Source organism: Protopterus annectens, chromosome 2.part0 (genome assembly GCF_019279795.1).
Source record: "Protopterus annectens isolate FY-2018-M chromosome 2.part0, PAN1.0, whole genome shotgun sequence".
NCBI classification, from domain to species: domain Eukaryota; kingdom Metazoa; phylum Chordata; order Ceratodontiformes; family Protopteridae; genus Protopterus; species Protopterus annectens.
Genome location: NC_056728.1, coordinates 175,371,629 through 175,443,717, shown reverse-complemented (window position 1 = coordinate 175,443,717; position 72,089 = coordinate 175,371,629).

Here is a 72,089-nt window from a genome sequence, read left to right as displayed (position 1 = left end):
CCCACAGGACATCAAAGACAGATGGAAGGAGTATTTCCAGCAGCTTCTGAATGAAGAAAACCCCACAGAAGTGGTACTGCCCCAGAAACAGCCTACAATGAGAGTAGAAGAGAAGCCCAGCTTAGAAGAAGTAAGAGCAGCACTAAGGAAAATGATGTCAGGGAAAGCAGCAGGCTCAAATGAGGTCACACCAGATATGATAAAGATGCTGGGCGAGCTAGGGGAGAAATGGCTCCTAAGGGTACTGATTGCAGTGTGGAGAGAAAGGCATATTCCAGATGACTGGAGAATAAGCATACTTGTGCCAGTGTACAAGAACAAAGGGGACATCCACAACTGTGGACAGTACAGAGGCATCAAACACCTACCACATTGCATGAAAGTTCTGGAGAGGGTGATTGATAAACGGATACGCAGAATAGTAGAATGTAAGATGGGACATGAACAGTTCGGATTCAGATCAGGATGCAGCACAATTGGCCCAATGTTTGCATTGAGACAGATACTTGAGAAGAAACTAGAGAAGAGGAGAGAGTCAAACTGGACTTTCCTAGACTTGGAGAAAGCATATGACAAGGTCCCAAGAAAGCTGATCTGGGCAGTACTGCGGTGGTTTGAAGTCCCAGAAACATTGGTAGAATTAGTACAGGCTATGTACAAGGACCCAGTGACTCAAGTACGAACAGTGTTTGGCCTCACTGAGGGGTTCCCAGTGGGAGTGGGTGTACACCAGGGTTCAGCTCTGAGCCCACTGCTGTTCATACTGGTAATGGACTACATCAGCAAACAGGTTGGAGGGGTCAGAGCAACAAAGCTGCTGTATGCAGACGATGTGGCAGTACAGGCAGACTCTGATCTAGAACTTCAGCAAAGGATAGGAGAATGGAATGCAAATCTGAAGGCACATGGGATGAAACTAAGCACAGATAAGACAGTGGTAATGGCAGCAGATTGGGGAAATCAGAAGAAGCTGAGAATAGGGATAGATGGGAAGATCGTGGAACAGGTAAACAGCTTCAAGTATCTTGGAGGGGTGGTTGAGGAGAAGGGTAGTCTGAATGAAGAGGTCAAAGCTAGAATCAGAGGGGCTGCAGCCAACTGGCATAGAGTATCAGGTGTAGTATATGACAGAAGAATGCCAAAGAAGCTGAAAAGTAAGGTGTACAAGACAGTGGTGCGAACAGTACTACTGTATGGTACAGAAACCTGGGCAGTAAAGGCAGAACAGTTGAAGAAGCTAGAGGTGATGGAAATGAAGTGCCTGAGAAAGGTGGTAGGATGCACACTGCAGGACAGGTGAAGAAATGAGGACATAAGAGCAGAAGCCAAAGTAGCTCCAATTGCAGAAAAGATCAAAGAAAACAGATTACGATGGTATGGGCACATGTGTAGAAAAGCAGAAGACAATCTGGTGAGGGAGATTTGGGACAGACAGGAAGAAGGTAAGAGGAAGCGAGGGCATCCAGCAAAGAGGTGGATGGATTGTGTGAAAGAAGATCTGCGACAGTCAGGCATGAGTGTTGAAGAAGGCAGGAGAGTGGCACTGAATTGAGAGAGTTGGCGACAGTTTATACGATACCCCGACCTCATGTAAATGGGAAAAAGGGGATGATGATGGTAATGATGATCAGGTAAAGATTGCTCCTTAAGCCAAGCATGCCTTCTTAGCACAGAACTAGTAACAACAGCCCTGCAAGAGGCCTCTAATGAATCAAATCCACATTGCAAAGTATGCTTTCCAACCTGTTCAGCAGAATGCATTAAATCCTGTAATTCTTTATTTTCTGCACAGTCATGAATCAACATAATTTTCTGTTTAAGCAATCCAATAACATGTTGTTGATACTTTAACATATGAAACTGGCAGTTTAAAGCCCTAATGGCCAAGATTGCAGAAGTGTAAACCTTCTTACCACATCTATCCAGCGCCCTGGAATCTCTTTCAGAAGGGGTAGGATTTTTAGCAGTAAAGACTTTAATGCCCTTGGGTCCCTGTGAAATAGTCTCTGGATCCGCAATAGGATTTTTAAAAAGGAACTTGTGTGAATCAGGAACCCTGTAATATCTGTCAGGTTTTCAGGGAGTAGGAGGCAAAGAATCAGGGGCCAAACTAGATTCCAAAAAAGCATCATCAACAATATCTAGCACAGGAGGAATAGCTAAAGGCCTATGTTGAGATAGGAGAAGGAAATTCCTAAGCCTCTTTTTTGAATCAGAAAAATCCTGGCTTTTCCAGTGGAAATGCTCCCTTGGAGTATGTAAGGTCTCACCAAAAGAAAAATCCTCTGGAGGGGAAGCAGAGGGAACAGAGTCCTCTGCATCAGAATCCTCATAAGTAGATAAGGGCAAATCCAGATCATCAGAAGAATCAGAAAAATCAAAATCCTGGTCAGAAGATTCATAAACAACTTCAGTCCTAGGTCTCTTAGAAGGGGGTGTTTGGCTTCCCCTGATTAGAGTTATAAGATCTTCAGCCATTCTTATCATTTGTTTTTTAGGCATAGAGGCCTGAGCATGCGGTTTTGGCATCGGTTTCTTAGGCAAGGTTCGAGATTTTGGCCTAAATGAAGAAGGAGGTGTTGGTTTAATATGCAAGTCCATAGGCCTGAATACACCCTCAAAAGCCGGTGCCTGCACAGTGGTTCTGGACCCATCCAAGGTAGAGACATCCGCAGATTCCACAGTTGAGGCATCTCGCGGCATACCGGACTCCGAATGGGTCTCAGTAGAGGCCTGCGAGTCAGAAGTAGTGGGTATCAGGGGCTGCAAACGTGCCTCACTGAGTACTGGTGAACTGGCGACTGGCTTAGGAAAAGCGTCGTCAGCAGTTTTGGACATTGACGGCCTGTCTCTGTCTTTATCTTTGCGTTTTTTCGGAATCCCCATAGTCGGATGGCTAACCGACGACATTTCTGGATGATTAGACCAAGAACCGAAATATTTAGAGGAGAAAATATACCAATGACAGATAGTGCACTGATTAAATAAAGCACAAAACCGACAGCAAGGTACGTCGTGGTCAGGGCCTAGGAAAGGAATACAGTATGAATGAAAATCTTTGTCAGGTATTTGCTTTCTACAAGTAATGTAATTATTAACTTTTACTGACATCAGTAAGGAGCAAGAAAAAGTTTCCCCAATGGGGTACTTAGCTTTAGTTGAAGACTTCGGTTCTGAAACTCGAAAACTAAATTTTCAGGAGTCGGCCGACCAGCACTTGCGAACTGCTTCTGCTTCAGGCACCGCACGGCAAGAAAGACTGATGTAATGGTGTCAGCTGCATGCTTTATACCCCTGATGACCTGACGTCATGGAAGAAGGGACAGCAACCGACGCAGGACCCAAGACTTTGTTAATTAGGCCAGCTGAGGGCTACTGCTAGCAAATAACCCAAATGTAATGACTGCAACAGTGGAACACGAAGAACATTTATACTTTAATTTCTAACATTTCTTAACATCATTTCATTTGCATTTCTTACTCTAAGAAATACAGATATATGTGTAGTTACTGAAACATGGCTCTGAACAATGGGAGCATCAGCATAGTACAGGATTTTACTGCCTGCTACTCCTTCAAATTCAGAGCTGATTGGACATTTTATCTGGTGCAGTACATCAGTCTTCATAAGAAACAATTTCACCTCCAGACTTGTAATGCATGACCTAGAACTCTTCCACATTCTTCTGATGATAAACAAAACCCAGTTCCACATCGAAGACTATAATATCCCCTCTTTGATACCAGCAGGCTATAAAGCATATCTTAAAATGGCATCCCCCACCATATCCTCTTGGGTGACTTCAACTATCCCCCCATTAACTGAGAAACCTATGCCACCACACTTACATGCAGAGAATCCCGGGTTTCATCAGTGCTATCTCCTTGGACAACCAGTCCAAATCCCAGTGAGGGGCTATAACATATTAGAACTAGTTCTCACAAATATACCCCCTATTCTCAGAACCAGTGGTTACTATACCACTGGTCACATCTGACCACTGTGCAGTAACATTTACTCTAGGTGTGAGATCTGAGTCAATACAAACCTCAATCCATCTTCAGAGACCATTGCAAGGGAAATTAACTCCAACTAACTGATGACCTAATGAAATTCTAATACCCGCCAGACCTAGATAACCTCACACAGCAGTTTTTCACCAATAAATTCTTCTACCATTTCCAGCCTACACAAGATCCCTTGGTCCCCATAAGACAAATATATAGTGCCAAAATTAACAAAAAATCTATTTGGTGGATCCCCAGTATCAAATTACTACATATGCCTTATATAATAGGAGAAAACTTCAAACCCTAAAGAAAACTGCAACACCCTCATCAACTATGGAGGAGTTTAAAATGATCAACAAAAAAATTAGAAACAAAAGTAAATCTCCAAAAGAAATTAAGAATTGCTGCCCATGTCATGGTTAACAACAAAGCTTTTTTCAGCTATGTCAGGAACCCAAGAAATGGATTACCAACGCTACTCTTGGCTAATACAAAATAACATCACATACCCATCCCCCAAGGACATTGTTAACATACTAACAAATTCACTCATCTAGAACTTTACTAAAATACACTTAGTATATTAGCATGCCTAGACCACTCCCAAAAATCATCACCAACAAAGTCCTAAAGACTTTCTTAAAAGCTAGAAACACTAGCTCCTGGGGCCCTAACAATGTATCTGGGTTGACATCCTGTCAGCACCAAACACTGGCCAACTGACTACTTATTAAATCTGTTCAATCTCAGCTTCTCCACTGGAGAGGTAAGGAGAGCTGCTGTAATCATCCCACTCCACAAAGGGGAAACTACAGCTGACAAGGGCAACTATAGATCCATCAGCCTCACTAGACTCATCTGTAAGCCAATGCAGCACATTACATAACTTGTGTGGACTTCATAAGCATATGCAGTCTTCAAAATTTGAACCTGAACAAATCAGGGTTGGTTAAAGGTAGTTCCTATCTCTTGAACCTGGTAGTCTTTCTTTTGAATAAGTTAGCAAGGAAATGGACTAAAATAAATCAGTTCACCACAATACCTCAACTTGCTCAGTCTTCTATACATTTTCACACTTGGGTAAAATTGAAAAACTAAACCAATTAAATGCATATTCCTATGTTAGCCACTGAACAGCAAACTGCATCACTTGACATAATTCATTCTCAGTGTTGCAGGCACATGCTCAATTAAAAGAGTGGTTAAAAGAGTGGTTATCAAAGGTGTCCCCAAGGATCAGTACTGGGACCTCTCCTCTTTGCTAGCCACAAGACTTTTATGTCTGCCTTAATGTCTGAAAAGTAGATAAAGTACCCCAATGACTGCAAACATGGAGCTGTCACAATTAACCCCAGGAGGACCTAACTCATGCAACATCTACATCCTGAAACTAAATGCCAAAAAATGCAGCACTATGCCCTTAAGCAAATCTAAAAATTATATTTTTCATTAGTGACTTTGACACCTACTATATTGTTAAGAAATCCATGTATATTGCCAGGCTTATCACTAGTGGCATATTTTCTCCATCCAAGGAAGTCATTGTCCCCATCTGCTCGTCCCTCATCAGATCAACAGAATATAATGCACACTTTGGTGTGTAACTGGCTAGGCATAGGACCCTGTTTGAAAAACTGCAGTGTTTCCTTACAAAAAGAAAAAATCAAGGGCATATCATTCTTGACTGTTGTTGGCTACCATACGGCATTCTCACTCATAACCATTTCCTACCAGCTACTGAGAACAGATATCTGCCTTGCTAACAGGCTTGAAACATCTTGTCCTTTGTAACTTACACCCACAAAACTAATACCACCCTAAATATTCACTCAAGAGACTTGAACTTCCACCAAAACATAAACATGGCTTGCAGTGAGGACAGATATCTTTCACAGAGAATCTCTTATGCAGCACAATTCCCTTAGAGGTTAAACAGAGCTGCTCCATCACCCTTAAGTGCAACCTGGATGACTGGATGGGTAGTGGTAGGCAGGTATACCACAGTGTGGCCCCACTTTTCCTTATGGAAAAGGGCCATGTCTCTGTCCATCTGTCCCTGGTATTAATTCATGTCTCAGTTTCTTACAACAAGCTCATCTTTAAACCTGCCAACTGCCCCTCTCTTGCTACATCCTTAAAACCCTATATACCCAACCACTCACTCAGATCCCAAAACCAAAATCTCCTTCAGGTCCACAAACCATCACACACATAACACACCATAGGCCAACTACTACTGCCCTACTCCTTAGCTAAACAGTGGAACTCTCTTCCCTCTCACCTATGCAAACTACAAAGCCATACCAATTTCAAGTCTCAGCTATTCTCTCATCTTTCTTCCAAATGGGAATGCCTATGTCACGCTCCAATATAAACCCCTCTCAAACCCCCTCTCTTTCTACCTTGCACTGTAATCATCACCAGTTACCAATACTATTGCTTACATCTCAACCAAAAACAAGCTCTCCCCTACCAGGGACAGATTGTTTCTCTACTATCTGATGTACTATACTTTCTAATATAAATATACTGGTACTTTCTCCATGTACAATGTTCACCTTACCTACTAAGGGCTAGTAACTATATGTTTAAATGTTAGCTTACTAAGGGCATATAACTAAATGCTTATTTTTCTGTATGAACTATGTTTTCTTTTGTAACATGTAATGTCTTGGAGCTTTTCTCCCCGGGCCTCCACTGAAAACGGGCTCTTTATAGCCCAATGGACTTCCCTGGTCATCAAACTTAAATGAATAAATAAATAAAATAAATATCTTAACAAATGAGTCTGATCACTGGCTAGGCTACAAAAGGTCCACTGGACCAAAAGCCTACTATGAAAATAAGAATCTATGAACCTATGATGCACTCATGTAGAGTCTCTCCCCTCGGGATTCCTTTGCAGGATAATGTCTAGATATTCTTAGGAGAGTCTAGTGTGATTCTTCCTTACTGCAGCATAACATCCTGAACTAATGTCCCAAATGAGTCTCCATTTATGAAAGGCCAAATTCTCTGGTTTGATAGGGCTACATCCTTCATTTTTTTATATATATTAATTATATATATTATTATGTTAACTGAACCACGAAAGAATCCTCTCTTCCTAAAATAAATAGAATCTGCCTTTTCTAACACAACAGTTCTAACAACTATTCGCATCACATTTTACAACCATAATATTTAATTTATAAATATCATTCAGGCAAGAACGCCCCACAAAAATAACCCCTCCAAGTTCAAATCTTTAGTTTCAGTCATAAGAGATGGGCTGTGAGCCCTAGAGAGGTCATTTATAGTATGGTGGGTCAAGTCAGATATGTGTTTCACATGAATTTAAAAGGCTACAAGGAAAGTGCTCACCTACAGTATTTTGTATTCCCAGATGTCTATTCAACCACAGCAATGGGGCCTTGTCTATAATAGGTATACATTTTTAGCTGCAAAGGTAGTACTTTTAGGCTGGGAGTGCCCACGATTTTTGCAAAGCACCCTCTTAAAATGGTCAAATTCCTAATTTCATATCCACTCAGTTTTCAACACAAAACATAGAATATTAATCCCCATCTATGGTATACAAAAACACTGCCCTTCGGACTAATTTCTGATGAGTTGTTCTGCATCAGAAAGTAGAATTATGTAAAATCTTACCATAATACTAGATTTCCTTTTTATTGATGCAGTATTAATGTCCGACCAGTATACCAAAGCCTTTATTAGCTAGAAGCTTCATACATCAGAAGTAAGCTCCCTGCGCAAGGTTAGGGTATAAAAGGTGGCATACATACACATTCAATCCAGAACTGAAGTGCCCCAGGAAAACCAGGACCACCAGTGGAAAGGAGAACATATGCATCCAAAAACAGGAAGGCAAGAAGGAGATGATCATCTTGGCCAGAAAGAAACCACCACCCATTGTAGAAGTAGAAAAGAGAAAGTGGTAGGAGGGAGGGAGTGAAGAGAAGGACATCTGGTAAAATGTACACATGTACTAAGTCCTTCCATATCACTGTTGCAGTATTACTCAACTCTGGGAAAGTAGAAAACACTATGGAGAAGGTAGGCAGGAGAAAGGGAAGGAGCAGAGCTCTACAAACCCATGAAGGACAGCCTTAGCAAAACCTGCCCCGTAAATCTGTAGTGTTTAGTGAATGTGTGAACTGAAAAACAAGTAGCAGCTTCAAGGATCGAGTTAGTGTTTAAACCCCTGAAAAATGCCCCAAGTGTGCCACTGCCCAAGTAGAATGACCCCAGATAGAAGTGGACAACAATTCGCTATGAAAAATATTAACAGAAAGAAATGGCCTTGAAAATCCAGGAGGAGATGGCTTGCCTAGAAACTACCAAACCCAATGTCCTGGTATGAAAATAAACAAAAAGCTGATCAGATTTACTAAAGGCCTTTGTTTTGTCTAAATAGTATCCGAGCCATCTATGCAAGTCAAAAGGTATGAAGAACCTTCTCACTAGCAAAACTATGAAGGGAAAAAGGAAGGAAGCTGAACAGATGGATTAAGGGGCAGCTCATTAACAATCCTGGGCATAAAAGAAGGAGTCATACAGAGAGAGACCCTGCCTCTGTGAAAAACCAAAAAAGAAAGGACTACCATCTGTGGACTTTCTGACTTGAAATTCATATTACATGCAGGGCTGATTAGTAAGAATAATAGTATAAATTACACAAACAGTTTATGTTTACATATGACAGCTGATGACAATAACATCAGGAAAATATTATAGAATAACTGGAATATTTTTAAAGGGAATTTTGAACCAAGTCAGAAAATAGGTGAACAACCAAGCTTTTATGTTAAAAGAGCTAGGTCCATCAAGAGGTTCTAGAGGCAGATCGTACATGTTAGTTTTATGCATACTTATAAAAATGTAGGAATGTTTAAATGTGGGTTTTGCACAAGTTGCTGTTACTTTTGGGAAGGTCCTTCAATTGGGCTGCCCCCTGTAGATAGAAGTATTAAAGTAGAAGGGCACTTGGATTGTAACAGTTCAGGCACAGTGTATACTACTATATGCACCTGTTGTTACTCCTTTTATATAGGAATGACAAGGAAGTTAAATGCTAGAATAAAGGAACACTTACCTGCTATAAAGAAGAGAGAGACAATGCACTATTTAAGCATTCCACCGTATGCAAAGTCTTTTAAAAAGTTTTAATTTTCTGTCCTAGAGTTAGTTCACAAAGATTTGAGGGGAGGTAATTACAAGAACAAAATTCTTAAGACATAAACTTTCTGGCAAGTTAAGATGCAAGCAGACAAATATCCTGGTATTAATGAAAGCATCTGTATAAAGTGTTTTTTAGAATAGCAGATGTGTTAATACTGGATGGTTTACATACAAAACTGTCATTAATTAAATGTGTTCTATAGTCTGAATTGGAAGTGTTAGTTGATTGGTCAAGTATTTATCTCGGTGGTGGTGCTGCGGTAGCATTGTTACCTCACAGTAAGATGTTATCCTGTTCGATTCTCAGCTAGAGCATCTTCTGTGTGGAGACATGTGTGAATGGGCGTACCTTCGTTGAAGGTTGCGCGTCAGAGCTGGTAACTTGGCACGTAAAAATCTACTGCCAATCATTAGTGGACCGGAGTTCCGCTGTGGCGACCCCTAACCAGGAAAAGCCAAAAGACACAACAACAAAGTTGATTGGTCAAGTATTTAAGTGTTCATTTTTTTACCAGTGTATTTAAATGTGTTTTTACTGCACCTTTTATTCTGATGAAGTCTTTAGATGAAAGTGCAAAATCCCTGTGAATAAATACAAATTATTTTACTTGTGGTGTTTCTGCTGCCTTTCAGTGAATGTTCATTATAAATTTTGGTTATCCAGAGGAGCATCCAGAAATTTTGCTTTAATATCTTCTGGCAAGGCTTGAAGACAAAGCCAGGAGCAGCGCCTCACCACAGACCAAGAGGTAGTAGTCCTAGAGGAGGCAGTGTGACAGGCAACTTGAGAAGTGGAACCCAGTAAAAAAAGAGCTGATCCCTTACCCTCAGAATCAACATATCAGAGACAATCAGGGGAAAGAAGAGACAAAATATATTTTGTTATATGGGTCTGGTAATTTATAGCCCTAAAGGCTAAGGCAGCAAAAGTGTACACTTTCTTACCAATCCTTTCCATAGCTCTACTGTCCTTGGCAGTGGGAAGGAGCTTAGGAGAGGCCAGCAGCCTAGAAGAATTATTGGTACATACAGAAATAATCACTGAATCAGATGAAGTGCTTTTGAACAAGAACCTGCAGGCATCTGGCACCTTATAGAACCTCTCAGGCTTCTTAGCTGCTTCCCTGGCACCAGAGTCCAAGCCCCCAGCCTCTAAGAAGATATCCAACAAGGTAGCCAGTACAGGAGGGACAGCAGAAGGTTTAGGAGAGTCCATTTGTAACAACTTACAATACCTGTTCTGGACATCTAATACCTGGGAGCAATCCCATTCCAAATGTTCCATCATACGCTGGAAGGTGTCTCTAAAGGACAGTTTCTCCAAAGAAGGATCAGGACAGATTCCAGCGACCATAGTCTAGAGTAGAAGACAACTGAGGGGAGTAAGATAGAGAGTCAGTATCAGAGTTAAAGTCCTCATTGGGTCTCTTGTCCTTTTGGGAATAGAGGACCAGCAATCACCATCTCCATTAATTCCAAGCGTAGCCCTAGTAAGTTTAATCAAGGGGGGGCTGGAAATGTTATGCCAAATGTCATATGGATTCCATGTAATAAAGAACAAAGGAAAAGAGAAAGTACAGTTATGTACACTTACCATAAATGTAGATGTTCAAGTTTATTCACTGTTGCAGTCCTAACCAATGGGTTGTCCGGCTCCCAGTAGCCCTCGATCGGCCAGAATACCAAAGGTAAGTAATAATGACATCAGCTGCCATCAGTTGTAAAGAACGTCAGAGCATCTGATACAAAAGGAGGCAGCTGACGTCACTTCCTCAGTCTTTCTTGCCATAACAGTTAGAAGCCCCCAGAAAATAAGGCTTAAACCAAATTTAGCCTGTACCTTAGGAAAAGAGAAAAGGGGGAAGGATGGAGGGAAAGCAGGACTGCAACAGTGAATATACTTGAACATTTATGGTAAGTGTACACAACTGTACTATGTTCATTGTGTTTCACTGTTGCTGTCCCAACCAATGGGTAGATTACCAAAGCCCAGAGAAAAGGGAGGCGGTACCTACAGAATCAAGGATTGAGAGAATACCCTGCAGAACAGCTGTGGAAAACTCTGCCCTGGCTCTAGAAAACAAAGGCAAATTATAATGCTTTGTGAAAGTATGAACAGAAGACCATGTGGCGGCCTCCAAAATGTCTTTAGTAGGGACACCCCTTAAAAGGCTGCAGAAGTGGGACTAAAAAGGGACAAAAAGTTTTTACTTCATTGAATGTATCAGGTGAAGTTAATGTTTCAATTTCTGACAATGATGCAGAATATTCTAATGATGGTTCAGATATACCTAATGGTCAACGATCACGTCATAATAGTCGGAACAAAGGGCTGGACATTACTGCCCCTTTGTCCAGCAGCAATATTAACATTTCCGACTTCACATTTGACTTTTCTCCTTATTGTCTTGACCTTGAGGTGAAGAGAATAGGGACCAAACCTAAAAGAATGCCTCCGAACAAAACTTATTCTGCAGTTGTTGAACTTCCTCTTGCACATAAGACTAGGGGCCACACATTGAGTTCACAGCCCGTATTACCATCTGATGGACAAAAAGACAAACTTAATCGATTTAATCAATTTTTAACATTTGATTTCGAAGTGAACAATGTGAATGACTTGGACAAAGTGGTACATACACAAGAGGACAGTAAAAAAGAGATTGGTAGTTTAAAGTCTAAGATTTTTTTGATGGGTAAAAAATTAAAGACCATTAATGGTCTTAAAGTGGACAATATGTATCTACAAAAATGTTTGGATTCCAAAATAGCTCCTAAAGGTTTAAGATTCTTTAAATTACCCATGGGTATTGATTTGACAGATACAGGTAAAAATGAATTTAACAGTTTATTTGATGAATGTGGTTTTAAATATATTAAGTTATTAATGAAATTTTATGATGAAAGATTAAGTAAATTAATTCAAGAAGTAGATGACTTAAATACTACGATTGTGAATGATTTATTATTTAATGATTAGGAGAAATTGTATAATAAACAATACACAGAAGCAGACAAATGGGCTTCTACTTTGTGTACACGTAAAAATGATAAAATGTTGATGGATAAAAACCAATACCAACAACAATTGGCATATGTTTGGCCTAAGAAACGTAATTTCCCTACAAGTGAACGATATAACAACAGGACCTATACTAGTCAAGATACTAACAATGTAGGAGGGGAATACCTTGACGTTGAAGATTATGGTGAATACAACAATATACAGGGTTTTCAAAAATACCCGAGAAACAAGAACCCACCATATCAAAGAACATATCAAAAATCACATGTAAGGGGGAATGTATGGGAGAGGTAACCCCCATTGATGATACAAATGAATGTTCCATTTGTGACAAAACTTGTTTAGGTAGTATTGATCGTGGTTATGGTTTAGATAACAATGAAATTTTAATCGATGACAACATGTATATTTATCATAATTTTAAAATTTTTAACTATTCTAGATTGCACATTGATAAGGTACATTTTATGTTGTTCGAGAGAGGTATGAAATATATCCCAAATCCGAGTTTCAATTTAACTGATGTTTTAATCGATTTTAAGAAATATATAAGGAAAATCAACTTAGAAGTTTTTTATAAGGATAGAATTCCATATAGAGACAATGAAGGGGGAGATAAAATCAGTCAATCTCTTTTTATTAAGAGCAAATTTACACCACCTAATCACCCCATTATTGATACATTTGATAAGGTAGTGACCAGGGAAATTCATTATGAATACAATCAATTAAAAAATATGAAGGCATACCAAAACTTGACGCAGGAAGAGATTAAATTATTATATGCTTTAAAGGAGGATAGTTCCATTAGAATAATGAAACCCGATAAAGGGGGAGGAATCGCCATATATGATAATTTGAATTATACTCAGAAGATTTATAATATATTGTACTCTACTGGCAATTATGCAACAGTTTCTAAGAATGAGCTACACATAGCTTATCAAAGAATAGATTCGTACATAGAAGAATACTTAGTGGAGGCCAGAATTACTGAAGCTATTTACAGGTTTATTAAAGTTACCAATCCTAAATTAGCTACTATGGTGGGTATACCCAAGACGCACAAGGATACCAAAGACCCACCTTTGAGACCTATTGTCTCAGGAAGTTATTCCAAAACCTTCCAAATAGGTAAATTTATAGATGTGGTACTCAAAAACGTTTATACTTTTATTCCGCATATGGTCAAGGATTCCTGGTGCTTTTTATCCCAGTACCCAGTGAGAGAATTTGATAATAGTAACCCTTATTTTATAGTCACTATTGATGTGATTGACCTTTTTTCATGTATACCTAGGAAGAAGGTTTGCAAGCTTTCACGAATAGCTTGACTAGACATACTGATTTAGAATGGGATACTATCTGCTTGATTGCAGAATTAATGGCTTTAGTATTAGATAACAATTTTATCTATTTTGAAGGTGAGGTCTTTAGACAGACTAAAGGTGTTGCCATGGGGGCAGCATGTGCCCCCATTTACGCCAATTTAGTCATGTTAAATTGGGAGGATAATGTGTTATTTCCATCCAAGTATTATCAATACGTCCGATATTATTCCAGATTCTTGGACGATATATATATTATTTGGCATGGTGGTGAAGCATTATTACTTGAATTTATGGAATTTATCAATGACAGTAGTGATTTTTTGAAATTCACTCATACATATGATTCTAAAGGTTTGCCTTATCTTGATACATTTATAGTATATGATAATGGGAAAGTACATTCCAAAATTCATAGGAAACCCACCTTTTCCAATAATTATCTGGATTTTTCCAGTTGCCATCCTCCCAAAGTCAAATATAATGTGTTCAAAGGCCAATACATACGAGCAGCCAGAATGGTTTCAGAAGTGGAAGAATTGCATAAGGAACTAACCCTAATTCAGGAATTTTTTAGACAAAGAGGCTATCCTCCCAACATGATGGAAGAAGTGGTATCATATGTAGTTGCTCAATGGGGCATTAAATATAAACCATTACTGGGATCTGGTGAAATTCAAAATAATCCCATCCTCAAAGAACATGGAGTTAATCCAAGTTTTCAACGAGCATGTATAATACCATATTGTATAGGTGCGGATAACATTAAAAAGATTATTTTCAAATTCTGGCACCTGATAAGTAACGATCAGGCTCTGGTAAATGTGTTAGGTACGAAACCTAAATTTGTTTATAGGATGGGATGTAATCTAAAAAAACTACTTGAACAACACAACAAGAACAAAAGTGTGTGCTTGACAAACATCAGAAAGACTACTAGTAGGAAGTGTGGATTTTGCAATTATTGTAAATTCATGTCCAGTGAAGATAAGATACATTTGAACAACGGACATAATAGCATTATAGTGTGTAAATCTGGTAATTGTAATACTAAACAGGTTATATACCTGGCCAAGTGTGATGCTTGTTCAGCGTTCTATGTAGGTAGAACTGAACGTTATCTGAAAAAACGTATCTACGATCATATGTACAGCATCAGGACCAAGGACACAACTAACGCTTTATATAGACATATAGAGGCATCGGGAGCACAACACACTTTTAAATTTGTTATTTTAGAGGTGATTTCAAATGATCCCAGAGGGGGTGACATTAAATGCCTCATAGCTTTTAGAGAAACTTGGTGGCAATTATATCTTGATGCCACCAATCCACCTGGCCTTAATGAATGTATTTCTATCAAATCATTACTTTTATAAAACATTTTACTGTTTTAACTTTTCAATACATTTTTAGTGTACGGTTTACATCTTAAATTCTATATCTTTAAGGACATTTTTTTAAGGAATTTTTTTAAGGAATATTTTTTTAAGAATTTTTAAAGGATACATCTCATACTTTTTATATAACTATTTAATATAATTATGTACATATATATATTTATAATATTGATAAGTCATTATTTATTCTTTTACAGTGTATATATTAATCCAATGTTTATACATATTATATTTATTTATTTATTTATACTATTTATATATTCACATACATCAATATATGATAGTTGATTTTACTTATTATTAACATTGTAGAATAATTTTATTTTGTTATAGGGAATTTTAGATATCTTAGAATTTATTGTCTCACATTTATCGTTCTCGTAGTCAGCACATTGTAGTTTTTCTGTGTTACAGCATCTATTTAGATAATTTTTCTCATTTTAATAATTTTTCTCATTTTATTTCACTTCATATTACCTAGTTCACAATCAATACCCAGTATACATGAATAGTTTAATTATGTGAAGGTAAACATTACGCTACGGCGCATACCCATACTTTAAGGTCACAGTACTTTGACAGCTTTAGTGTTCACATTTATTCCCTTATTATGCTTTTTTGTATATTTTGCATATTTTGCATATTTTCATGCATTGCCTTTTTGTATATTTTCATGTATTTCTTTATATGGATTGTACTATTATATGCAATAGCAGTGTACCTTTAAATCACAATTAAGTTTTTTCTGGCGCCAAAAAACTTATTTAATGAGTTAATGATTGTTTTGCATTAGTTCTGAGGAAGACCAGATAACTGGTTGAAAGCGCTAAACTTGTGCTACATTTGGCGTCTTTTTATTTTTTATTTTTTATTTCTATGTTGTGTACGTTTTATGTTTGATGCAGCAGGCTGATGTGTGGGTTTTACTCATTCTAACATCATCCTTGCAGTCTCGTCCGTGTATGTTTTATGGTGTTTCAGCTTGATGTGGATTATTAAATCGTGAGTTCTATCACACTTTCTCGTGGATTATTGAGTCGAATATACGCTCATTGGTGGAACCGAAGTTTTGTTTCTGGTATTATTCCCATTTGCATTTTTAGAAACCACCTTAGGCATAAAGGAGGGATTGGTTCTCAGGGAGACCCTATCTGCATGGACAATAAGAAAAGTCTCCACAGCCATCAAAGCATGCAGCTCTGAAACCCTGTTTTCTGAAGTTATAGCCAAAAGGAAGGCAGTCTTCCAAGAGAGAAACTTTAAATCTGCAGAGGTAGCTGGCTCAAAAGGAGGAACAGTAAGTTTCTCTAGAACAAAATTAAGATTCCAGGCTGCAGTAGGCACCCTTCTGGAAGGTTTTAAGTTGTAAGCACCTCTGAGAAACATTTTCATCAGAGGATGAGAGAAGATTTTTCAGAAGAACAATGAGCAGAAATGGCTGAAACATGGATCTTGATAGAGAAAAACGAAAGACCACCCTGAAGCAAATCAGCCAGGTATTCCAGGATCAGAGGAAGGGTAGGCTGAGAAGAATATTCCCCTCTAGCCTGCATCCAATGAGAGAATTTTAGAATCTTTCTCATTTGCCAGCGTAGGACTTCCTAGTGCTAGGCCTCCTGGCCTCCCTCAGCATGTCAACCACCTGCTGGGAAAGGGAAGAAGAAAAGGATGGAGTTATACAATGAGCCATGCTGCCAAATGGAGAGACTAAAGATGAGGCTGTAGAATGTTTCCCCCTTCCTGAACCAAAAGATCTGGTTTCAGAGGAAGATGCCAAGGAGGAAATTGGGAGAGACTGTGATGTAGTGGATACCAATGCTGTCTGGGCCAGTCTGGAGCTATGAGAATAGTCCTTGGTCGTTCATCCCTGATCTTCAATAATACTCTGGGAAGAAGAGGAAGAGGAGGGAAGGCATAAACTGACAGCAGCGTCCAAGGGAAGGACAGATCATCCACTCTCCAGGCTCTGCTGTGATGCTGTCTGGTGCAAAAAAAGAGGTAGAAGATGGTTTTCTGGAGAGGAGAAAAGATCCACTTGAGGAGTGCCCCAATGTTGAATGATGTTGTAAAAATTGTTCTGTTCAGCTGCCACTCATGAGGATCCAGGGTCTGTCTGCTCAACTGGTCTGCCAAAACATTGAGCCTTCCTGGAAGAAACTGAGCTAGGAGATGCAGGCCCAGGGATGCTGCTATGGACCAAAGACTCATGCTCTGTCTGCACAGGAGGTAAGAATGAGTCCCTCCCTGCTTGTTGATATACCACATGACTGTGGTGTTGTCTGTCCTGACAAGCAGGATCCTAGAGAAAGAAGATGCTTGAAAGCTAGTAAGGCCTGCCGAACTGCTATCAACTCCTTTAGATGTATGTGCAGGTGCATCTGCTGGGCATTCCAACTTCCTTGTATGCATCTGCCAACCAGGTGAGCTGTGTTCAGACTCGCTCCCAGGAATGTTATCTCTTTGGATGGCACCATCTCTATAGGGAATCTGCTTTCCACAGGTAAGACAATTATTAACCTTTTCTGACATTCGTTAAGGCAAGAAAAGAGGATCCCCAACAGGGTACTTAGCTGTAGTTGACTTCAACTGTATAGTCAAAACAAGAAAGGTAAACTGCCGACTGGCACTCATGCCAGAAATGCTTCTGCTTTGGGCTCCATGGCAAGGAAGACTGAGGAAGTGACGTTGGTTGCCTTTTTGTATCGGACGCCCTGACATCCTGTACAACCGACTACAACTGACATCATTATTACTTACCTTTGGTATTCTGGCCGATCGAGGGCTACCGGGAGCCAGATAACCCATTGGTTAGGACTGCAACAGTGAAACACAATGAACATCTACCTCCTCCAAGAAAAGGAAACCAGTCTGGTGGACTCCTGCCATAAACAAGCTATACAATAAAAGGAGGAAACTAGTATAGAAAAGAGTAAAATCCCAAGAAGGGAAGACATCCCTGATCAGTATCAGCAAGAAACTATGATCCCTCATAAAATCATCCAAGGATAGCTTCGAAAGAAAAATTGCCAAGGACTCCGAAGATAACCACAATGCATTCTTTAGCTATGTCAAGAATCTAAGTGGCAATTCTCAGATCTGCTCAGAGTTAGTGCAGAATGGCACAACATTCACTGAACCGACCGATATCACCAACATCCTGACAGACAGGTTCAGTGCAAACTTCACCCCCCCCTCACCCCCAAAAGGGTCCATAACCATACCAAAAGAATGTAGTGCCCCTGAAATCACAGACACTCAGGTTAAAACAGCCCTCTCAAAAGCCAAAAACACAGCATCAGTGGGCCCGCATGGTGTCCCAGGCTATGTCCTACACAAACTCAAAGATGAAATAACCCCTCACCTAAACACACTGTTCAAACTCAGCCACTCCACAGGCTACGTGCCCATAGAGTGGTGCACAGCAGCAGTTATTCCGCTACACAAAGGTGGAGCCATGCAAGATCCCGGGAACTATCGTCCTATAAGCCTGACTAGCTTGGCCTGCAAGCTATGGAGGGCATCATCGTGGATCTCATTACAAAGACATTGGGAACCTCCAAACATTGGACCCTACCCAGTTCAGCTTTGTTATGGGCAAATCATGCCTCCTAAACCTGGTGGACTTCTTTGAGACAGTTACCAAGGCTATAGGTGAGGGAAAGATGGTCTACACAGCCTACCTAGACCTCGCAAAGGACTTCAACACCATTTCCCATTCTGGTATTATAGACACGCTCACCAGCCTGAACATAAACCACTACATCAAGGGATGGGTTGCCAACTGGCTCATGAACAGAACCCACATGGTAAGAGTTGCGGGAGCTAGGTCTGACTCTAAACCGGTTACAACTGGCATTCTCCAGGACTCAGTCCTAGGACCCCTCCTGTTCGCCATATAATTCTCAGAGGTACAGGCAAGCACAGGAGGTCTATGGCTCACCACGTTCACAGATGACTGCAAACTAGGGGCTACAATTGACTCTTTGACTGACACAGACATCCTCCAAAAGGGTCTCACTGAGACAGACACCTGGTGTCAAAACCATGGCCTCAAGCTAAATGCCAAAAAATGCATAGTCATTCCCTTTAGATAAAACAAAGCACCTACAAATTACCACATAAGTGGTAGCCCCTTAAATATGAAAGATGTAATAAGGGATCTGGGGACCCAAGTAGATAGTAATCTCTCCTTTGATAATCACATTGCCAACGCGGTTAGTAAATCCTTCTGTGTGGCCTACCTAATCACAAAAGGGTTTGCATTCAGATCAAAAGAGGTCACTGTGCCTCTCTATGCATCACTCATCAGACTCATCATAGAGTACAATGCCCCATTTGGGATGTACCTTACAAGACACCTGCAACAGCTGGAAAGACCAGAGAAGTACTTCATCAAGAGGATCACTGGCTTCAAACAGATGCCCTATGCAGCTCGGCTGAAGAAACTCCAGCTGTACTCAGTTGCATATCACCTACTCAGAGGTGATCTATGCCTGACATACAAGGCCATGTCCAACCCAGAATTGATGGATATGCTCCACCCAAAAAAAAAAAAACATATCCCCTCGAGCCACACGCTCTAGGATCTAAACCTCACCACAACAATAAATAGGACATGCTGGAGGGATAGATTCCTGTCCCAGAGATTTCCCATGCTCGGGAACAAGATTCCAATCTACATTAGGCAGAGCTCCTCGCTAACACTCTTCAAGAGAAACCTTGATGAGTGGATGGTAAATAGAAAGTTTACCCCGGGGATCACTTCAATGGCTCTGCTGGACAGAGGCACGGGGAACTAATCTAAGGGGGCGGCGAAAGCCAACACAATTCTGGCTAGGCTTAAAAATGCTTTCGGACAGATAGCCTAGTACCTACCTATGAACCTGTACACTTTGACATAATGCAGTTTTGTATCGGTGTTAATAGGTCAAACCAAAGACAACCTGCAAGATAATGAAACATGCAATTCAAATGTTTCTGTATTTTGTCTTACTGTCATTGATACCTGGTTTGTCAGAGTCTAGTAAAAGTAGCAAGAAAAAGAAGGAAAAATGCAAACTGTCTGATGAAGTGTGATGGGTTTTACAGCAATGTTATAAATAAGATGAATATCTTGCCCAGAGCTACTGAGAAAAAGTTGAAATTCTGTGTATTCCACAGTATTTTTTGTAATTTTATTTGAAAGTCTTGTACATTGCATCTATTGATCTCACTGAGGAGGAACTCCATTATGGAAATGTCATCTTTTAGATCATCAGGAAAGTCTGGCATCAGCTTTAAATGGTGTATAAAATTAAATGCATCCAGCAGACAAAGTAGAAGCTACTTTAGACCAGATATGACTCATTCAAGAAATTACAAAATATTTCACTAAAGAACACAGTTACACATCAGTTGGATTGCATACCTTTCCTACAATGGTTTCAAATTATACTCCCTTGAACTAGGAGTACAACTAGGAAATCTGTGACTCAAGATCCTGGAAGTCTAATATCTAAAGTGTATGAGAAGGTGGTCATCTTTTGCAGTAGAAGCAAGGAGTATGCTGTATGTGAAAACACAGGTCAGTTGCATAACCCTTAACAGTCATTGCTATGGATTATTGTTTTCAGACATGTACAGTATACCCCAAAAAGATGAAATGCATTTCTGGGGTCACTGTGAATTTCACTTTCATCTGAATGAGACATCAAGAGGTTTACACTGAATGCATTGAATGTGGCTTTTTCTGAGCCAGATAGGCTATCTGTACAAGCACAGTACAACTGCATGATCACTGTTAAATGTTCACTGATACTGCTCAATGGGGAGGTGCCCAAGAGCAGTAACATTGTGTATTGCTGGGGTATTTATCTTCATGTGAAATATTTTTTTAAATTCAGAGGTGGTGTACCTTATCGGAAGGGGCAACATTCCACTGGGCCAGAATGTGTGTAAAAGGAGCTGATCTACATTGCTTTGTTTTCTGAATATAATAAAGCTGTAGCCAGTATTCTGACATTAAAGTTGCTACTTTATAATTTCACAGTTTTCTTAATACTGATGTCTTAAGATTCATTTCATAAGAAACATAAATATTTTTACCATTTCTCACAGAAGGAGAAGAACTGAAAGTACTATTCCTTTATTCTGAAAGTATTGCTTTCCAACATTTTGAATATTATATAAGAATTGCGACTTAGCACTCAGGCATTTAATGTACAGCTGATGCATTACGGTGATATGGAAGGGCATCTACTGAAATATAACCAGGATAATACATAATATAAACATAGTATCCTCATCAGCTGATTAAAATTGTCTACCATAAGTGTTAACTTCAACTTAAGGATCATCTTCCCATGATCAAATATGTATGAAGGAAGCTATCAATGCAAAATAGGTTACAAATTCTCAATAGAACTCTGCTATTCTCAAGAATGCCCTCACTAGATTTTTGGCAACAAGAATAGGCTAGTTTCTCAGTTTCAAGTTTTCCTCTTTCGGACCTAGAAATCCCCATGCCTAGGACATAGTTGAAATGTTTTATACCCATCATATCTAACTTGCACACGGAAACAAAGACAGTTCACTTGTCTTGATGGAAGGCTGGCACAATGAGATTAGCGCTACGGTGCTGAAAAAGCAGATTATTTTTTTTTCTTTAGCTGGAGGGGACGTGCTAGTATCTCTTTGCAAAGGCTAACATTACCAAGAATCTTGGAACCAAATGGAAAAAGCACTAAACAAGCCTGTATACGAACTCCGTTTATTGCAGTAAAAACACACCAAGATTAAGTGCTTTCGTCTTTCACATAGAAAACATCATCATTCAATGTGAAATATGAAACCACTTAATCTTGGTGTGCTTTTACTGCAATAAATGTAGTTCATATACAGGCTTGATTGGTGCGTTATCCATTTGGTTCCTGGTCTTCTGTTATTCGCACTGCACCAGATATTTGGATACTATCAAGAATCTTGCCTTACCCAACATTTCTAGTAGTTCAACTATAGGTACTGGGTTGCTAACAGATTATGAAATGTTGTTCAGGTTGCTAATGTCATTACAGAACCTAAATATTTCACCAAGTTCAGGGATTACAACTATAAAGCTGTTCCATTCACTTTCTGACATTTACATTAATTGAATCTTAAATATCTTTTTACATTTCATTCTGAACATTAAAAAAAAAGTCAGGACACTCATTTACCTCATGCATATCTCCCATGAAGAATCACTCAGGAAAAAGCACTCCCAATCTGTCTACTACCCACAAGGGGCTCAAATGTCGGAGACTTAGTACTCGCCAACATGGGGGGGGGGGGTCACTGCACTACTCCATCTGATGCCCTCCCTGGTAATGTCAGACCATAAATCTGTCTTATTCAAAGTAACAATCAGATCTACCACCCCCACAGGAGCAAAAAAACTGAAAAATTTCTCCACAGCAAACTATAGTCTACTAGGTGATGATATAAAACATTTCAAACCCCCTGCTAACAAAGCCAACAATGACGCCTGTGCAGGGGAGTGCACAGATGCCCTGTATTACCACCTAAACAACTGTATAAACTTGGCTGAACTTGACTAGATCAAAACCAGGTCTTCCCAAAAAAAACAGGCCACCCATGTGAGCCTCAAGTATAAATAGGTTATATAACAAAAGGAAGAAGCTGATGTCTAAGAACAAGAGGGAAATGACTCAGCAAAAGAATACCCTCCAAAACTTGAACAAGCAAATCAGGCATCTTGTAAAGTCCTCTAAAGCTAGTCACAAAGCTAAATTAGCATCCCTATCTAAGAATAATAATAAGGCATTCTTTAGCTATGTACAAAATCTAAAAAAGGAATGCCCAACTATGTGCTGAACTTGTAGTTGACAATACTTCCCATATTGAACCTGAGAATACAGTCAACCTGCTAGTGGACAGATTTGGAGCCAGCTTCATCCCCCTGTCCCCACCAGCCATACCTCAAAGCATACCCCACACCAGTCCTCTACCTAGTATCTCCAAATAGCAGGTCATACCTGTACTCTCCAAGGCCAAAAGTACGGCCTCTATGGGATCAGATAACATCCCAGGCTGCTTACTAAATCTAAAACAGGACCTAGCAGACCCAATTGGCACTCTCTTTAACTTTAGCCTGAGCACTGTCTTTGAGCCAGCAGAGTGGAAAGCAGCAACAACAATCCCCTTGTACAAAGGGTGATCATCAAATGACCCTGGGAACTACAGACCCATAAGCCTAACCAGCATCATCTGCAAGGCCATGGAAAGAATAAAAGTGGACCTTACCAACACAGACATAGGCCACCTTCAAACTTTTGACTCGACCCAGTTTGGCTTAGTTGACCATAGATCATGCTTATTGAACCTGGTGGACTTAAGAGAATGTAAACAGTACATACCACTTATCTTGACTTAGCTAAGGCTTTTGACACAACCCCCACTCAGGTACCATTAAGAAACCCTCCTAGCTGGAGATCCTCCTACTTAAGAATGAACCTGTAAGTTATCCTAAAAATTATAAACCAATAACTTGCCTTGCGACAACATATAAACTATACACCGGAATTGATGCTGACAGAGTTTATAGTCATTTAGAAAAAAATTCAGTCATGGCAATAGAACAAAAGGGTAATAATAAAGTCATATGGAACAAAGGATCATTTGTTGCTAAATAAAGTCATAATGGTAACTGTAAAAAGGGGAAAGAATCTAAGTATGGCATGGATTGACTACAAAAAAGCATTTGATAGTATTCCACATTCATGGATAAGTGTGCTTAAAAATGTATAAGATACATCCTACACTGATTGACTACATTACAGTAACCATGAAACAGTGGCAGACCACTTTGCAATTAAGCCATGATAAAGGACACATTATTATTCCAGGGATAAACATTCAAAAGGGGGATATTCCAGGATGACTCCCCTTCACCACTGCTATTCTGTCTGGCCCTTAACCCATTAAGCTGTCTACTTAACAAATTAGGACATGGTTATAATTTGGCTCCTAGAAAACAATGTGTAAACCTCTTGTCTTCTCTTTGTTGATTATTTAAAAATGTATAGCTCATCAGATGAACTGAAAACACAACTGCAAGTAGTCAAAACTTTTTCAGATGTAAGAATGTCATTTGGTCTTGATAAATGTTCAACAGCAGCCTTTAAAGCAGTAAAGCTGTAGCAGCAAGAAAACATCAGTTTGGGGCAAGAATGTGATAGAAAAGAACTTGAGCAAGAGGGACTGTATAAATGTTTGGGAACTGAATGATCAACAATAAAACATGAACAAATGTGAATAAAACTTAGTAAGGTATATTTTAGAAGGCTAAATTTAGGAACAAAGTCCAGGCTATAAACCAATTTGCTCTTCTTGTCCTAACTTCCAGTTTTAGAGTGACCGACTGGCCCCAAAAGATGTTTGATACATTACACAGGAAAACAAGAAGGATGCTTCATGCTCATCAAATGATTTATAAAAAATCAGTGCATAACAAAACTAAATATTCCCCATTCCAAAGGAGGTATGGGCCTTCTTGAAACTGATTACATGTACAGATCTGCAATCAAGGGACTGCATTCATATCTTCTGACCTCACAAGACCCAAACATAGTGAAAGTATGAGGAGAATAAATCTACGATGACTTCCCTTCTTAGTCTAGCAGAAGCATATCGACATCAAGCAGGAATGGCAACTGAATGTGCCAAAAAACAAAAGAAAGAAAATATTGTGAAGGATCCGATGAAAATGCAAGAAATGTGGAAAATGCATAAATATAGTTGCAAGTATAGAAAACTCTTGCGTACAGAGATGCACCCAGTCATAAAATATCAGTATTTGCAGACAGAAATGAAAGCAATGTGGAAGACAGATACCCTGACAGCTCCAATAGTAGTAGGAGCAATGGGTCTTATAAAAAAGAATCTAAATTCATATTTAGATATGTTACTGATACATGCAACTCTGTACGAATTGCAAAAGAAGTTATTACTGGGCACACTGCAGGTGCTCTGAAGAGCACTTCTGGCTGGCAAAGACTGAAACAATACTAATTTCATGAACTTTTAGCATACTTTGACTTGGGAATGGGGTCCATTCCCTTCATGATATTAAAAACCCAACTGCGGTGGTGGTGCTGCGGTAGCGTTGTCGCCTCACAGTTAGACGTTGCCCGTTCGATTCTCAGAGTGTCTTCTGTGTGGCAACATGCGTGAATGGGTGTTCCTTCATTGAAGGTTGTGTGTTAGGCCTGGCAAGCCAGCACATAAAACTCTACTGCCAATCATTAGCGGACCGGAGTTCCGCTGTGGCGATCACTAACCGGGAAAAGCCGAAAGACACAAAAAAAAGGAGATTAAGCCATACGTCACTAGATGTGTAGCCAACTGGCTCACCAACAGAATGTGTACAGTCAGAGTTGGGGATGTCACCTCTACCAGTAGACCAGTTACCAAGTGGCATACCACAAGGATCTGTAATGGGCCCTTCTACTGTTTGGAATCTATTTCTTGGAAGTCCAGGTGAAAGTAGATGGGTGGCTTACCAAGTTCACTGTTGATTGAAAACTGGGAGCAATCAAGAATCCCCAGATGATAACATATTACAAAAGGAGCTAATACAGATAAATGACTGGTGCCACAGTCACAGACTAAAAGTAAATGCAAAAAAAAAATGCATTATTATCCCATTTGGCAAAGAGGAGATCTCTGCAAACTGCAATATTGGCAGCACCCCCCCCCCCCCAAGCTCAAACTCAGTGGTGCGAGACTTGGAAACACAGGTTGATAGCAATCTAAACTTTGATCTCCATGTGTTCACAGTGGTAAGGAAAGCCATGTACGTTGAGCATCTCATAAGTAAAGGAAATAAGTCCAAGACTAAAGGATGTTACAACTCCTCTGTACTCGACCCTCATCAGACCACTAATACTGTACAGTTCTCCCTTTTGCATGTACCTCATCAGACTCCTGCAGCAGCTGGAGAAACCACAGAGGTTTCTCACCAAGAAGATTTGGGGCCTACAAAACATGACCTACATAGAAAGTCTGAAAGCCCCGTCACTGTACTCTGTATAATACAGGCTGCTGAGAAGTGACTTCTGCCTGGCCTACAGAGCAGTCTCTAACCCTGCCCTAATGGAAATGCTGCACATTTGCAAATCAAATGAGACAAGAGTCACTCACTCCAGGAATCTCATCTTAGGCTCTGATATTAACAGGACATGCTCGAGAGACAGAAACATCTCCCAGAGATTGCTACTCTTCTGGAATAAACTCCCAATTCATGTGAAGCAGAGCTCCTCAATAACTATATTCAAGTGCAACCTCGACAACTGGATGGGAAACTGTAAATTTACCCTGGGGGTGACACCTATGTCCCTCATAAACAGGGGCAGTTTGTAATCACTCGAATAACTACCATCTAACCAAGGTCAATTAGGGAACACAGATATAACATGGCTAGGTTTGTAAAGGCCCTAGAGCCATTAGCCTAGTAACGCCCTATGAAATTGGAACCATAGCAGTAATAAAGTGTTTTAGTGCTAAGTGACTCATCAAGCTCACGGACTTCTCATCTACCCCCGAAAAATCTATATTTTCAGTTTCATTAGTCTCTCTCAAGTTTATTTTCAGTTTCATTAGTCTCTCTGAAGTTTTGCAGTTGTGCTTCTGTTTTTGTCATTTTCTCCTGGAACTATTGTACAGTTCTGAGAAAAGCTACCGATTCTCTCAATACCGTGCACGGTTTTGAAAATAAAATAACTATTTTTCTTCATGTAAGACTTTTTTTAAATGGATCAGATTCCATCTCCATGATGTCTTTTTCAAGTTACTTAATCACTCATGCCTTTTTCATATAAAATGTTTCTAATCACTCAGAAGCTGTGAGATTATGTAGCTGGGTTGAACTTCCCACCCCACTCCTATTATGAGCATGGAGTTATTTGCCATTTTACTCAGATACCTTGGAAACTTCAGTTGTACACCTAGCTGGCAGACAATGAATACTAGAAAACCAGATCTGTATACTAGCAATATCAACATGTCTACATCAATGGTTTGATATGCTATGGATTTTGCGAGTAGAAATGACTGTACACCTGGCTCTTTCAGCATTACTAGAAAATCAGATTTAGATTTTCAAGCCTACACTAGCATGTTTTCGACTGTGCTACTAGAAATTAGAGTTTTGCTTATACGGGATGTTTTATATTAATATAACAAGGGAGTCCAAGCTTTGCTTTGGAAATCAGCTACAGACTCTATTATGTTATATTTCAAGTAATAAAGTTGTGTTTGCCTTACAAAAGAGAGAGGCACTCTTCATTTGTCTATGGGCGGCCATGGTGGTGCAGCAGTTAGTGCTGCCATCTCACAGCAAGAGGTTTTAAGGTTCGATCCTCGGCTGGGGTTCCTTCTGTGTGGAGCATGCATGTCCTCCCTGTGGTCACATGGGTTTCCCCTGGGTGCTCTGGTTTCATCCCAAAGACATGCTGTAGGTGGATTGGACACTCTAAATTGGCCCTAGGCATGAGTACATGCATGTGTGTGTGCCTTCTGTGGAAGGTTGGGTGCCAGGCTGGCAACTCAACACTGTAAAACTCCACTGCCAGTCATGAGTGGACAAGGTGATCTGCTGTGACATCCCCTAATCAGGAAAAGCTGAAAGAAGAAAAAGATACTTAAGGCAAACTACTAAGCATTTGTTTAAAAGCTCAGGCTTGTATGCAACTCTTTACCCTTAAGTTTATGTAAGACAAAGTGGGAACACATTGAGGAAAAAAGTCAACGTGACCTTGAAACTTGTAGCTAGATTTGTAAAGTTGAAGTATTACAAATCATTCCTTTTACTCTGTAACCAGCAACAATCAAGTATTTTAATTAGCCGTAGCAGGAATTCAGCAATTTCTACTCTGTGCATTATCTGCGAATGACAGCACTGTTATAAAATTACTGATTTAATAATGTACATGTCCAGATTCCTATGAACATGTCACTCACCAGTCTGCAGCAGATGTCCTTATCAAGTCTGTGTCATTTAAGACAGATTCGGGAAAAAAAAACTTGCTTGACTATTTTTGAAGTCATAATTCAGTAGTGCAAGAATATTTTATAGCAAAAATGGGATATGCTGTATACACATAATTAGGGCTAAAATTAGTTTGGCATAGGGCCTGAATCTAGAAGAGGCATGAATATACAATATTAATTCTAAGTTATCACAATTGTATCCTTATGTATTAACCCTAGTTTTGAGCATATTTATTGTGGGGTTTCTCAACACATCATGCTTGGGAGCCACTACCTAGAAAGGAGATTTGAATCATCTGCCTCATTTTATGAGGTGACGTAGCAAAGAGCAACAGAATAGTGGTAACATAATTGAAAAAAATTCCTTTAAAATCTGTGAACTATTGAAAAAAATTAGTAGGAGACGCACACATGTTTTGGTTTAACTGGAAAGGACTTACTGACCTGAGTTTGCTAACAGTATTTTATGGCACTGTTTTCCTCAGTTTCTAGGAAATCAGTAAGTAGGGAAACTGTTAATAATCTAAAAGCAACTGTTATAACATCAGTTAACATATGCACAGCAATAAAATGTTGCCCAACGCATCTGCAGAACTTTGAATTTCATGTCAGCAAGTCTCGTACAATGTTCAGTCCAGCAATAAACAAGGTGTTCTAACAGTGACACAAATGAAAAGGTTGCATGCAGCTAATGCATTAATACACATAAGAGGATTTCTCAAGTCTTCATTAAAACTGTAAATTTAAATCTGTGTACCAAGATAAAAAAAGGAAGCTAGTAGTTTGCAAAATTCTAAATATTTTGAATGAAGAAGGCAGTTTAGGTCTTGTCTACTGGTTAAACACATCTCAAAACACACAACAGTGGCAGTTTTGTTATACATCAGTGAAGTCTGAAACACAGTTAAAGTGTGTGCCCAGCAGTGTAAAGCATCCTCACTACTATTGCACTGAAGAAACTAAAAACAAGTGATTCATAAGGAAAGTACTACCCATGCAAAAAACTCATAATCAAGACTGACTGGGATTCACACCAAGTAAAAAGGGGACTCTCAGCAAATGACAACACAGTGAAATGATTCCCTCTGAATGCCATTTTCAGCAAACTTCAAACTTGTTTGCAAGGATATCTGCAAAAGCTTGCCTTTACTGATTTCATGATCACACAGCAGTGTGGTAAAGACAAATACCATTAGTACTGAAAATGGCATTCAACAAAATTATTTTGAGGGATTGACACTTCCTGAAAGAGAGTACAACTGGCCTGCTCCTTATTAGTGCCATGTGGATTTTCTAGTGTCTCTTTTGAGAGGCGTTCACCCTGCATTTGACTAAGAGATAGTAAATGCATATGCAATGTGAAACACATATCATGCATAATCTCAAGTATTAATCCAGACAGTTTAACACTGGTTTGCCAAGGATGGTGTTAGCACTTTGGCATGTCATCCTAAATCTATATTGCAGCAGCAGTGGGGTTGCAGGAATACAGTAATCCAAAAACATCCAAAATAAAATGAACCTCTCTGGTACATATCTTGAGAGCTTCAATCCAATGCTCAGACAGTTGCCTTTCCATCGGTATGTTAAATGGCTCCCTTTTACAGTTTATGTACTTAACTGTACTATGATCTGTGATAATCTTCAGTAGCCTAGCCTTACTTTCCTAGGGTAGTTTTTAGCACTTTGTATTTTGCACACAAATAAACAAGGGCCAAGCTAGAAGATATTTTGGGACACAGGTGCTTAAAGAGGGCTGAATTTGCTGTTTCCTCACCCTTCATCCAAATTACATTTAAACAGAGTAAGGAAAGTCATTTGCTTTATATGGGGTGGAAGATGTTCCACAGTAGCAGTATTCTCTGTGACATATACCTATCCCTCCAACATGCTACATTTATTCTGCAAAAAAATAATGACATCCCTTGAACAGGTGTTCATGATACCATTAGATCTGCGAGGGTGTGAGAGGTCTGAAATTATAGCATCTGCTGAAGCTGTATCTGCAAGGCGCAAGTTGCTTCCCAGTAGCCTGTATAATACAGAGGAGGAGGACAGGGCTTAAAGATGGTATGCATAGCTTTAACAATTTAGGCCCATGATATTATTTTAAATGAGAATACGTTGTGGTCATTCCAGTTGTGACAAGACTTTGGACAGGTGCATACCAAAATTGATATTACACTCCATGACTGATGTAATAAGTGACGAGTACAATGGAATGGTTACATCCCTGGATCTGGACACAGTACCTTTAAATATAAGTTGTTCAACCTTCCTTACAACAGTGGATACCTGGTGATCATTGTCAACACAGGTTTCTGAAGGATATGATTAGACACTTCTTGGCATTTACTTTTAGTCCACAGATTTGATACCAGCAATTTGGTGGAAAGAGTTCCTCTTGAAGGATATTGGGGTCTCTCTGGAGAGATTATGACGACACCAAGATTACAGTCATCTGCAAACCTGGTTAGATGCAAAACTTTTGACATTAGCTTTGACCTCCAAGTAGTAAATGCCAAAGAGGAGTGGCCCAAGGACTGGCCCTTGGGGTGAACCGCCAGTGACAAGTATTTTGGTAGAGGCAGTCATTATATGTAATTCTGCAACTTGCAATTGTGAGTTCAGAAATTATGAAAAAAAAATACAAACTACAGGAGAACAATACATGCCAACAATCACTGTTTTCCTTTAAAATTCCTTTTGCAAGGAACAAAAATATTATGCATTTCTATACACTAATTCTGAGTTTTCCATAGCTTGAATGGAATACTGTAATACAATGAAATCTTGGAATTGGTATATTCTAGTCTATATTTTAGTTTTGTATTCAGGGATATGCACTAAATTCTTGGAAATGCAATAAACCCAAAACCAAATCAGGGTGTTTTTACTCTATAACTATAACCCTGCTACAACTTGGAACCACCTACCCCTAGAAATTAGGTCCCTTGACCAAACAAAACATTTCAAACTAGCCACTCAGGAATACATAATAAATAAATGGTCCTGCCATTGTAGTCACCCTCCCTGAAACTACCTAACCCTAGCTTGTCTCTCATCCCTCCTTTCTTTTCCACTGCCTGCTTGATATCCATCTTCCTCTCTGTCTCATTGCTTAACCTCTGCATTACCTTACTACTCCATCTGTACCTATACTGTATATAACTACTTAGGAATAGTGAACACTGTTTTCCCTACACTGACATTGTACCTAAGTTTTTGTTGTAAGAATTCTGACATTGTACTCTACTGCTTTTCTGTATGATTTGTTGTAAATGCTTTTTGCAGTTTGATCTCTAACATTTGTACCCAACTGTTTTCTGTAAAATTTTATTGTAAAATGTTATTTTTCTAATTGTTTTAGCTGCCAATGCAATTTTCTTGCTGACTGTATCTAAAATGTTAATACTGATTGCGGAGCTTTTCTTCTCGGGTCTCCACTAAAAGCGAGCTAATGCTCATCTTGACTAACCCGGTTAATAAATGTAAAGTAAGTAAGTAAGTAAGTACCATGTTGTTGGTGTCAATATCAAACAATCTGTTTCTGGCACTTCCCATCACAAAGAACAGGATTCAGCATGGGTATCGGTGAAAAGGTAACTATTAAATACCTCATATTTATGGTGTTAACACTTCAGCATATCATAACCAATTGCCCATAGCTCAGTACTCATGTAGTATGGTACAGATTCACTCTTAACAGGGCAATGGCACTATATACATATACATGGCATTTATACACTGAAGCAACTTTCATTTCCATTCCATGATACAGAGTGAGATGCATTTCCTTGAGTGGGATGGCACGCATTTCCAAAAGTACATTTCTGATTTCAGTTTATTAACCAGTGCAGCTTATAGCAGCAAAAAGAGTGGCAGCCACCTATTTTGATATATCAAAAAATTAGCGAATTCCAAATATTACACAAAAATGATCATTTATTTTAGCAATGATTAAGGTTTTAATCATTATTTTGGTCAGCATGTCAGTATTTTCTGGGCAGTGTCTTGTTTCAATGTTTTCAAATATTCAGCATTATCCAAATCTTGGTCCCAATGGAAGTCCAACAACTGTCTGCGCAATGCAAACTATTAAATAAGTAAGTAATCATTTGAAAGACTGGGACCAGAATTAGCAAGTTCCAAAATGTGAAAATATATGGAAGTCTGAATTTTCAGCAATTCAAGTTAAGATGGAGATTGACATTTCTTGGAATATTCCCTTTTCTCTGAGGTATGGTGATTTCAGCCTTGGTATATACAGGGGATGTAGGGGGGCTTGCCCTCCCCCAAAAAAACAGTTTAAAGAAGAGCAATGCTCAGTATTCATTCTTCTCCTACATATTTGATCTTTTTTTCCCCCCTACCTGTTGGAACTTCGCATTTCAAATCCCAACATTACATTACCTATTTGACTTCCTGTTACAATGTTCAAGTTGTATGCGAAAAACATAACCCCCTATATGCAACCAGCAGCCATGCTGCAGGCTTGCAAATTTACACTTTCAAAAAGAGATAGGACACAGACTATAAATGTGGTTTCATTTTTTTTCCCCATTGTACCAAAATCACCTATTAACCCCTTTCTCATAGGTTCATAGATTAGCAATAGGCTAACTGCCTTTGTGGGTCATTTTAAGCCTAGCCCATTACCCCTTTCTCATAGGTTCATAGATTAGCAATAGGCTAACTGCCTTTGTAGGTCATTTTAAGCCTAGCCCATTACCCCATGTAAGAATCAAACCCTGCACCTTATGTCTTTAAAGGTAAACACCTTAACTATTATGCTACCCTCCCACCCTCCTATTGTAAGACAGGAATTAGTAGTGAGCCTTAAAAAACATAACAGGTTAGCACACATATTCTGGGTATCTCCTAAAAGTACTTGCATCTTAAAATAGTTTAGTAATTCAGTGCACAGCCTTGTGAAAACTTGCATCTTTCATTGCCTTTATATACTCGTAAAATTCACAGCTTTTCTTTAAAAATGAAATGCATCTCAAGCAAAATGTGTATTCTGTGAACAATTAATGATACAAAAATACAGTGATAATATTCAACACGAACCTCATAGGTGTGTACTATGCTAATGACTTACATGAGTCTTTTTAAGACTAGCCATGCATCTCTGATCTCTGACAAGTCCTTGTACCTCTGGTAGTGTAAGCAGAGGATTGGGAGATAAAACATGTACAAGCAGGGACCTGGGAGATTGAATATTTAAAGGCTGCCTTTATTCATTAGAAACATATGTGCACTGCCAAACAAGGGGTGAATTTCCGGTTCCCCATCCAGCTAAGTTACACCTGAATTGGGTTAAGGAGCAACTCTGCTGCTTCACATGGATGGCAGCTTGTTCCAGAGAAGGGACAGATTCTGGGAAACATACCCATCTTTCAGTCAGATCCTATTTATATCACAGGCAAGGTTTAAGACTCCGGAATGGATACATTCTGCTGTGGTTTGTTTTGCAGATATGCAGGAGGTCCATCAGACTAGAGTCTGACAATGCCTTGTTTGCTAGGCATAGATTTCCCTTCAACAGCGTGTAGAAGACAATGCAGGGATAGGGCTTTTAAGCGATCTGCATAGGGCATGTTACTCATTCCCTGTATTCTTTTAGTGAAGAACCTCTGTGGACATTCCCATAGTTGGATATTCCTTATTAGGTACATACCAAATGGTTGCTTGTACTCGATGATAGGTCTGAGTGCCAAATGCAGTTAAACAGTGACCTACCTTTCACTTACAAGTTGCACAGCATAGAAATATTTCCTCACTACTGTAGACATACAATGGTCAAAATCTAAATTACTGTCTGTCTTCTCAAGTTCCTGACTACTGGGTTGATCGTTAGGAGTGTGTTATGAATAGGGTACTTGTCAGGGGTGGCTGCCTTTCCAAATGAAACTATTATGCATTTTATGCATTTAGTTATAGCCCAGGGCTGTGACACCAGCTATCTGTGCCAACCCTTCAAGAAATACATTAGTGTTGGTGGGAGATTCTATGACTGCTCCTAATTTACAATAGTCTACACATTTGGCCAAAAAGAGGCCCTTGATATTGGTCCTGACTTCAGAGAAGTAGATGGCAAAAATGAACGGTGCTTGGACCAATCCCTGAGAGAGACTGCTGGTGAGTGACCACTTTGTAGAGGTGGACTCCCCAGTTCTAAGTCTGTGAGCCACCTGGCTATTTACCCAGTGAGATACAAGGGTTTATTCCTATCTCTGAGTCTGCCAAAAATGCCAGAGTGGGGTATTGTGTCCAATGACTTGGCCAAGTCAAGGTATGCAATGTGAACTGTTTTGCACTTGTCCATTACGTCTGCTGACCCTCTCAAGGAAGTCCATCAGGTTGAGTAGCATGACCTGCCCTTGATGAAACCAAACCAAGTAGGGTCCAGTGTTGAAGTTTTCTATGCCATTATTGATCATTTCCATGATAATTCTTTCCATGGCTTTGAATATGACAAGTGAGACTTGTAGGTCTGATGTTTTCAGGATCCATAGATGGCTCATATTTATAATTACACAATTTATTGCATTCAGTCTTCATTCACTTTATTATAAAAAATAAACTTCTATTTCTGTAAATATTCAGGGATGGCTTTCTATATCTCATTTGCCAGAGAATACAGTTATACACAAGTACTTTTGTTCAGCCAGTCTTTAATACACAAACAAATAGTTCCTTCATGGATGCCTATTTGACAGAAAAAAATACATAATGTGTATACTTTTCATTAAACCACCTTTAGTATGTCTCAATGTATCAGATTCACACTGTTGAGATGTATGAAAGTTTACCATTTTGTCACTCGATACCATGTATGTTTTCTAATCACTTGGATTTGGTGACACTAATACAGTGAAAAATTATATATCACAATTATTACATAGACATCAATATCTCCAATATGCTGTATTATCATGTGTAGTGAACATCTTTTTGGTGAATGGTATGGATACAACTGTGCAAGGGCTGATATGTGAAAATATATAATACAACATTACACAACTCATAAAACACAAGGCACGGCAAGAGTTACACATGTATATATTATTTTGACCAGAAGACTCCAGTTCCACAGTATGTATATTAAGGTCCACATGGAAATCAGAGACTTAAACATGCTAATTACAGCATACAGGGTTTGCGGAAGGCATAGTCTGGTTAAACAGTATAACTAAATGCAGTAAAATCAGATTTGATTTTTTACTAAGAAGCCGAAGTGCACTAGCATGTTAACAAGGAATGGTTAGTGTTTTGAGATGCCTTATACAACAAATTGTTATATTAGATTTTTCTGCCTCACTGCTTGTTCAGAAGGATTAAAACTGGATTATGACTCAGGTATCTGAATTCAACTAACAGCTCAGGCCCTTGACAAGGACAGGGAAAATGGGTATGCCTATCCTGGAGTGAAGGATCTCAGTGAACATGTCTCTAATAGAGACTGGCACTCAGAAAGAATGTCAGGTTGGAAGGAGAACTTATTAGACTGCAATACAACTGTACATTTATGTTCCATCTTGCTCTCTGACAGGGAGATCCAGATGGTGTGAACCACATTAAGGAGATGCCAAGCATGGAACTTACACAAGAGGGACAATAAGAACAGACAGGGGCTTGAGGTCAGTAGCAAAAACAGTTTCCTGCAATATATTTTTATTTTCTAGCGGCACAGATATAAGATTAGCTCCGTGTGTGTAAACATTACCAGTATTGTGATTTATGTATTACCTGTTTTGGTCACAACTGCAATGGAAGGACATCAGTGTTATTTTATCATTCTCATAACTGGGTAAGCTCACTTGACAAGTTGCCCCTTTCAGAGGCAACCTAGTTGCATTGCCTTGTTAAGAGTCTTGTTCTTAGCTACACAGCAGGCAAAATAAGGTGGAAGGAAACAACCTCTGTACCCTTTACTGAAAGCAGCAGATCATTTGTAGCTCATTTGACATTGCTGTTTCACAGATTTTTATTTCCAGTTAACAGAAGTGCTATGGTATTGCTTAACCTTTATTGAACGGTTGATGAAACAGCATACAGAGAGGAGGTGTCATCTTAGATCAGTTGGTGTGAGGGTAACAACCCTGACCTGAATGCACGCAAGACCAAAAATGATTATCGTCGACTTCAGGAAAAGGAGAACAAATCACCCAATGCTCAGCATCAATGGTGTTAATGTGGAGAGGGTTAGGACTATGAAATTCCTGGGTGTACGCATCAGGGGATCTCTCATGGTCAGGAAACGCCAGCCAATTGGTCAAGAAAGCGCACCAACGCATTCACTTTTTAAGAAGGTTGAAAAAAAGCTAAGCTTCCTCCTTATTCTATCCACCTTCTATAGAGGTGCAAGAGAGCATCCTCACCTGCAACTTCACAGTGTGGTTTGGAAGCTGCACAGTTACAGAAAGGAAGGCACTATGAGGGCTGCAGAGAAGGTAACAGGTTCCAGTCTTCCATCAATACAACTTTATTCTGCAAGAAGCATCTGAAAGACCATCAAAATAATACAGGACACCACACATCCTGCACATGGACTGTTTAAGCATCTGGCATCGGCCAGGAGATATCACAGCAGCAGCTGCAGGACTACAGGATTCAATAACAGTTTCTACCCCACAGTGATTAGACTTCTGAACTAGGGCACTAGTCTCAGGGGTCTGGACACAAATCAATTTTTATTTATTTGTCCAATATATACTTACATATATTACAAGTAAGTGCAATATTTATTTTTTATATCCATAGTGAGCATTATTTAACCCACTCAAGTGGAATATTAGACAAATAACTTGGGCATTGTTCAATCTGTAGTGTGTTTTGTATTATTTTGAATAGGGGAGTTAATTTAACACAGGGGAGGGTATTCTTTTCATATACGAGTGTTGGTAAATTTATCTGCCCTTCTTGCATGTATTGGAGTACTATTTGTTAATAATGTTCATTCCTGTATTTGCATGTTTCACTTTCCTTTGTAATCTGAAGATTTGAGATGATGCACTAAATTTTATTTAGGCTACACGTGTTATTCTAAATGACAACAAAGTTTACTTTAATTTTATTTGGTAGTCTTGCTTAACTTAATTAAATTGCGTCTGGGTACCGCTTATAATAGGCTGTCAGTTGTATTGCTTAAGATGCAATGTGTAGAACTGTATTTTTTTATCCTTATATTTTAACTGGAAGTATTTTGTTTTAGATAACTTCTCTGGTGTGAATGTTGTTCAAATATATATTAGGATGACCTCAATGGCATCCAGTGAGTGAGAGCAAGAAGGTAACAAGTGCAACCAGTAACATTTCTCTATTCAAAATTCCCATCAGATACAGCAGGAGGAGGGAGGATGGGCGCAGCTTGCCATTACTGTGTCATATTCTTGTAAGATGTACATTAGCAGGCAGGTAGCCTTGCAATACGAGGTCTGGAAACAAGTCTCTTAGACAGAAATTAGTAAAATGACTTTGTGAAATTACAAGTGTGTTGGGAGTAAATGACCAACTCTCATAAGGTAATCCTACTGAAAAATACTACTTTGGTACAACTACCGGGACTGCTGCAAGTGAAGAGTGATGTGTAAAATAAGGCTTTGCAAAATGCTATTATAGCTTCCGAGAAAAATGGGAATGCTGCATTCTCCTAGAAGGGTGATAGTAATCAAATTACCTTATCAGAATCATGGCAAAAGTGTGATTTCTGCATGTTCCAGGACATTACAAAGAAATATCTTAAGCTGTCTTTTGATCAGAGCAAACCTCTCAACTGGCCCTATTTTGATGGGGCATTCCTATTTTCAGGCCTGATTTACCACTGCACAGGATGTCCTTATTTTGTTGACATGTCCCCATTTTCAGGTTTGAGTTACTCTGCCACAATTTTCTGGATCTTCCTCATCACGTGATTTTTGAAGTTGTCTAATACACAGAAAATCACACTACATGACCAGCACACTAATGTCAACAATCATTTAAACAGAGGACACATCCTACATCTCCCTTTTTGAAGCAGAAATAAATGATCCTGTGAGGTATAATTTTGCAATGTTTGTCTTTTCGGCTTTTCCCAGTTAGGAGTTGCCACAGCGGAACTCCGGTCCGCTAATGATTGGCAGTACAGTTCATTAAAGTCGATAGATTTTACACTATCCCTTTGATAATGTGCTTATATTTTTAGATTGTCACTGGTGTGCGATGGATGAGAAAGAAAAATTTTGGAGTAAGTTGGATGAAGTGGTGATGACTGTACCCAAGGGTGAGAGACTGGTGATTGAAGCAGATTTCAATGGGCATGTTGGTGAAGGGAACAGAGGGGATGAGGAAGTGATGGGTAGGTATGGTGTTAAGCAAAGGAATGCAGAAGATCAGACGGTAGTGGAAAGGATGGACATGGTTGTGATGAATACGTATTTTAACAAGAGGGAGTAGCAGAGGGTGACATAAAAGAGTGGAGGAAGATGCACACAGGTGGATTATATCTTATGCAGAAGGGCCAGTCTGAAGGAGATTGGAGACTGTAAAGTGGTGGCAGGGGAAAGTGTAGTTAGGCAGCATAGGATGGTGGTTTGTAGGATGACACTGGTGATCAAGAAGAGGAGAATGAGTGTGAGGGCAGCACCAAGGATCAAATGGTGGAAACTGAAAAAGGGTAATTGTGAGGTGATGTTCAGGGAAGAGTTACAACAGGCACTGGGTGGCAGTGAAGAGTTACTGAATAGCTGGGTAACTACAGCAGAGCTAGTAAGAGAGATGGCTAGAAAGGTGCTTGGTGTGACATCTGGAAAGAGGAAGGAGGACAAGGAGACCTGGTGGTGGAATGAAGAAGTACAGGAGAGTATACAGAGAAAGAGGTTGGCAAAGAAGAAGTGGTATTGTCAGAGAGATGAAGAAAGTAGACAAGAGTATAAGGAGATGAGGTGCATGGCAAAGAGAGAGGTGGTGAAGGCTAAGGATAAGGCGTATGAAGAGATGTATAAAAGGTTGGACACTAAGGAGGGAGAAAAGGACCTGTACCGATTGGCTGGACAGAGGGACCGAGCTAGTAAAGATGTGCAGCAGGTAAGGGTGATAAAGGATAATGAAGGAAATGTACTCACAAGTGAGGAGAGTGTGTTGAGCAGATGGAAAGAGTTCTTTGAGGGGCTGATGAATGAAGAGAATGAGAGGGAGAGAAGGTTGGATGATGTGTGGATAGTGAATCATGTAGTGCAGTGGATTAGCAAGGAGGAAGTAAGGATAGCTATGAAGAGGATGAAGAACGGAAAGGCTGTTGGTCCAGATGACATACCTGTGGAAGCATGGAGGTGTTTAGGTGAAATGGCAGTGGAGTTTTAACTAGATTGTTTAATGAAATCTTGGAAAGTGAGAGGATGCCTGAGGAATAGAGAAAAAGTGTTTTGGTACCGATTTTTAAGAATAAGGGTGATGTGCAGAGCTGTAGTAACTACAGAGGGGCTTAATTGATCAGTCACAGCATGAAGTTATGGGAAAGAGTAGTGGAAGCTAGGTTAATAACAGAGGTAATGATTAGTGATCAGCAGTATGGTTTCATGACAGGAAAGAGTACTACGGATGCAATGTTTGCTCTGAGAGTGTTAATGGAGAAGTACAGAGAAGGTCAGAAGGAGTTACATTGTGTCTTTGTGGATTTAGAGAAAGCATATGACAGGGTGCCTAGAGAGGAGTTGTGGTACTGTATGAGGAGGTCAGGAGTGTCAGAGAAGTATGTAACAGTGGTACAAGATATGTACGAGGGTAGTGTGACAGTGGTGAGGTCTGCGGTGGGAATGACAGATGCGTTTAAGGTGGAGGTGGGATTACATCAAGGATCAGCTTTGAGCCCTTTCTTATTTGCAATGGTGATGGACAGGTTGACAGACGAGATCAGACAGGAGTCCCCGTGGACTATGATGTTTGCAGATGACATTGTGATCTGTAGTGAGGAAACAGGTGGAGAAGACCCTGGAGAGGTGGAGATATGCTCTAGAGAGAAGAGGAATGAAGGTCAGTAGGACTAAGACAGAATATATGCGTGTGAATGAGAGGGAGGATAGAGGAATGGTGAGGATGCAGGGAGTAGAGGTGGCAAAGGTGGATGACTTTAAATACTTGGGATCAAAAGTTCAGAGTAATGGTGAGTGTGGAAGAGAGGTGAAGAAGAGAGTACAAGCAAAATGGAGTGGGTGGAGAAGAGTGTCAGGAGTGATTTGTGACAGATGAGTACCAGTAAGAGTGAAAGGGAAGGTCTGCAAGAGGGTAGTGAGACCAGCTATGTTATATGGGTTGGAGACAGTGGCATTGACAAAAAGGCAGGAGTCAGAGCTTGACGTGGCAGAGTTGAAGATGTTAAGATTTGCACTGGGTGTGACGAGGATGGACAGGATTAGGAATAAGTATATTAGAGGGTCAGTCCTGGTTGGAAGATTTGTAGACAAAGCCAGAGAGGCAAGATTACATTGGTTTGGACATGTGCTGAGGAGGGATGCAGAGTATATTGGGAAAAAAAGATGCTAAGGATGAAGCTGCCAGGTAATAGGAAAAGAGGAAGGCCTACGGTAAGGTTTATGGATGTGGTGAGAGAGGATATGCAGGTGGATGGTGTGACAGAGCAAGATGCAGAGGACAGGAAGAAATAGAAACAGTTGATCTGCTGTGGAGACCCCTAACGGGAGTAGCCGAAAGAAGAAGAAGACTGTTTTTTTAAACACAAGTTTCTCAGTAGTATCTCACATACTAAGTAGATTTGGTACAATGGCTAATGTCTTCTCTTCATGGTCACAAGGTACAAGGTTTGATTCTGACCATGGGTTATTGGTTAGGCTTAAAATGGCTTTTTAGTGTAGTTAGACTAGTATTCACCTATGAACCTATGGCAACTGAAGCAGGAAGAATTATGTGCTATTAAGTATTCAAATTTTTGGCTAATTGGGTGTCCAGATTTTTAGCAGATTGTACCAACTTTTCAAAGGATATAGTTCCTATTTTCAAATTCCACAGTTTGCAAGGTATGGATCTAGGAAAAGTCGAGGAGGATGGGTTATAACTCTAGTAGAAAATGAGTTTCTCTGAAGTGTAGTTTTCAAGTTGATATATGTGAATAAGCAAAGAAATATGAAAACAAATCAAACTGCTTTTGGGGAGTTCAAGGAATCTAACACTGAAGAAAGTGCTAGTAATTTACAGGTTTTCCCTCCTTGCTCGTTATATGGACTTTGACCACAGCTTGCTCTAAATACATAACAGAACATGAAATTGTTACATAGCTTCAGGTAACAGATTTGCCAGAACAATCATAGGTACTTACTATGCTTTTTATTTATGAGGAACTTTCAAAGCCTATCTCTGCATTCCCATGAAATTTTCAGCAATTGCTATTAAAGTATGAATAACCCAGAACATGGCAGAGCATTTACACATTACCCCTACCCATAAGGGACAATGGTGTTAAACCAGGGTGAGTTTACAATTATCCATCCATTTGCAAAGATTAAATCTGAACAGTGTAAGAAAACTCCTAAGCTTGATGTAGAGAGGAAGGCAACTCCAAAGTGTCATTCTCCATGATACATATCTATCCATCCATTGTGTTTTATGGATGTTACAAAACTGAGACCTTTTAAGTGGGTGTTTATGCCCCCATTTAACATGTGAACACACAATAGATCCGACAGGATACAGCCTGACGAGGCTCTGTAAGTAAGGCAGAGACTGACGCTCCATAGTTTGTAAGAGAGAGAGAAGACAAGGCTTTGACTTGGCCAGTGTAATTTTTATGATTTAGGCTCTTAATTTGCTCGGTGAGAAAGAGTTATGGCCTTTCAAGTCGTGTTAGTGTATGGACAGGTACATACCTCAAGGGAGCATTATATTCAATGTATAGTTTAACAATTGCTGAATACAGTAGAATGATCATATCTCTGGAAATAATTACTATACTCATATTAATAAACTGGGCAATGAAAAAGGACTTTCTTACATCAGTGGATACATAGTTATTGAAGGACAGTTTATAATCCACATATGTTCGCAAGTCCATACATACTGGATTGATTTTCTGGGGTGTATTGAATATGTGATAGAAACAGGGGATGTCATGCTTATCTAAGGGTCACTGTTAAACAAATGCCAGAAAATGTGTACTTTTCTTTATTTTGAATTTGCTAACTAGGCACTGATTCTATTGGATTATTTTCAGAATCAAGCCAGGGTAAACATATCAGATAACATATCAGACCGAATGAAAAAAATGCAATATATATGTATATTATATGGAAAGTGAACATCAAAACTGGCTTGAGGGTATAAAAGGCAACAGATGAATCACATTATACAGAATGACTGACAAAACAATATATACTTACATTACATATGAAATAGAAACCAAAGTTGGCATGCTGAAAAAAATATCACAATGAAAAGTGAAGCCAGAGCAAAGTATGTAGAGGAAAGAAGGTTAGGAATAGGTCAGATTATAAGACCAAAAGATAGCAACTGAATTTTCCAGTAGTCTTGAAATGCGAAATGAGCTTTATTAGAAAAAGCTCACCAGACTCTGGTACACTTTGCTGTGAAGGAAAGGTTAGTTTGCTTTTTATTTGTTGTATTTTGTATTACTTTATTGCCTTTTTATATTTTGAATACTGTGATTTGTTTTCTTTACCTTGTATTTTACTTGTATTCTTCTTTTAACTGCATATTAAAACTTCAAAAGAGACCACAGTTCTGTCTCTTGTGAGTCAGGCAGAAATTAGAACTGATCAATTAAGGACTCGTACATAAGATAGAAGAGGTCACTTAAGGTTAATAATTTGCGAACTGAGGGGGTGGAGCTAGGAACTAAGCCTTCTATTTAAGGGGTAAAATAAAACATTTCAGAACTTTTCTTGAAAAAGCTCACCAGACTCTGTTACACTTTGCTGTGAAGGAAAGGTTAGTTTGCTTTTTATGTGTTGTATTTTGTTTTACTTTATTGCCTTTTTATATTTTGAATACTGTGATTTGTTTTCTTTACCTTGTGTTTTACTTGTATTCTGCTTTTAACTGCATATTAAAACTTCAAAAGAGACCACAGCTCTGTCTCTTGTGAGTCAGGCAGAATTTTTTCCCCCACCCACCCGCCATGTTCTTAAATACCACTGTCTTTCTAGTTGCCTGCCTCTTATGTTAATTTGACCATATATCTCATTTCCTCTCTGCTTTCACTGGCTTGTGTGAGTAAGCACAAAATTATCATTTTGTGAAATCACTCCCCTTCAACTATTTACATTTATTGGCCATCCTACTGTATTCCATAGTACCAGAATACAAAAGTGACAACCCCCTTTCAATCTATCTTGCTGTTTTAAAAATAGTGACTCCACTAAAACTTAACTTTTTAGACAGGTAAAATTTAAGTTACCTACTTTCACATCAAACTTATCTAGTGCACACTGCAGTGTTTAGGATAAACCATTTTTTTCATCTTACCTTTAAGCATCCCGTGATAAGCACTTGCTCTAATACCTGCTGGAAAGCACTAGGAAGCCTTAAACTGATACAAGCACTCAACTCTCCTTGTTAATAAGGAGAAATTAATCGTAGGCACTAAACAGCCTGTAATTGCAAAGTACCTTGCTAAGGCAAGGGAAAATAGCTCCTGTACTTTACAAAAAAAGCAGCAAACCAGGTATGTCCAAGGGTCAGCTTCCAGTGATTTCCCTGTCCACCTGGTGAATCTGGGAATACTGGGGCAGTGCAGCAATTGCCTCATGTACACAGACAACCCTCTCCTCCTACCACCCAATACTACAACCTGTGAGAGATGTACTTACATAGCCAAACTGGAAACAAAGCTCTCTCCACCCAAGATTGTGCTAGACAGTAAAGAGGAGAAGGTTAACACCCACACTACACCTCAAGCAACACATAGCCCTTCTAAACCCACACCACCAACACCCACATGTAGCAACATTAAATCCACATATGCAGAGGCCCTTAACTGTAACCTGCCCAAGCAACAAGGACCTCCGAAGCTGAAACACAAACAAACACCAATCACAACCAAAATAGCTCACAACACCAGTGTGCCACCCAGCAGCAGCCCCTAAGGCAAGATAACATACCTAACACTTTAGTCATAAGTGACTCTATAGTCAGGCACACTGATGTCCCACTCACCAAGCTGAAAAAGGAGAAAATTACAGTCAGCTGGTCGGGTGCCAGGATCCGCCACATAATGTATGCACTCAAGTCACTCTACAACAAGTACAACTATGACTCTGTCCTTGTCTATGTTGGAGTGAATGACTTGAGACGTACCTCCCTGGACTACATAAAAAGAGACATGGAAGAGCTCTCGGATCATGTGGCCCAGGCCTGCCTTCACCCACAATGATATCACAATATAAGGACAAAATGATTGACTTCAACAATTGGCTAAGCTTCTGGTGTCATTCAAAGGGGATCCAGTATCTGTCTGCCTGGGATGACATGATCGACAGACCACAATGCTTTGCCAGAGATGGTCTGCACCTGTCACCCCTGGGATTCAGGTTACTGGCTAAGGCTCTTGCCACCCCTATAGTGCCTTTTTTAGGCAAAGTTCAAAGGACAAAACCACCACCATAAACGGTACAAGCACGCAAATTCTGAAGGTAATGTTACTCAATGCTAGAAGTCTAAACCTCAAAATGCACTTTCTTGAGGCACTCCTAAAAATGGAGAACATCAATATCTGTGCAGTAACTGAGACATAGTTCAAGAATCTAGAGAGCACCCCTACAATACCAGGCTACACCTCTTACCACACTTTTTGGCCACCAAACCAGGACCGAAACACTAAAGGTGGAGGAGTATCCATGTTCACCAAGGATATTCACACTGTCATGCTAGTTGCCCAACACAATGCATCTGAAATTCTCCAGGTGCAACTAACACTAGGTAAGACTGCAATCCAAACTGTAGCTTGCTACAGATCCCCCACCATACCCCAAGATTCTCACTACACCTTTCTAAACATACTGGAAAACATTAAGATATAACCAAACACCCTAGTACTGGGTGATTTCAACTACCCTGCCATTAGCTGGGAAAACTCCTCGTGTGCCAACACCTTCGCCCAATGGCTCTTGGAATTCATAAATTCCAACACCCTGGATCAACTAATCCATAGTCCCACCAGGAGCTCCAATATCCTAGACCTGGTCATTACCAACATGGGAAATCGATGCTCCACACCTATGGTCACCCCCTCGTTGATCAGGTCTGACCATAAACTAATCACCCTTAACATCCACATCTCACCCCTACCCCCTGTAAGGAAACCTCCATAAAAAAACTTCTCCAAAGCCAATTTCATGCTACTCAAGTCAGAAGTGACAAACTTCATGACACCCATGCAGATGGGAACTGAAAGTTTGACTGCTGAGTCCTACACTAAGGCACTGTATGGGCACATCCACTCATGCATGAATCATGCCATCCCAAATAGAACCAAGATGCTCTCCTCCAAAAAAAGGAAGCCAATCTGGTGGTCCCCTGCCATAAACAAACTTTACAACAAAAGGAAGAAACTGTTGCAGAAAAGAGGAAAATCCCAGGATGCAAAAAATTCCCTTACCAGCCTCAGTAAGAAGCTGAAATAACTCATAAAATCTTCCAAAGCTAGTTATGAAAATAAAATTGCCAAAGATTCCATAGACAACCACAAGCATTCTATAACTATGTCCAAGAATCTAAATGGCAATGCTCACATCTGCTCTGAGCTACAACAGAATGGCATTAAATATACTGATCCCAAGGATATTGCTAATATCCTGGCAGATCAATTTAGTGCCAACTTCACCCCCCTCTCACCCCCTAAATGGCCCATCTCAATAAAAAAAGACTGCAAAATTCCAGTAATCATGGCCACACAGGTAGAAACTGCACTCTCCAAAGCTAAGAATACAGCATCCATGGGACCAGATGACATCCCGGGCTGTGTATTACATGAACTACAAAATGAACTGGCACCTCACCTAAGTGTCATTTTTAATCATAGCCTCACCTCAGGATTCATGCCCACTGAGTGATGCACAGCTACAGTTATCCCACTCCACAAGGGGGGAATCCACCTTGGATCCCGGGAACTACCGCCCCATCAGTCTGATGAGGCTGATCTGCAAGGCCATGGAACGTATAATCATAGAACTAATTAACAAAGACTTTGGCGACCTTTAAACATTGGACCCCACCCAGTTTGGATTCATGAAGGGCCAATCTTGTCTCTTGAATCTGATTGACTTCTTCAAATCAGTCTCCAGAGCCGTGGACGAGGGTAAGGCAGTCCACACAGTCTATCAGGACCTTGCCAAGGCCTTTGACACCATCCCCCACTGGAATCATAGATAGACTTACTAAGCTGGGCATTAATCCCTACGTCACTCGATGGGTTGCCAACTGGCTTACTGACAGAACCCACACTGTAAAAGTAGCCAACTCCAAATCCAGCTCCAGACAAGTGACAAGTGGAGTACCTCAGGTTTCAGTCCTGGGACCGCTCTTGTTTGGCATCTACTTCTCTGAAGTACAAGCCAACACTAAGGGACTCTGGCTAACAAAGTTCACAGACGACTACAAACTGGGAGCCATTACTGAATCCCCAAATGATGTGGATACTCTGCAAAAGGGCCTTACATAAACAGATGCTTGGTGCCAGAGCTATGGGCTCAAGCCCCATGCCAAGAAATGTATAGTTATCCCCTTTGGGAAAAAAACATGTACCCATGAATTACCACATAGGTGGCAGTACACTAAACACCGAAAGTGTGATAAGAGACTTAGGGACACAGGTGGACAGTGGTCTCATATTCAATAATACATCACCACAACAGTCAGGAAATCCTTCTATGTGGCACACCTCATCACTAAGGGCTTTTCATCCAGAAAAAAGGAGGTCATTGTCCCACTGTACTCATCCCTCATTAGACCCATTATAGAATACAATGCCCAGTTTGGTATTACCTCTCAAGACATCTGCAACAACTGGAAAGGCCACAGAAATACCTTACAAAAAGAATCACAGGCCTAAAGCAGTTGCCCTACGCTGACTGCCTTAAAAAACTCCAGCTATACTCTGTCGCATATCATCTACTCAGAGGCAATCTCTGCTTAACATACAAGGCCATGTCAAACCCAGAGCTGTTGGACATGCTACAGGCCTTCTTGGAGGATCTTGGTGTCCTCTGGAGACTTTATCAGGGCAACCAGTTTGTGTGTGTGTGTGTGGGGGGAACCTATACAGACAAAACACAAAAAAACAATTTAAAGGAAGAAAGCATGACTTATTTTTTTTTCTTTACTGCATGTATGAAGTATATGAAGGTACATCAGTCTTTGGACAAACTGATGCTTTACATTTTGAAAAGTAGCCAGTCATCTGAAAGGATTGGTCACAGCCATAAACCCTGAATGATGTTCTTTATACTGAAAGCATCAATGCTTTTATGCTCCAACAATGTCCAAATGACAGAGATGGACTACCACCACAGGTGGTATGCAGGTTAAACCACTGACACCTGTATGAGTTTCTTTTTCATGTAATAACGTCTTACTTAATTTGAAATACTGTCACCTTTAGTGCCTTTATGTAGCCCAGTGGACAGCTATTATGACAATCAAGGAGATTACATATACCATTACCTGGAACAACAATACCATAGTGTGGGGATGGTTAACAATAAGGGCGTTATGAGGATGCCCATATCAGTCTCATATGTACAAGATTTTCCCTCATCCATTGCTTTAGTGACCTTTTCAAAGATGATGACCAGGTTAAGCAGGCCAACATCTACCCTTCAGAAATCCAAACTGGCTTTGGTCAAGAGTTTGTAGGTAGGGTTGCCACCTTTTCAAATGGCCAAAATGGGACATTTTCGGAACACACATCAGATTTTACAGGCCGACACATACCCACGGTCAGTACAAAGGATAGACTTTTTACTTTTTTGCCTAAATAAAAGCTTATTCGTGTAGCGGTTTAGTTGCTTATTCTGTTTCTTGTAACATTTAGGTATTTTTGATACAGAAATAATTATTTTATGCAACTATTACATAACATATGGGACATAATTATGTCCTACAATCTCAGGACATTTGCCATTTTTAATATTTTTTGTCAGGACACAACTGCCTAAAGAGGGACTGTCCCTCACAAAGTGGGATAGGTGGTAACCCTATTTGTAGGGCATCTATGTCATTTTTAAATCCATAATGATCCTCTCCATAGCCTTACAGATGAAGCTGGTAAGACCTGCCAGTCAATAATTATCCAGGTCCATTTTTGCCCCACTTTGTGCAGGGGGAGGACTGTTGTGGTCCTCGATTTGTTCAGCACAAAGCCTGTTTGGAAGCTGATATTGAATAGCCTCAGTAAGAGGGGGTTGTTTGACAGGTCCTGTTTCAATTGACAGGTCCTGTTTCAAGCTGGACAGTAGGCAGTCTGGTGTGTTATTTGGCCTCATACAAGCAGTGTTCTTAGCCTCATAAACTGCTTTGAGCACATGTTCTTTGGGGGAGGGCTACAGCTGTGGGTATGTGATGTGGGAAAGTAGGAGCTGAGACTGTGGTTCACTTAGAGCTAAATATATTGGGTCTATATTAGAACATCGAAGTTTCAGAACTTCGAATGTTCTAATATCAACCCCTATTCAGCGAACACTGACAACATCGAACATTCAGAACAGTGAACTTTTTCCTAGGGAAAAAATTTGCTGTTCTGAAACACATACACACAACACAAGCACACCAAACAAACAGCAATCCACACACATACACCTAAAATCTTACATCTAACCCTACAGTAAACTGTACATACACCACTACCTATCCATTTACCTTAACCCAAACCCTAACTCTAAGGTCCGTCACTATCGCACACTCACCTCACCTGTGCCCTAACCCTAATTCACCTACCCCACCCTAACCCTCACGTCCACACAATCGCACACTTAACTGACTCGCGCCCTAACCCTAACTCACCTAACCCGTCCTAACCCTCACGTCCACACAATTGCACACTTACCTGAACCCAACCTGTAACGTTCCACCACAGTGCTGAAAATAGCGAAGTGACAGAAATAGACAACCAAATTCTTTCCCTAGGAAAGAATTTGGTTTTCTGCAGCTTCTATTTTCAGCATTCGCTGAATAGGGGTCGATATTAGAACATTCAAAGTTGTGAAACTTCGATGTTCTAATATAGACCCAATATATCTAATACCAGACTGACCTGTCCTCAAGGTCTGACCATGTGACATCATTTATTGTCAGCTCTTTACAATGCTGGTTCTTGTTTGAGTTTCTGAACATAGTTGAATGATTCTATCTGGGTGGTTATTTTTACCTATTATTTAGCTGTGGTTGATTTGATCAAGGAACAGAGTTCCTTATCAAGGTTTGCAAGATTGTTTTCGATAATCTTCAGAGTTAAATTTATTATTGCATGCTATGTTTTTTTTTTCTTTTATTGAAGAACCTATTTATATTTGGATTCCACCATGGGAGTTTTATTTTTTTAAATTAGGCATTGTATTCACTTCAGAGGAGGACATATGCATCTATGCAGTTATTCACATATGTATAGAATTTTGCAATAAAGGATTTTGCATACCGAATGGGGTCATCAGGCTGGGGGAGGGATTTGAACTTAGTTGTGTTACTCAGTTTTAGCAGATTAGCCTTAATACACAGGGAGTCTTCCAAGTCAGGTGGCAGTATGGGTTGGGGGGGTGGGTCCTACAGTTCCCTATGATGTGATAAGGGATGCTTTATTAATGAGTTCCACATAGAAAGGATACCAACCAGGAATTCCTGCAATGAGCCTGGAGGTACAATTTTCTTTTCTAAATATAGGAATGCTATCGCTTTTAATGCCTTCATCTAGTGCGGTGGACCTGAATGTGTGGCAGGTGTTAAAACCCTGCACTGATAGGGTGCATCAATGGTCCTGAAGCACATCTCTTTGATGGTACTTATTTTGGATTCATTCCAGGGTAAGCAGTGCCTATAGGGTGTGAAATTTTTAGTTGACGTTCCTTGCATTGAGCAGCAATACCTTTATGTAATCTGAAATCTATTTTGTTTAGCTGGAAGCTTTTAAAGACTGATATTGCCTAAAAAGGCTCTGTGTGTTTGGAAAAGGTTTTAGCCAATATACAAAATCCATGGAGAGACTGGTGTAACCCATCACTGGCAACACAGTTAAGACCGTGTACATCTATCTCCTCACAGATATTCAATCCCCTCTGAATGATATCAGAAGCTAAATCAATTGTTGAAGTAAATAACATTTTGTTCATATTGCAACATCATTCTTGGTGATGGTGAACTATTTTTCAAGACTTAATTCATACCTGCCTCGGTCACATATTCTGAGAGGTCCATCACGTCGCCCTCTTCATACAGTCTATGGAGGCATGTCTCAAATCATTTGCTCCCTCGTGTCCTAGGACATCATTCATATACTTGTGTTGCAAGAAAATGCATGACACAGCAAATCCTGTTACCCAATAGGCAACTAGCCGTGACCCTCTCCTTACTCAACCTGGTGAATGGTTTGGTGGTGTATCTCACTATAGAGTCACCTACTACTAAAATGGTGGATAGTGTGGAGGTTTGCTTTATGGGCTTTTGAGATGAGACAGTCTTACACACGTTTCATGGTGGACAAGTCCTGGATTGTGCGACTGTGAGGTTGCAGAAGATACTTGTTTTTTAAGTTACATTTTGGAGGTCTTTGTAGTTTAGGTAGGTTACTTTTAACAGCCTCAGCATATGTATGTGTATGTGTTTGTTCTATATTGTGCATAACAAGTAGTGTGGTATTTTGTGTTACTGACATCCTGTTAGATGTTTGTAGTGGCTTTATGTGAGAGCTTTGCCTCCAACAAAATTGTATAAAACATCACACACACTGTACAGCAAATTCAATCACTATACAGTGAATACTAAGATAAATCTTTAAGGTGAGGCTATATATATTTTTCTACCTTTGCAAATACACAAAGGCAGCAGTTTAACAAACAGTTACCAGGGATGTACCACTGTGTTAGCAAATGCATGTAGCAGTGAGCTACTCAGTATGTACTACAGCATTGCTTGGCCTGACTGTGATAACCCAAAACAGAAAAGAGGAAAATCCCAGGATGCAAAAAACTCCCTTACCAGCCTCAGTAATAAGCTGAGAATCCTCATAAAATCCTCCAAAGCTAGTTGCAAAAATAAAATTGTCAAAGATTCCAAAGACAACCACAAGGCATTCTATAGTTATGTCAAGAATCTAAATGGCAATGCTCAGATCTGCTCTGAGCTACAACAGAATGGCATTAAATATAGTGATCCCAAGGATATTGCCTGGCAGATCGATTTAGTGCCAACTTCACCCCCCCCCCTCTCAGCCCATTAAAGGGTCTATCTCAATACCAAAAGATTGCCAAATTCCGGTAATCACGGCCACACAGGTAGAAACCGCACTCTCCAAAGCGAAGAATACAGCATCCATGGGACCAGATGGCATCCCGGGCTGTGTACTACATGAACTACAAAATGAACTGGCACTTAAGTGGCATGTTTAATTGGATCTAGGATGTTTGCTCAACTGAGCAAACATCTGAATCCATAAAACCTGAACACACTTTAACGAAAGCGCTTTTATCAAAAAAGCGCTTTCGTTAAAGCATGTGACAAAAAAAAAAAAAAAAAACACTACATTTACATTTTAGCAGGGGGGCTTTGCTCCCCTGCACACCCCCCTTACTTTAATATTCTCCCTCTGGGACTACACTACAGTGGAGAAAAGGGAAATTTCCCTTATTCGCACCATAGTACAGCCTCGGCAACAGAAATACTTACGCAAAAGTGCTTCTTCAGTGAAAAGCACTTTTGCGTAAGTATGCCCAGCCATTTGGATTTTGGTTATTTGCTCAGTCGAGCAAACATCCTAGATCCATTTAATCATAGCCTCACCTCAGGTGTTATGCCCACTGAGTGGTGCACAGCTACAGTTATCCCACTCCACAAAGGGGAATCACCCTTGGATCCCCGGAACTACCGTCCCATCAGTCTGACGAGCCTGATCTGCAAGGGCATGGAATGCATTATCATGGAACTTATAAACAAAGACATTGGAATCCTTCAAACACTGGACCACACCCAGTTTGGGTTCGTGAAGGGCTGATCTTGTCTCCAGAACCTGATTGACTTCTTCAAATCAGTCTCCAGAGCTGTGGACGAGGGTAAAGCGGCCACACAGCCTATCTGGACCTCGACAATGCCTTTAACACCATCCCCCACTCTGGAATCATAGATAAACTTACTAAGCTGGGCATAAATCCCTACATCACTCGATGGGTTGCCAACTGGCTTACTGACAGAACCCAGACTGTAAAAGTAGCCGACTCCAAATCCAGCTCGAGACAAGTGACAAGTGGAGTGCCACAGGGTTCAGTCATGGGACCGCTCTTGTTTGACATCTACTTCTCTGCAGTACAGGCCAACACTAAGGGACTCTGGCTAACAAAGTTCGCAGATTACTGCAAACTGGGAGTCATTACTGAATCCCCAAATGATGTGGATATTCAGAAACAGATGCTTGGTGCCAGAGCCATGGGCTCAAGCTTAATGCCAAGAAATGGATAGTTATCCCCTTTGGAAAAAAACATGTACCCATGAATTACCACATAGGTGGCAGTACACTAAACACCAAAAGTGTGATGAGAGACTTATGGACACAGGTGGCTAGTGGTCTCACCTTCGATAACCACATCGCCACAACAGTCAGGAAATTTTTCTATGTGGCACACCTCATCACTAAGGGCTTTTCTTCCAGAAAAAAGGAGGTCATTGTCCCACTGTACTCATCCCTCATTAGACCCATCATAGAGTACAATGCCCCATTTGGTATGTACCTCACAAGACATTTGCAACAGCTGGAAAGGCCGCAGAAATACCTCACTAAAAGAATCACAGGCCTAAAGCAGATGCCCTATGCTGACCGTCGAAAAAAACTCCAGCTATACTCTGTGGCATATTGTCTACTCAGAGATGATCTCTGTTTAGCATACAAGGCCATGTCAAACCCAGAGCTGTTGGACATGCTCCAGTTAAAGAAATCCTAATCCCTCAGAGCCATACGCTCCAGGGATCTAAACCTTGTCATTACAATGAACAAAACATGCTGGAGGGATAGGTTCTTGTCTCAGAGACCCCCATACTCTGGAATAGACTGCCCATACATGTCAAGCAGAGCCACCTCCTTGGCCCTCTTCAAAAGGAACCTTGACGATTGGATGGGAGATAGGAATTTCACCCCAGGGATTACGTCAGTCACCCTTCTAGACAGGGGTCCAGGGAAGTAAATATTGTGGGAAGAAATATCCGGGGAATTGTTTGGCTAGGCTTGTATAGGCCCTAGGGCTGATAGCCTAGTACCAACCTATGAACCTATGAACAGATGGGAATTTCAGTGTGTGTGTGTGTGTGGGGGGGGGTGTCATACCTATACAGGCAAAAACAACTTAAAACCTAGGAAGAAGGCATGACTTATTAGGAATTTTTCTTTACTGGCATGTATGAAGTATATGAAGGTACCATCAGTCTTTGGACAACCTGATGCTTTACATTTGAAAAGGTAGCCAGTACCCTGAAAGGATTGCACCTGTCACAGTACCAATAAGTCCCCTGAAAGGACTGCACCTGTCACAGGAAATTATCAGTATAGGCTGATGTTCTTTATACTGAAAGCATCAATGCTTTTATGCTAACAATGTCCAAATGACAGAGATGGACTACCACCACAGGTGGTAATGCAGGTTAAACCACTGACACCTGTATGAGTTTCTTTTTTCATGTAATAACGTCTTACTTAATTTGAAATACTGTCACCTTTAGTGCCTTTATGTAGCCCAGTGGACAGCTATATTACTTACCTTACAGTTTTCCCCCATTTTGCCTCCTCTGCAGCTCCTGAACCACCAGGAATCTTCACTCCAGCCCTGCACTTCAGCGCAGGAGTGGTCTCCCACCAGCATGTCACAATTGTGCACCATTAGGAATAGCATTGGCTCCTCCTCTGCTGACAATCAAGGATATTACAGATACCATTACCTGGAACAACTCAGTAGCAGACAGTGGTGATGGTTACCAATAAGAGGGCTTTGAAGATGAAAGGATGCCCATATCAGTCTCCTGCAGTAATGCAAGGCTCACTAGACTGGCAAGCTTCAGACACTGAGCCTACAAAAGTCACCCCCATCTGCACTTTGGTTTGCCATCCCAGATACCCTTGGGTTGGGTTTGCATTGACAGTCTCCAGTCTAGTATGATGGTTAGAGTAGGTCCCATGCCTCTCATACCCAATCAATACATCCATCCTACTGTGTCATATAACTTGTGCATTGCCAATCCTCTGTTTGTCTCAGTTTCCTTGCGTTTGTGAACCCTGCCTATTATGCATTCACCTGCTTCTATCTTATCTGTTATTTTTTCCTTCCAGCACCATTTCTATTCCACACCTGTCAAAAAATTCCCTTACTTTAAATTTATCCTTCTTCCTCTTCGCTTATAGGTTTCAACAAAAGGGTATCTAGCCTCACAAAAAAAATAAAGTGCCATCTTGCTGACCTCCTCCGGCACTGCCCCCTGTCATCCAGCTTTGTTTCCTTTGTATTCTGCACTTTTTCCAACTGTCCTATCCACCCCCGTTCAACACTTCTAAATGTAACAAAGTGGTGTTCATCAAGAGCCACTTCTCAAATAGAGCTGCAAAGTGGGGTTATTCACTTGCCTGTACCACTCAGTTAAGGTACTCAAAGGTTTTTTTTTTTTTTGTGATGAAGTCTCATAATATTAGTGCAAAGTTACATCAGACCTCCACATATGTGGAGAAGGTACAAATGTGTGCAAGATTTACCTGCAGACTCTTTAGCTCAACTTAAACATTTGCTGCACAGTTTGCTCTGGTGATTCTTCATAGGCTGCACATATGTAAAAATAAGCACCATGGATTCACGGACACTGCATTAGCGTAACAGTGAAGTGCCCGTGTTCACATAACACAGTATTCACACTGCACACCTGTGCAGACAACTTTGAATACTATGCTATGTTTTTGCCACTCAGGGAGGAAATAAGTCCAATTGAGTAAGCTATTTACTCCAGATAACTTTATTTATTTATTATTTATTTTATTTTATTTTATTTTACATTTGTTGACCGGGATAGTCCGACTGGATACATATCCATTTTCAGAGGAGGCCCGGGGAGAAAAGCTCCAATATATATGCATGCATTCAGAAAAGAAAGAAAATAGAACAAATAAGATTTTTTTTTTTTTTAATTTTGTTTAGAGAATTGTTCCAGCCATCTAGTTATACAGATACATCAAAAAGATGAAAATAGGCTTAGTTAACAAATACAACCTTTTAGTGAGGGTCCAAGTTAAAACTTAATAATAAAGTTAATAAATAAATAAAAATAAAATAAAATTAGTGCCAACTTAAAAAATGAATCCATGGTGATAAAGCATATAATTTCATGCAACAGGATTTTAACTTACTGGTACGTTTATATATTTGAGTTAACTTTCTCCTTGTCAGAACACATTAAAGCAACACAATCCCCCAGACGTACTATCCCTCTGTACAGGACTAGCTTAGTCCTGCATGGAGGTGGCCATTTAGAAGCAGGATGACAGTGTGCCATGCATAGTAATGAGGCGTGCTGCCTGAGCTCCTAGTCTTACACGGAGCATGTAAGAGTGCAGGGGGCATGTCTGAGATCAGTGCTCTCAGAATATACACGTCCCCCACAAGGAAGAACAGCAGAAAGGGGTAAGAAATGAGAGAGACAGCTCATAGGTGTCCGCATATCCCCATCAACAGTCCCTCTTGTGTACAACAGTAACAAAAGTATACATAAATAAAATGAACAAACCCTTTTATTTTTTTTTTTAAATCCCATTAAAGCTAACCATAGGTGCGCGGTTGTGACCACCACTTAGCTATGGTTAATGCAGCTTAAATGGCTAAAGAGGATAACAAGGAAGATATATGCCAATAAAGCAGCATAGCAGTAGAGTAGTGAGCAGAGAATTCACCTTATGAGCAGGCAGTCCCGGTTCGAGCCCCACTGCAGCACGTTCAATTTTCCATGGCAAAGCACGTTATGACTAATATTTATGTTACATAACCCACTAAATAACATATTTTTATGAACAGGAGTATTGCAGTAAATGCACATGCAAGGTGACAGTGTCATAATGAATAAAGCACTAGTAAGCATGTTTAGGCACCAATAAGCAGTAGTAAGCATATTTAAGCACTAGTAAGCAAGCTTAAGCCCGTTTGCATGACAGTAAGCAATGCCTACAATGGATAAGCAATTCTGAAGCTAACTCTCTGTAAGCAGATGTAATGGCAGGTTAGCAGTGCTTACCATCACACAAACCTGTACAAACCCACTTAAAAATGCTCAAAAGTGCCTTAATCACTGTGTATCAATGGCCCTTGTACTAGCCATCAACAAAACAAACAGCCATGCAGATCTCAAACCTAGGACCTTATACATCATCATCACAGCAGTTAACCACCAAGACGTCACAGAAGTAAAAAAGAGTAAGGTATCAGCAAACAAGTCTTCACCATAGTAAAACCAAACTGAATCTGTGAAAGGAATTAGTATACAGACATATGTGCCTTAACCCACTACATTACATAAATATGTGAACCGGACTACAGCAGTAAGGCCAGAAGTCAGGTGTAATTGTAATAGAGTGTTGAAGTCCCCAATAAAATACAAGGATCCCATACAGACACACGAATCATGGATACTAGGGATACATATAAGGTGTAATGAATAATAACTCAATGCCAAAAAGGAATTATAATGCAAAGTCTAATGTAAGTAATGCTAAGCATTGCACAGGCCAGCTTAGGAGATGTAAGCAATGTGTAGGCCAGCTAACTCACTGTGCCCAGTGTTATACCCTTTAAACAATGCCAACCCTAGGTAAGCAGGTTTGCCCATAGCCTAGACTTTTCAAAACTGGCCAATCACAGAAGGGTGCAGGAAATCAGCCCTACTTAAACCAAAGAGGTGGGAATACATCTCATAACTTGTTGCAGCTTCTCCTTGCAGGCACAATGGCAGTAAGGGGAGAAGGTGTGCACTTTCGGGCGCAGTGCTGGTGCATCCAGGAGTCCAAAGTCATGGCAGGACTCCTTGTCAAAGACCATGACCAGAGACTGCTGCAGGGCCAGTACCAGGGCTCCCAACATAAGGCAGAGGGCTGTGACCGTCTTGCCCGTGACCTCACTAGTGCCACTGGCATACCCCAAACTAGTGTGCAGGTCAGGCATCACTATGCTGACCTGAAGTGGTGTAAGGGGGACCTCTTGGAGGAGTGGATCCAAGAGGCTAGAGCAGCAGGGGATGTTCCAGCTGTGTGTAAGTATCACCACACTATGTGTGTAATAATTGCCAGCTCTGGTATATCATGGATAGGTATGGCTAAATATCCCTCTTATGTCCCCCACAGCTGCAATGGAGTGAGTCACGAACCAGGAGGCCCACATCAGTCGCCTGGCGAGGTTGCGATGTGTGGCAGGTCAGTAATACTCATGCATTTACTGTCATAGGAAATAAAACTAAAAGTAGTAGTAAATTAATTGCCTGTATAAAACCTGTATTATTCAAGGCAATTACTACAAACACTAGAGAATATGTCAGGAATAGTCTCATATCATTTGTATGTCAATAAAAGTGTAATAGTCTGACAATAAAGGTCTAACTGCTGGACTGCATGTGTATACTCTGGCATCATATGGTAATGTAGATTTGCAATCATGCAATAGTACTGTTGTATTAAGCACTGTTACCCACCCCGTGCACCATAAATTGAATGTGTAGGAATGCCTGTATATGACAGGTGTAATCCCCAGAGGCCATTTAGTACAACTGAGAGACACAGACAGTAAACAGGGAAAATGCAGACAACAAAAAACAAATAGCACATGTAACTTAGATGTGAACTGTAGTTTTCTTAGCACACACAACCACGGTACGAATCCTGCCAGTGGTAGTAGTCTGCATACAGAATCATACCCCACAACTGTACATATATGTCCAGAATGTCCAGTTAAGTGGCCCACATCTGTTGCCTATCAACCTGTCCCCCTGGAAAATCAGTGGGATGATCCCAGACGTATAGGCAGCAAACAGGAAATACAACTGATTGACACACATCTATGAGAACAACACTGGCACATTAGCAAATCCCCAATACCTTATGAGAATAAGAAGCCACGTATGTCCCATTTACACCCCAATTTGTCAAGCTGTGGTCAGAGTGTGTACAGTAACAGAGTGAGATGTATGTGCATAATAGTAATGTGGAATCTGGTACTGTGTGTGGGAACATTCCTGTAGTGCTAATAAACATTCCTCCCACAGGTCTGTCAGATACCAACACTGTGGGTAGAAATACAAGAATGATACCCAGTACTGATACAGTTCACAGTGGTATTGTATGGCATTGCGACTGATGCAGTTGCTCTGAATAATGAGGTATTACACACCACTGTCGCCCACAATGTCCTACAACAGATAACTGTCTAGGAAATCTGTATAAGAGTGTTGTAATACAAGGTCAAAATGCAAAAGCACAGGGGATTAATAAGACAGAAAGCAGATAGGAGATATACAGCAACATCTATATAGCAGACACAACTGTGACGGACAGTGTTTAAGTCGTAGCAGACACAGCCATGGTCTGAATCCTGGGAGTGGAAGTAGGCTGTATACAGAATCAAACCCCACAACTGTACAGATGAGGCCAGAATGTCCAGTATATGGGCCCATATCTGCTGCCTGTCCCCCTGTCTCCCTGGTAAGTCTGTGGGATGATCCCAGATGTTTAGCTAGCAAACAGGGAATACAAGTTATTGTCAAACATCTATGAGAACTCACCTGTCACTGTAGCAGCCCACGAAACTGTTAGGAGAATAATATATCAAGTATGGCCTATCTACACTCCCATATTGTCAAGCTGTGACCAGAGTATGTACAGTAACAGAGTGACATGTATGTGCATAATACTAATGTGTAATCTGGAACTTTGTGTGGCAACAGTCAGGTAGTGCTAACAGACATTGCTCCCACAGGTACGTTGGATACGAACACTGTGCTGGGAAATAAAGACCATTATAATCTGTACTGGTACTGTTCACTCTGGTATTCTACGGAATTGTGAGGGCTGCAGTTTCTCTGAATAATAAAGTATCACTGATCACTGTCACCCATACTTTGCTACGTAATATAACCATGTAGGAAAGCATGTATATGTGTGTGTCAGGTCACTAAAGGTAGAAGAGGGCAATATTCTAGATATGTCCTGACACACCAGCATGTGGTCAACACATGGGTAGAGTCTGTGCAGAAAGAGTTGGATAGCTATGTGCACAACATTCCCTCTACAGGTATACCAGGTAAGAGGTGTATACTGCAGGTAAAACCAGTCCATGTGTAATGATGACAACAGCCATATCACTGTCCAAAGTAAGGCTATAGGGTAGTGTAGTAAGACTTGTAAGGTACAGATTACAGCACTGACTAGGAAAGTAATGTGGACTACAGGAATATACATGTTGTTAATTGACATCTTTCTCTACCCCCCACCATATCTGCAAAAATAATCAACATACCCACCCCAGCTGGTATGTAATGACACCTATGTTCTGATAATGTCCAATTGTTTGGTATATATATTTAAATTGTTCCCTTGCATGTGCTATATTAAATTATTCCAACATTGGTGGCATGGTGCCATCAATGTACCTGCATGCTGTTCTTATTAGCGTTGTGGTCCCATATATGCATGTGCTCTGTTTGCTATGCAACTGTTTCATATCTGGTGTCTGGGTTAATGGGAATATCTATGCATGCTGTTATACCTAACCCTGGAATGTGTTGACTATTACTAACTCACATATGATTATGAAATCTAAATACTATAGCACGCTTGGGAAGGCCGGTCCCAGCGGACCCACCTGTCCCACCTCAGCTGGCCGTGGCACCAAGCACCAGCATGTCTGGGGCCCAACCTGGAACCTCCCTGTCTGTTGTTCCTGCACCACCTTCGGGAGTAACCTCCTCAGAGGATGGGGCTCACCCCTCTGGGAGCGGGCGCGGACAGGGATCTGTCACCTGTCGCCAGGTTGGGGTTGTGGTTTGTAGAGAGATCAACCAGCAGTTTGGTGATCTTCTACACCAGCTCAAGGGTCACATGTCATGAGAGAGAGTCAGCCTGGCTCTGTGACTCAGCGACCAGCACAGCCACCTTTGGGGCTGTGAAGGTGCAGTGGCGACTGCCCATAGGTGGGGACCTCAGTCCCACTGTTTCCACTAGGGGGTTCATGGGCTTCTGATTTCCCAACACCCCTCCCCATCAAGGTGTGTACCCCCACATGTGTCATACACTTCCCCTGTATGTGTCTTGTTTGTCTTGTCTGTTAACCTACCCAACCTACCTCCCCAAATATACCTACTACCCCTCCCCAACATCCCACTCTCACCTGAAAAAAAAAAGGCAATCTGTTCCCACAAAAACATCTCGCCCCATACATAGCTGTCCATTTCACACATGTGTCCACTGGACACATGTAGTCCGGTCTAAATGGCATCACAACTTATTATTGTTGTCCTCACCCCTTTCCAGGGGTTTGAGTGTCCAAATCTACCTCCAAATTCAGTGTATATGCACAGCTGTTGCCGTAGAAGAAATGGGAAGCTATGGACCTTCCCTTCACCTTTCCTGCACATCCCTGGCTAGTTTTCCTACTGTCTTTCCCTCTTTGTGCCCCTTTTTTCACCACTTTCCTATCAACCCCTTTTTCTTTTGTTTTAAAGAAATTAGCATGGGGGTAAGTGAGAGTAAGCACTTTTAAGCAGCAGTAAGCAGGTTTCAGCCTGCTTGCGCAGGGGTAAGCAATGCCTACACTGTTTAAGCAATTTAGGAGCTAACTAAGTATAAGGCACTGTAACCAGAAGTTAGTTGTGCTTACCTCTGCCCAAACATGCGCAAACCGGCTTACAACTTCTCAAAAGTGCCTTAATCACTCTGTATCCAACGGCCCTTGTTCTGCCCAGCAACAAAATAAACAGCCTCTGCAAGGCTCAAACGTGGGACCCTACACACCATAGCCAAAGTCATTTACCACTAAGCCATGTCAGATAAACATAGCCTTGATGTTTTCAAAAACATATCATCCAGTCCAGTCATTCAACAGTACAGGAAATGTATTTCAACATGTAGATGTATGTGTGTGTGTGTGTGTGTGTGTGTGTGTGTGTGTGTGTGTGTGTGTGTGTGTGTGTGTGTGTGTGTGTGTGTGTGTGTGTGTGTGTGTGTGCGTGCGTGTGTGTGTGTGTGTGTGTGTGTGTGTGTGTGTGTGTGTGTGTGTGTGTGTATATACATATATATATATATATATATATAAACATATTTACATACAAATACATACATATATACATGCAAATACCTACATCTATAGATATATATGTCTACATCTATATGTCTAAATATATACAGCAGGTTATATATATGTAAGCATATAGATATATATATATATATATATATATATATATATATATATATATATATATATATATATATAGGTATATACGGACATATAGCTGTAGATAACAATGGGGAAATAACAAAAACATATATGTCCACATGCACCGTTAATGGGATTGAGAGACCGCAAACAATATACGTCTTGTATGAATAGGAAACCCCCCCCCCCACACACAGACAAACACGTCTGCCCTGCAATACACTACCAAGTGTTGCAGATCCCATAACCAGGACCTGACATGACATGGGCATCCTTAGGATACATATACACAGACCTGTATATGCAGATACAGATATACATATATATATATATGTGTAACTACACATACACACACAGAGTTATGCAGAGTAGGATACATATGTAGTAGGTCCACATAAGATGGATCAGCCACTATTTCTACAGTTACTACCTTACCAACTGGAAACTGTATGAGTCACCCATACAAATGACAGTCATTGCCTGCAACATATACCCACAGAGTAATCAAAGGATATAACACCACACACAGGTTTGCATAAAAGGGAAAGCTTTATTTGTGTACTATTATAGTTGCATATGCATTGTAGTATAGCTGTTTAGACATGGACATCCAAATAAACTGAGTAATGCAACTGTGAAACAGTTATACTAATATAGTAGTCTGGAAATTTTAACAAATGTTGCTGTCCAGGCCAAGGCCATCAAGTAGTACAATAGTAAAGACAGACTGGGCTACAGGATACCAAACAAAACAGTAAGTAATGCAGATGTATAGTTCAGCAGCCTCTAGATACACTCTGTAGACAATCCCTAGCGGGTAAAGACCTCAGTTGACACAATGGGATGTAACTGTTACATAACAAGGCACAACTGACACCATCACAAGCACACTGACAAACAGAACAGTCTGTATGGCAGGTGACAGTAGGCCTGCATTTAACCAAGGTGGATTGTATGGTAATGTACATCCATATACCTTAAGGCAGCTCACCCCTGATGGTCTTCAGGACTATGGGCTTTCAGGATTATGTACGCTCCCATATACAAATATGTATATATAGATATATGTATGTATAGATATACGCATATGTATATATAGATATATGTATATAGCTATATATGTATGCACATCCTATGTGTATGGATATGCCTAGTTATGTTGGTATATATGTAGATATCAATAACTATATGTGCATACATATCTATTCTGATATACCTACTATTGTCAATATATATGTAGATATCCATACGTATATGTGCATATGTATCTCTATCTGTATATGTGTAGACATATATTGCTCTGTATAGGCATATATCTGGGTGTTTATTTGTATAGCTATGTACATATACATATCCATCTATGTATGTCGATATGTATATGTGTATGTCTATATAGATATCTGGATAATTATATGTACATATATCTTCACCATACTTCCTGAACATGGAGTGTAGCCCTCTAGTAGTATAGTGTAGTCACCATCTACAGACTACATTTCTCACACTACCTTCTGCAGTTCACAGATTGGTGCCCTGTGGGTAACACCTGAAACACAAGGCACCACACACTGGCCAGTCTGCAAATGACCCTACAGGTGGGTGTTCCCTCATAAACATAGCACTGACATGGCAGATATGAAAACATGTAGGACAGCCATATCCACACAAACACCCTGTTAAACTAACATTGCTCCAAATGCAATATAGCAGAACTTACAGTCTGTAGTGAGCTCAGGAACATCCCGCTCCTGTGTATTGGCCTGTTTCCACAGTGTATGTTGTTAGAGGTAAATCCCCACTCCATCTAAGATGCTGTTTACCAAACAACAGATTGAGTTCCTGCTCACTGTGAATGAAAGGCCCAACACCAACATGATGTTCCTAGATATTGGTGTGTGTTTCCATGCAATTAGCTATGAGAATGTTACCACAGCTGTTCCACATGCAATCAGCTAATGGAGGGCTGAGATTTGTACAGAGGCCATCATCTGATCCTGAGCATCACTTAAAATACAGATGCTGCTGCCTAAGCAATGCAGGTGTAAGTCTCCACATCCACCAGAGAGGGAGTGAGAGAGGCAGACGGAGGCACAGAAAAGCCACGGAGAGGTGGGAGAGTAAAACTTAAGCATGTTTGTGCCACACACCTACCAGTACAGGGTATCAAACCCCCGACAACTATGTAGTACTATCAAATGTCCATGCAGTTAATGGATGCGCCACATAGGTTACATGTTGGGGAGCCCTCAAAACATATATGTGATGGTGAGTGACATCTGCAACAGGGATATGGTAGCTATGTGGTAGGTGTAGTACATGTGCCTGTCCATATGAACAGGTGTCAGCATCAACGTAGCCACACTCTCACATGGACGCTTGGGAGGGTGGCCTAATGGTTAAGGTGTTTGCCTTACAAACACAAGGTGCAGGGTTTGAGTCTCACAAGGGACAATTGGCTAGGCTTACAATGGCTCACAAGGACAGTTAACTTAGTACTAACCTATGAACCTATGAACAATGGTACACTTGGCAGGGCCAGGAATACAACTCATCACTAGTGGGATTGCCACAACACAGTACTGTGCAGGTATCACATGCATCACAGAGGTCATACAGAGGTGATATGTGCAAAGGGTATGTGGACAGCATGCTTCAGTATGCCAGTGGGGGTTGTAGTGATTGTGAATGTGGCCATACGCATCATACACCACACACACAGACACAGTTGCCAGTACTGACATGCATGGGTGCAATGCTTCACGGGTGTGTTGTGGTCAATGGTGCCAGATGGCTATACAAGAGTAGGTGATGGGTATACCTTGGCATCTGGCCACATGACAATGGTCTGCAATGTGGCTCAGGGATGTTGTGTCTGGATTTGCCCACACAGATGAGTATCGTATTCACCATCCAGTCACCTGGGTGACTATTGCGTGTGGCCAATGCTGTGCATTGCTTGCCATGTATGTGTTCCTTAGTCCATGATATGGACAGTGTCTGGGATGTGCACACCTCCCACATGCATGTACAGTGACATGTGGAAAGTACAGTTGTGCACACTTACCATAAATGTAGATGTTCAAGTGTATTCACTGTTGCAGTCCTAACAAAGGGTTATCCGTCTCCCGGTAGCCCTCGATCGGCCAGAATACTAAAGGTAAGTAAAAATTACTTTGGCTGCTGTCAGTTGTAAAGGACGACAGGGCGTCAGATACAAAAGGAGGCAGGTGACATCACTTCCTCAGTCCGTCTTGCCAGAATAGTCAGAAGCCCCCAGAAAACAAGGCTTACCAAAAGCTATTTTGACAAATAATACCAAATTTAGCCTGTACCTTAGGAAAAGAGAAAAGGGGGAAGGAGGGAGGGGAAACCAGGACTGCAACAGTGAATACACTCGAACATCTACATTTATGGTAAGTGTACACAACAGTACTATGTTCATTGTGTTTCACTGTTGCAGTCTTAACAAATGGGTTGATTACCAAAGCCCAGAGAAGAGAGAGGAGGTACCAACAGAATCAAGATTGGAGAGGAGGCCCTGCAAGACAGCAGTGGCAAACCCTGCCCTGGATCTAGAAAACAAAGACAAATTATAATGCTTTGTGAAAATATGTACAGAAGACCACGTGCAGCCTCTAAAATGTCTTTGGTAGGGACGCCCCTTAAAAAGGCTGCAGAAGTGGAGGCTGCTCTTGTGGAGTGGGTCCTCACCCCTTGAAGAGGAACCCTGCCATGAAAGGAATAACAGAAATAATACATTGTGCAATCCATTTAGAAATGGTTTGCTTAAAATAGCTTTGCCCTGAACTCCAGGAGCAAAACTGACCAATAGCTGAGCTGATTTCTGAAGGTCCTTAGTCCTGTCCAGGTAAAACCTGAGCTGTCTGTGTACATCAAGCAAATGCAGGAACCTTTCACCGCTATTCTGAGGATTAGGAAAGAAAGTAGGAAAGTGAATGGACTAATTAAGAGTCAGGCTTGAAACCACCTTAGGCATAAAAGAGGGATTGGTCCTCAGGGAGACACGATCTGCATGGAAGATGGGAAAAGGCTCCACAGCCATCAAAGCCTGCAGCTCTGAAATCCTCCTTGCTGAAGTTATAGCCAAGAGGAAGGCCATTTTTCAAGAGAGAAACTTTTAAATCTGCAGTGGCAGCTGGCTCAAAAGGAGGAAGAGTGAGATTCTCCAAAACAAAATTAAAGTCTCAGGCCAGGGCAGGCACTCTTCTGGGAGGTTTTAAGTTGCTAGCACCTCTGAGAAACATTTTCATCAGGGGATGAGAGAAAATGGGTTGTTAAAAAGAACAATGAGCAGAAATAGCTGAAGCATGGATCTTGATAGAGGAAAAAGAAAGTCCACTTTGAAGCAAATCAGCCAAGTATTCCAAGATCAGAGGAAGAGTAGGCTGAAAAGAAGATTCCCTTCTAGCTTGCATCCAATGAGAGAATCTTTCCCATTTGCCACTGTAGAACTTCTTAGTGCTAGGCCTCCTGACCTCACAAAGTACGTCAACCACTTACTGGGAAAGGGAAGAAGATGATTGCTTCATACAATAAGCCATGCTGCTAAATGGAGAGACTGAGATGCGGATGCAGAATTTTTCCCCCTTCCTAAACCAAAAGATCTGGTTTCAGAGGAAGATGCCAAGGAGGAAATTGGGAGAGACTGCGAAGCAGTGTATACCAATGCTGCCTGGGCCAGTCTGGAGCTATGAGAATGGTCCTTGGTCTTTCATCCCTGATCTTCAACAAAACTCTGGGAAGAAGAGGAAGAGGAGGGAAGGCATAAACTGAAACTAGCTTCCAAGGGAAAGACAGAGCATCCACTTTCCAGGTCTTGCTGTGATGCTGTCTGGTGCAAAAAAGTGGTAGAAGGTGGTTGTCTGGGGAGGAGAAAAGATCCACCTGAGGAGTGCCCCAATACTGAATGATGCTGTAAAAGACGGTTCTGTTCAGCTGCCACTTGTGAGGATCCAGGGTCTGTCTGCTCAAATGGTCTGCCAAAACATGGCGTCTCCCTGGAAGAAACTGAGCTAGAAGATGTAGGCCCAATGATGCTGCTATGGACCATAGAATCATGCTCTGTCCTTGTCCAACATTGGTAGTAACTGATGTAGAGTGAGCATTTTTGAACTTTAGAATTACTAAGAAGGAGATCAGAATGGATAGATCTATGGTAGGATGCCAGGTACCTTCTCTTTTTGGAACTAGGAAAAGTCTGGAATAGAAACCCTGGCCTACCTGCTGAGCAGGAACAGATTATATTGCTACCAGATGTAACAGAGACAAAATTTGCTTTTCTACTTCCGCCCTTTGGTTTGGAGGAGCACCGTGAATCCTTTGGGTACTGGAAAGGTGTGGAAAGAAAACTTGTGTCCAAGGGATACAGTTCTCAGTACCCATTTGTCGTCCATGATGGTGGCCCAGACATTTGCAAAAAGGGCCAAACTTCCCCCAAAGGACTCTCTGGGCAGGCAGGAACAGGCAGAAGTTGGACAGAGTCAGTGGGAATGTTTAGACTGAGATGCAGGCTTAGAACTTCATGACTTGGAAGAGGAAGCTTGCCAACGCTTAGACCTTTGAGGGGGTAGCCACTTGTCCCCTAGAAGATTTGTAACCTCTAGTCCTAGAACGGTTTTGTCTGCTGGTATTAGGGAATGTCCAACTCTTAGAAGGGTAATTTCTGCTAAAGCATGGAGGCTGAATTTGCAGAAAGTCTGTCTGCCTAGACTTGGCCTTGTCTTCCATCTTCTTGAGCACTTTCTCTGCTTTGCTGCCAAAAAGTCTGTGCTTATGCAAAGGTACATCTAAAAGTTTAGCCTTAACAGGCTAAGGAAGGGGCTGCTCCCTGAGCCAAGCCTGCCTTCTAATAACAGAGCCAGTAGCTGTAGCCCTACAGGGGCTTCTAGAATGTCAAAACCAAAATGTAATGAGTGTCTATTGACAAGACTGACAGAATTCAGCAAATCCTGCATATCCTTACTCTCTGCCAACAGAGGCACACTTGCTATTCTAGACCTAATAGCTTCCAAGGTGTGCTGCTGGTACTTCAGCATATGAAAAAGACAATTAGTAGACCTAATAGCAAGAGTGGCAGAGGTATAAACCTTTTTACCCCACCTATCTAAGTTTCTAAATTCCCTGTCAGAACGAACAGGATTTTTAGTAACAGTGGCCTTGACTCCTTTGGGGCCTTGAGTAATAACCTCTGGATCAGTCAACGGATTCCTGAAAACAAAGATATGAGAATCAGGGACTCTACAGTACCTTTCAGGTTTCCTAGGAGCAGGAGGAACCGAATTTGGAGTCTAGGAATTTTCCAGAAAAATGTCATTAACCACTTCCAACACAGGTGGAATAGCCAAAAGCTTATGCTGAGGCAAATCCAAAAACTCCCTAATCCTTTTCTTAGAAAGGGGATAATCCTGACTTTCCCATTTAAAATGCTCCCTGAGAGTATTTAAAGTATCACCAAAAGAGAAGTCTTCTGGAGGAGAAGCAGAAGGGATGGACTCCTCTGCGTCTGAATCCTCAAAAGGAGAGAAAGCCTGAGAAATTTCCTCTTCATCAACAGAAATGCTGGAAGTATCAGAACCTGAATAAGACAAAGCCTCAGGAGAGACATCCCTACCTCTTTTTGAAGGAGGAGACTGTGAAATCCTTATAAGAGTCAAAAGGTCATCTGCCATTTTTAACCATTTGAGAATGAGGGGAACGAGAAGAAACTGGAGCCTGTTTCTCCACAGGCTTATGATTGGAAGATTTACCTGCAAGTCTGAAGAACTCAGGAGGCCTGGCAACTGCAGAGGTTGCAGCCAAAGTCGTCGATATGAGCTTGCTGTCTGAATGAAGAATGGAGGTCTCGGTCACCGGAGTCAGCTTAGCGGCTCCTGATCCAGCTGAAGAGGCAACAGGTGGAAGGTCAGAAGCCAAAAAGGAAGCTGGATGCCTGAGGGCCTCTGAAATGGTCTCAACCTAGGCCTGCGGTTGAAAACCTGTGGGCTGCTGGGGCTGCAAAGGTACCTCACTGGCTATCGCATGACTGACGACCAACTTAACATCATCCGAGGACTTGACCTTTGGAAGCCTGTCACGGTTCTTATCCTTATGTTTCTTAAGGATATCTGAAGCCTGAAGATCAGCAGATGCCATACTGACAAACTTAGGCCAAACTCCAAAATGTTTAGCTAAAAGCTTAGCCCAATGACGAATAGTATGTGGATTAAAGGAAGCACAGAGATCACAATTATGAACATCGTGGTCAAGGCCTAAACAAATAATACAATAGGAATGAAAAACTCTATGGGGAATCTGCTTTCCACAGGTAAGACAATTATTAACCTTTTCTGACATTCATTAAGGCAAGAAAACAGGATCCCCAATGGGTAATTAGCTGTAGTTGACTTCAGCTTTGTAGTCGGAAACAAGAAAGGTAAACTGCTGATCGGCGCTCATGCAAGAAATGCTTCTGCTTCGGGATCCACGGCAAGGAAGACTGAGGAAGTGATGTCAGCTGCTTCCTTTTGTATCTGATGCCCTGATGTTCTTTACAACTGATGGCAACCGACATCATTTTTACTTACCTTTGGTATTCTGGCCAACCGAGGGCTACCAGGAGCCAGATAAACCATTTGTTAGGACTGTAACAGTGAAACACGAACATCTGTACCTGGGGTGTCTGGCCCATGTTGTGTACACTGATTGTTATCATCAGATGCGCCAGTCCTGGCCTCATGTGGCGGGAACTGTTAATGGACAGCATTACCTGCACCTACATTGATAGCATGATACCGGTATTCCCAGGTCTCAGTGGCATCTGTCCATACAGGGCTTGTGTTTCAGGCATGGTATGTCCGTTGTGGGTCACATTTAATGGTACCACAGGTGTTGCAGGTGTCCAGTGGGGAACATGGGGGAGGTGCACTGTCGGCATGTACATTCCTATAGGACTTTTGGACAGGGTGCCATGCCCTCTGTAGCCCACTGCAATCACACCATGGTTACTATCAGTGGGCAACATGCAGGGTACTACCAACATAGCGGCTGTTGCCTAGGCAAATGTGTGTGTATGAGACATGGGTTGAGAGTGTCCCCTGGGTAATACAAGGGTTGCTAACGTTGTTCATCTGGCATAGATGTCACATTTAGGGGTATAGATTTGCACCACAGCCTCTCAGCTATTTCACATCTGTTATCCCTGTACAGTGGACATTGTGATATATACTTGGCCCACCATATAAGAAGTTTGCAAAACCTGCTCCACATTGAGTCCAGTTGTTACACACTCACAACCCCCTCCCCCCAGGATACGAATGACACACACACACACACACACACACACACACACACACACACACACACACACACACACACACACACACACACCTGTCATGTCTGGGATTAGAACTCCTACCTAACTAGTATATTACACTACAGCACTACGCCATTACATAACCCGCCTCGGAGATTACTGGAGTACTCCTTCCCCAAAGGTGTTTTTACAGTGAATGACATCAGCAGAATTGCCAAACTAGGGCATTTGAATTGTACTGAGTGTGATTAGCTTAAAATGCATTGCTCCCTACACAGACATAGAAACACACGCAAAACATGCACAACTGTCATGTGTGGGGATAGAAGTCCTATCAGAGTTCTTTATCACACTACAGCATGATGCTGTTATAGTACACACCACAGGGATTGCTGGAGTGCCCCTTCCCCAAAGGTGTATTTCACAGTGAATGACATCAGCAGGATTGCCAAAGTAGGGCGTTTGAATTGTACTGAGTGTGACTAGCCTAAAATGCATTGTTCCCTACACAGACATAGAAGCACACACAAAACTTCCATAACTGCCATGTGTGGGGAATAGAACCCCTACCAGAGTTCTTTATTACACTGCAGCATGATGCTGTTATAGTACGCACCACCTTCCCCAAAGGTGTATTTCACAGTGAATGACATCAGCAGGATTGCCAAACTAGGGTATTTGAATTGTACTGAGTGTGACTAGCCTAAAATGCATTGCTCCCTACACAGACAAAGAGACCCACACAAAACATCTACAACTGCCATGTGTGGGGATAGAACCCCTACCAGAGTTCTTTATCACACTACAGCATGATGCCATTATAGGATGCACCACAGGGATTGCTGGAGTGCCCCTTCCCCAAAGGTGTATTTCACAGTGAATGACATCAGCAGGATTGCCAAAGTAGGGCATTTGAATTGTACTGAGTGTGACTAGCCTAAAACACACACACACACACACACACACACACACACACACACACACACACACACACACACACACACACACACACACACAGTCGTCATGTCTGGGATTGTAAATCCTACCTAACTAGTTTATCACACTACAGCAGTACACAGTTATAGGATGTGCCATGGAGATTACTGGGTTACAACTCTCCTAAAGGTGTATTTCACAGTGGATGACCTCAGCAGGCTTGTCATAGTAGGGCTATGGGGAGGGCTGTGTGTGCATGGGCCATAACCCATTCATCTAGAGGTTGACACACCACATGTGGGCACACACAGGGTCATATTCCACAGGTACGTGTATACAGCTGCTAGATGACTACTTCCTTGTACAGTCATGTTGTACAGCTAGCACTTGCACCACATAGTCTGTAATGCTGACAGATACCGGTGGCTAGTATCTACAGTGAGTGACATCTGAACCACATGTGGTTGTGGCCCTTTGGCTGTGTGCTGGGTGGGACAAGCCTGGATGGGTCCTTGTTGCAGTCACCCTCTTCCACATATCTATATACATCTACCTTTGGCTTATTATAGTGTGTTGTCCTTAGATATATGTCTGTCTTCCTATCCACTGTGTGTGCATAGCACGAGTGGTGCATACTGAGGGGTGTCTGCATTAACATCTGTGACTGCCAGATATGTCTGATCCACTGGTGTTTGCAGCCATGGCCTTCATTTGTTTACGTGTGTGAGCATGCCCAGTATGACCTTTCAGTATGTTGTTGACTGACATTGCCTTCGTTTCTCTAAGTGTGTGAGCATGCCCAGTATGCCCATCTGTATGAATGTGTGGATCAAGTCCAGGTAGTTTGTACTGCAGTGCAGAACTTTGTGTTGTACATCTACAGGTAGCATACTGTTTCTGCAGGGTATACGTCAACCATTTGCAATATGGAGACAAACTGTGCAGGGGATAGTGTGTACTGCAGGTGAATGTGTCTGTGCTGCTTCAGCTGCATGGTCCTGCTGTTAGAAGAGATATTCAGACATGTGTACTGTTATATACAGTGATGCTTCCTGTCCTCATATACTGTCAGGTGGACATTCTTGCTCACAGTGATGTCTTGCAGGACAAGGGTGACTGCGGCTGTGTTCAGTATTGTGGACAGACACCTATGTATTAATGGTAAGTTATGCCATTCTGGAGGGGGAGCTACAGACACTTGATGCTGGGTTTGTGTATCCAGTT